The 69992-nt window shown below is 45.6% G+C and overlaps 4 protein-coding genes and 3 long non-coding RNA genes across 12 annotated transcripts; 2 read left to right on the plus strand and 5 right to left on the minus strand.

Moving 5' to 3' along the window:
* Window positions 1–2298: 2298 nt before the first annotated feature.
* LOC112875343 lies at window positions 2299–4341 on the minus strand. The gene is made up of 3 exons (XR_003225181.1): window positions 3961–4341; window positions 2619–2946; window positions 2299–2543 (listed from the first exon to the last, which is right to left on the minus strand). It is a non-coding gene; the product is annotated as an uncharacterized LOC112875343 (long non-coding RNA).
* A 4-nt stretch (window positions 4342–4345) lies between these two features.
* LOC112875319 (protein STRUBBELIG-RECEPTOR FAMILY 8-like) lies at window positions 4346–12185 on the plus strand. 4 transcript variants are annotated; one of them, XM_025939155.1, is made up of 18 exons: window positions 4346–4757; window positions 5259–5406; window positions 5509–5580; window positions 5684–5749; window positions 5837–5908; window positions 5997–6068; window positions 6641–6712; window positions 6797–6862; window positions 6961–7026; window positions 7136–7527; window positions 7804–8057; window positions 8756–9027; window positions 9256–9397; window positions 9867–10009; window positions 10089–10245; window positions 10479–10641; window positions 10733–10803; window positions 11756–12185. In XM_025939155.1, exons 1-17 carry the CDS (start codon window positions 4670–4672, stop codon window positions 10768–10770), a joined length of 2283 nt encoding a protein of 760 aa, XP_025794940.1. In that variant the 5' UTR covers window positions 4346–4669; the 3' UTR covers window positions 10771–10803; window positions 11756–12185. The 4 variants fall into 4 exon arrangements, with proteins under 4 accessions (XP_025794940.1, XP_025794930.1, XP_025794920.1 ...); XM_025939145.1 differs by lacking the exon at window positions 11756–12185 and adding an exon at window positions 11435–11693 and having other exon boundaries at window positions 4347–4757; XM_025939135.1 differs by lacking the exon at window positions 11756–12185 and adding an exon at window positions 10880–11627 and having other exon boundaries at window positions 4347–4757.
* Window positions 12186–12876: 691 nt separating this feature from the next.
* On the minus strand, window positions 12877–16357 carry LOC112875310 (lipoxygenase 2.3, chloroplastic). Its single transcript, XM_025939117.1, has 4 exons — window positions 15828–16357; window positions 15319–15584; window positions 14647–15208; window positions 12877–14572 (listed from the first exon to the last, which is right to left on the minus strand). The coding sequence occupies exons 1-4, from the start codon at window positions 16162–16164 to the stop codon at window positions 13053–13055; spliced, it is 2685 nt and encodes an 894-aa protein (XP_025794902.1). The 5' UTR covers window positions 16165–16357; the 3' UTR covers window positions 12877–13052.
* Window positions 16358–25045: 8688 nt separating this feature from the next.
* LOC112893895 (TBCC domain-containing protein 1-like) lies at window positions 25046–33830 on the minus strand. Of its 2 annotated transcripts, none has more exons than XM_025961423.1 (9): window positions 33223–33830; window positions 32041–32181; window positions 31022–31408; window positions 30067–30171; window positions 28600–28740; window positions 28139–28342; window positions 26992–27084; window positions 26227–26338; window positions 25046–25600 (listed from the first exon to the last, which is right to left on the minus strand). In XM_025961423.1, the coding sequence occupies exons 1-9, from the start codon at window positions 33718–33720 to the stop codon at window positions 25329–25331; spliced, it is 1953 nt and encodes a 650-aa protein (XP_025817208.1). In that variant the 5' UTR covers window positions 33721–33830; the 3' UTR covers window positions 25046–25328. The 2 variants fall into 2 exon arrangements, with proteins under 2 accessions (XP_025817208.1, XP_025817216.1); XM_025961431.1 differs by having other exon boundaries at window positions 25320–25532; window positions 33223–33829.
* Window positions 33831–38023: 4193 nt separating this feature from the next.
* LOC112875988 lies at window positions 38024–40062 on the minus strand. Its single transcript, XR_003225244.1, has 5 exons — window positions 40006–40062; window positions 39777–39917; window positions 38573–39699; window positions 38308–38480; window positions 38024–38200 (listed from the first exon to the last, which is right to left on the minus strand). It is a non-coding gene; the product is annotated as an uncharacterized LOC112875988 (long non-coding RNA).
* Window positions 40063–40198: 136 nt separating this feature from the next.
* LOC112875983 lies at window positions 40199–42698 on the minus strand. Its single transcript, XR_003225243.1, has 6 exons — window positions 42566–42698; window positions 42387–42474; window positions 41503–41687; window positions 41010–41078; window positions 40835–40896; window positions 40199–40228 (listed from the first exon to the last, which is right to left on the minus strand). It is a non-coding gene; the product is annotated as an uncharacterized LOC112875983 (long non-coding RNA).
* Window positions 42699–66088: 23390 nt separating this feature from the next.
* LOC112903698 (protein SUPPRESSOR OF GENE SILENCING 3 homolog) lies at window positions 66089–68794 on the plus strand. Of its 2 annotated transcripts, none has more exons than XM_025972927.1 (4): window positions 66089–66307; window positions 66435–66508; window positions 66824–67329; window positions 68209–68794. In XM_025972927.1, the coding sequence occupies exons 2-4, from the start codon at window positions 66472–66474 to the stop codon at window positions 68212–68214; spliced, it is 549 nt and encodes a 182-aa protein (XP_025828712.1). In that variant the 5' UTR covers window positions 66089–66307; window positions 66435–66471; the 3' UTR covers window positions 68215–68794. The 2 variants fall into 2 exon arrangements, with proteins under 2 accessions (XP_025828712.1, XP_025828717.1); XM_025972932.1 differs by having other exon boundaries at window positions 66089–66295.
* Window positions 68795–69992: the final 1198 nt, after the last annotated feature.

The following is a 69992-nucleotide window of genomic DNA, read 5'->3' on the forward strand; positions in this document are numbered from 1 at the left end:
CTTGCTTGATCCTGGCTTCAATTTCCTCTCCCTCTCTCAGTCTAGCTAGATTGTACCCCAACACTTGCCGAAGCATCAGGCCATGGCTTTATCTTGGAGATCTTGCATAGCTCCACCGCACTCTCCCCTCTATTTGCAACCCCGCCACACCTCTCCCTCTGTGGCAGCCCCACCCACGGTATGGAAGAGATGGTGCCTGCGATGCTGCTTTTGCTCGTCGCAGGGCATATATATAAGGCGAGGAATGAGGGTAGTGAACGAGATCAAGCGTTTAGGGACACGGAGCAATAAAATGCCATGTAATGTCGGGCCATACAGCCAGTGGTGGAAATATCAAGCTCACATAGCCAGTGGTGGAGGAAGTTTCGTGGAAGGGGGAGGGCAGTGGTCATAGCCTCGTAGGGTCCAAAATCATACACAAGTCATGCCCAAGCAAATAGTAAGGAATTCGCGTTGCTTACGTGGAAATTAGGAAGTGTTTGGAGGTTGGGGGAGGGTGGGGGGAGTATGTGTATTTCCATATTGAGAAGTTGCTCACATAGTGTTCAAAAAAGTATTGAACAGTAGATGTACTAGCGTTGTAATCTTATTGACACTTGAAAATATATGACACATGTCCTGCTATCGAGATCTCACTAAGGGACATCCCCCTCCTCCACCATCTATTGAGCTCCTCCCCGCTCCGTGGTCCCACCGATCATTGCATTTTGCTTAACCTTAGCCTCAATTGCCTCTCCCTCTCTCCACTTAGTTGCACCCCAGCACTCCCCGGAGCATTCGACCGTGGCTTCAGCTTGGAGATATCACATCGCTCCACTACAGACCTCCCCCCTCTGTGGAAGCGCAACAACACCTCCCCTTCTATTGCAGCCCCATATATAGTGTCTTCCTCCATGACAGCCCTATCAGCATAATGGAAGAGATGGTGGCTATGGTGCCCATTTTGTTGTTCATGGGGCATATATGAAGCGAGACATGAAGGTAGTGAATGCGGTCAATCTTTAAGGACGAGGAGCAATATATTGTTGAGTTGTATTGGGCACACATAACTAAGTAGTAGAGGAAGTTTAGTGGAAGGGGACAACAGGTCATGAGGTCCAAAAATCGTGAATCGATTAGGAACCTCACACTACTTATATGGGAACTAGGGAGTGTTTTGAAGATAATTTGTTTCATGAACCATCTAGAGCCATCCAGATAAAAAACCAACTCTATTCGAGATGTTTGGTTTTCTTCATGCCATCAGAGTCGTCCATCATGAAGATAACGGTTGGGTATTTTCTTGGACGAAATTATTTCTCAAAATACGCCAGATGAGCTAATCTTTTTCATGCCAACCTGAATGAGTTTACTCTGCAAACCAAACACATTAAGTATGTATTTTTCCACTTTAGAAGCTCGCTCGTAAGATAAAGTATTAAAAAACGTATTGACCAATACATTTCCCATGGTGCCAAAGCTGTAATTTTGTAAGTTAAGAAAAAGAGCTGTAAATTTGTTGACACTCGAGCCAGAGCAAGTAATCTTGGTGACACTTGACAGTGTCTCTACAACTGTCTAAATTTTTCCCGCGCAACCGTACCGCCTCAGTGCCCGGGCCCACCACGCGTCCAACCCGGGACCGCCTCCCTTCCTCCTTAGGCCTCGTTCGGCAGGACCAATTTTCAATCCAGGCCAATTTCCAATCCAGATCTGGATTGAGTTATTCCACTTGTTTCACTCAAACCTGCTGCTACTGTGATCCTGGCCAAGAATCAAACCTGCTGCTTGTTTGATTATTCGGTAGGAATGGAACCTAATGGAAAATTTCAGCTAGCTCAGATAATCAGCTAACCAATTGGCCAAGCTCTATAGTATTAATAATCCAAACAATACACGAAATTGTCCAACAAAGGGATAAGCAGTAAACCTAAATATCACAAGTACAACCATGACATGTGAACTTCTCAGTTCTTGGAAGCTAGAGTCTAAGTATTGATTAGGTCTGCAAATACATTATAATATACTTGAGGACTAACAAACTCTAGAGTAAAAGAAAAGATAGGTTGCTCTTCCAGCCAGCAGAATGTTCTGAGCCGAAACAAAGCTACAAAGTGCTCAAATTGGCACCTACTCTTCCAAAAGACTGACATGATTCACTCATAAATTCAGTGTATATATACATGATCTGCATGAAGTGGATGAAGAAATAAAAAATGGGCACATGCCAACGTGCACGTGGATATGCACATGAAGCTATGAAAAGTGGAACTCCTCTTGCAATATTAGCCAAAAGTTCAAAAAAATTGTAATAGACCCTCTTAAAATGAACACATGAAACTCATATGGTCATATTCTGAAGCTATCGCTGAACTACGACCAAAGATAAAACTTTTGGGAAAAAGTAAGGCCTAAAAGTCACCGCTATCAAAGATGAAAAATGAGAAAGGACGACAAAGCAAAGGCGTGGAACACTAAACAGAACTGCCGCATCAACGGCCTCGTCTCCTCCCAGAGTAAGATCAACATGAATGTCTCTTGTGATGCCTAGAACTCCGAACCACCTGGCAATAAAAGAAAAAACACAAAATTAAAAAGAAAATAGATAAAATGCATGTGGATCTTTGTCTGAAACAAACCTCTTTTATGGAATTCAGTATATTCACAATCGCTGCGAAGGGTGGTCTTAGAGCCGGATCTTTCTGCCAGCATCGCTGAAGCAGATCTGCAAGCATAGGATGAGTATTAGCAGCAATAGTAGGCCTCAGATCCTGCAGGCAGAGATATTGGGCCTAGCTTATTTGTATTCCAAAAAGGAATTCTCCAACAATGTCCCAAGGAGTAGTTCAAATCCAGCAAGCACTGAAAAAGATTCCATCACCCTAAACAAATCTGCAGTTCAACATATGCTCTTTTTGTTGTTTTCCCTTTCAGCAAATTGACGTGTAGCCTGTCTTCGTATGGAAGCTGGAAAGGAAAAGCCAATTCCACAGTCAGCAAAATCACAATTCTGCACTATCATAATGCCTGAAAATAAGAGGCTGGTGGGAGTAAAGAAAGTCAGCAGCTCCTAAAGAACTATCCCGAAACTGAAAACATCTCATACGGCAAGTGCTCAATGACCTGCAAATATTTTCTAGTGAAAAAGATGTTACAAGCTTAACTCTTCCAGTGGCACAAATCTAAAGCGCAGAGTGAAGATGGCGCATCAATATGACACCTCCTAAGGAACTCATTAACACCAATACACCAATAAATCATCTGTTATGATGATAAGAGTTTGTTGGACTGCCTTTAGTTTGTCAGGCCACTATTTTACTCTAGTTGAGACCTGCAGTGTCATCCAACAAAAGGATTTGTGCATAGAGCAACCAATAGGACAAAGGCAAATGCTCTATTCTCTGACCACACAAGCATCCATTTTAACATCAGTGTTTAACAAAAATGGCAGAAGTATTTAACAAGTTCGGGTATTAACTTGATGCTTGAAGGAAACCACAACTCACAACACCAGCAGTAAAAGATTACTTACAGCTACTCTATAACGAACCAGAGTTTACTCTCTGAGAAACTACCGGTGCTTGCATTCAATTTTTACCACCATAACGAACCAGATCATGCTAAGAACCTGATCAAGCATCGGATTTACCACCACAACGAACCCTAGAGCAAGAACTAAATTGAGAGCAGATCGATCACGAGGACCAAAGCCAAGAACACCCAACCAAATCGAGTCAACGGCAATGGGTTCCTCCTCCTCCGAGCTGCAAGCCAGCGCACTTTCCCATGGCGACCTCTCCTATAACCTGACGACCTAAGAAGAAGAAGAAGCCCACCACCCATGGCCTCACCGCACACTCCCTCCTGGGCCACCTCTCGGCGTTCCTTAAGAATCACACACCCACCCACCCACCCTAGCGCCGGCAAGAGCCCTAACACCGGGAAGAGAAGAGGGCAAGGAAGATGAGGGCGATGCGTTACCAGCGAGAAGGCGGCGGAGAGCGTAGCCGTCGCCGTTGCTGTCACCTCGCGTCGCGGCCTTGTCGCCTCGCGCGTCGCCGCCTCCAGGTCTTCACGTCGGAGCCGTCGCCTCGCTTGGCTTCGTTCCAGGAGGGAGGAGGTGTGGATTAGTTCCGGACCGTGGAGGGGGGGAGGAGGCTGATCCGGCTCAGGTTTGGTTCTAGACCAGGCCAACCGAACAGCAATTCCGGGCTAGGTCTGACTTCATTCCGGGCCATTCCAATTCGTCCGGACTGGGCCTCGTTCCGGGCCATTCCGGAGGAAACGAACGAGGCCTTACTCTTTTCCTCTCCCTCCTCAGCTCCTCCCTTCCCTCTAGAACGAAAAGCTTCCCTCCGCACCAAACCAAAACCCCAAACCCTCCCCATTCCGGGAGAATCCACATCGCTTCGCCAACTACGCCGGGCGATTCGACCCGCTGCGGTCGGCTGGCTCCTCAATTCGCGATCGGGTCCCGTGATCCGAGCGCGATCCCGCGGGTCGGCGCGGAATTGGGGGGAGGAATTTCAAGCGGCGTCGCATCTCGCAAGCGCGCGGCTCCCCGGAAGCTTCCGGAACGTTCGAGGGCCTCCTGCTCCGGCTCGCACTCGGGGTTGGCGGACCCGGCCCGGGATTTCGCGGGGAACCGGCGCGGCGGATTTGGGGCGCGGCGCGCGCGTGGGGAGTCGAAATGGCGGCGCCGGGCCGCCTCCTCCTCGCCGTGGCGGTGCTCTGCGCCGCGTTCGCCTCCGCCGCTTCCTTCACCGACCCTCCCGATGGTGAGTCTCCTGGCCCCCCTGTTCCGTAGGTTGCGGCGATCGAGCACTGTCCCGTGGTGCGCTCTGCTCGTCGCGCCTGCCCGCGCGCTTGTGGTGTCCCCGAGCGTGTGTGTCGCTGCGGTTCCGAGCGAGCGTGTGATTGTTGTTGCTTGCGCGCCGTCTGGCACAGGCATGTAGCTTGAGCTGGTCCATGTCGCGCTGCTTGTGCGTGCGTCTATGCATGCTTGCGATGGCGTTTAGATATGTGATCGTTGTCTATGGTCACGGGATGGCCACTCGTGCGTGTTCACACTTGAGATTGGTAGTGATTGTTTGCGTTTTGCCCTGGGTACAAATAAGATACTGCGCTCGCTTCCCTTTGCTCAATGCCTGGTGGGACACAAATATGCAATTCTGTTGTCTCTTTATGTTTTGGGGTTCTGAAGTTTGGATTTTGTAAGCAGTAGGTTCCAACAGGTTTTTTATTGTGCTTATTTTGTCATTGTCTTTGCCACATCACAGCGATAGGACTTTGGGGGTTATATCGCACATTAGAATCGCCGTGGCAGCTTTCTGGTTGGACATTCCAAGGCGGTGACCCATGCGGCGAGGGTGGTGGGCGTCGACAGTGGCGAGGCGTCTTTTGCAAGGGATCGTCCGTTGTCGCAATGTAATTCTAAAGTTAATTTATTAACTTATGATTATTTTTGCTCACAAATTAGTAGAAGGCCGATCAATTGGCTTTGTTATTTGCTCTGTTACTCACATGCAGAAATATTAGCGGGCTCGGAGTTGGTGGATGGCTTGGCCCAGAGCTGCTCAAGTTTCAATCATTGAAAAAACTGTGAGCTTCTAATTGCCAAGTTTTTGTACTCGGGTAGCTGGTTTTGACTTTGTAATTCAGGATTTGATTTAGTTTCTGGTGCTTTACATCATGTTGATGATAGGGATTTGAGCTTCAATAACATTGCTGGTGAAATCCCGCCCACTTTGCCCCCAAATGTGGAATACTTGTACATCCCTTTTCCCTTCTTTGGCTACCACTTTTAGCTGACTTAAATGTAAAGAATGTATGACGCACCCATGCTTTTCTCTTGCAGAAATTTGGCAGCCAACAAGTTTGAAGGAAATATGCCATCAACATTGCCATGGTTGCACTCCCTGAAATACCTGTGAGTGTATTTTTGGGAATGGAGCATTTCACATTCTGAGATCTGGTTGGACAATAATTAACTGACTGATCTGTAACCTGTATCGCAGGAACTTCAGCTACAACAAACTCTCTGGAATAATTGGTGATGTTTTTGTTAACATGGATAGCTTAGAAACGATGTAAGGTTCCCAAATCTTGGTTAATTGTTTGTCCACTTGAAAATGAGTTATTTTATTTCACTTTGACGTTCATTAATATATCATGTGCAACGAGACATGGAAATTCTTCCCTTAGTTTGTGCATCCACAGTAGAAACTTCAGCCGTACATTAGAGCATACATGTTCATTTGTTTTATTCCTCTAATATTTGTTGGTATGCCTTTGTTGTTACTTGTTCAGATGTGCCCATACATGTTTTCTTGCATCTGACCTTTGGCTGTCTGATGCTTTCTTTCATTCACAATGAATCATTTGATGTGGTTTGTGCCGCTCACATAGAGTATGTTGTCTGCTCATTGAGTTTTCCTAAATGTTATTTTCTTTCCTTGCCTTTCTTTCCTTCTCATTTTTTTTTGTTATGGTGTGTTCCCTGCTTCCTTGAAATACTCTTCCACTGTTTGCTCACGAGTGTCCAGCTCATTTTGTTTGTTGAAACAAGTTCACATTTCAGTGCTAGAACAGTTCTTTTCCAGCCTTCCTTATTTGATCTTTACCCACACTCATGTGAAGTTTATTCTCCCCTGGTTTCTAGGGATTTGTCATTCAATGCTTTCAGTGGTGACCTACCAAGATCATTTAGCTTATTGACAAACCTTCACTATCTGTAAGAACGACCTGCTGTTGGATCTATTTCATGCACATGCATGCAGGACTTGTTTGAATATAGGTTTTCTTGCCTTATTTGCAGTTACCTACATCATAACGAGTTCACAGGATCTGTGATTTTGTTAGCAGGCCTTCCACTGTCATCCCTGTAAGAAATTTGACTGAATTTGCTGCTTAAAAATATTGGTCCGCATTTTATCCATCTTAACTTGTAATGCTGATGATGATCATAAACTTCTTGCACAGCAACATTGAAAATAATCACTTCAGTGGTTATGTTCCCGGAACATTTGAGTCCATTCCTGAGCTGAGGTATTGAATTCTGCTATACTTTGCCTCCCCCTCCTTTCTGGCTATCTCTAGATGTCTTGGCTTCATATCCATTCGAAATAAATGATTAACTTTCTGGTCAACATTCCAGGATTGATGGAAACCAGTTTCAACCTGGTTTCAGACATGCATCGTCCTCATTTACAAGGAGGGCACATTCACCTCCACCTCAATCTTTGTCTCCATCTCCACCACCACCACCACCTCCACCTCCACCTCCACCACTTCCACCAGCAGCTAAGCAGAATCCAAAGCACAGGCCAAAATCTCCAAAGCCTTCTTTTGGGTATTCTTCTCTGCAAAGTAATAGCCACCATAGGAAGTCACACTCTCGAGTAACAGCTGCTGCAGTAGCTAGCGCCACATGTACAGTGTTTGTACTCCTCATTGTTGGATTTGTCCTGAAAAGTTGGAAAAGCTGTTCAACGAGCCCTAAGAGCACATCTAACCGTGCCAAGACTTTCCCAGCCAATATGGAAGCAGGTAGAACTGGAAGCTTAAATTATTTAGCATAACATTTCATGCATTTGTAGTTGAGCCAGACTTCTACTTATTTTATACTCTTATTACAAATCTATTATCAAAACTGTAAATCTAGGACTTGTCATAAAACATGAATCCTTTGTTATTTTCAAGGCACATTGATTAAATTCATCCATGTACAGATGTTTGCTTTTCATTTTTACGTGCTGCATTCTTTATTATGGGATAGACCAAGATTCTTTAACAATACTGAAACTCATATTTGCAATTTTGCAGTCCCTAAAGCAAATGAAGTCCTGTACTCTTGGAGTTCTCTATTGATTGGCAGTGATCCTTCCTCAAGTAATGGCATTACATCTGATAGAGTTCCCAAAATAAAAAGTTGGTCCAAGAAATCTAAAAATCTTCTAACTGCAAAACAGTTTCCAGCTGCTGACATTCTGGCAGCCACCAGGGACTTCAATGAAGAATGCCTAATCGGTGAAGGTTTCACTGGCCGAGTTTACAGAGGTGATTTTTCTGATGGTCAGGTATGGTACTTTGATCATAAACATACAATTATTGTTGCCTTCTGTAGTAGCATTATTGTTTGTTACTTAATCTAGACGAAGCTCTTATGTCATGAAAGAAGTCTGATTTCTACAACATGCATCTCAGAGACCTAAGCCCCTAATAGCTGAAGTGTGCCATCAGTTCTTTCGAACTATAATCTACTGGTATTTTCACCCATAAAAAAAATCCCTAAATTGATCTTCTTTTCCATCTGTGTTAGCATGAAAGCTTGTTTTTCTGTGTTGAGTGCTGCAGGCTCTTTATGCTTTCTTTTTCTGGGAATTCCCATTTACTGTTTGCATGAGTAACAAGCCCCTGTTTACTGTCCTGCTGTGTTGGACGGTAGACATTAGGATTAAGCGGTTGGCAGAGGTGTACCCCCTCTGACCATATAAAGCTTACGACGATAGGTGCTGCTGTGAGGGGAGGAAGCACACGTTTTTCTTTTTCTTGATGTCTTGAATCTTGATAAGATTTACATTTTAAGGTGCGAGGATGGAATTCGTGGATTCTCTCTTCAAAAGAAGTATCTTAATGCAATCGTGTTCTTCTGTAGCATATAAAGTTTGTGATTTTTTCTAAATAGTTGAAGTACCGATTTTACCCAATTTGCTACTGGCCATGAATTTCTCTATAGTTTACATGTATAATGAAACATTTCTCAATGTACTCGCAGCTCCTGGCTATCAAGAGGATTGACATGGTAGATCTGTCATTATCAGAACAAGATGAATTGATGGACATGCTTTGGAATATCTCCAGATTAAAGCACCCCAATATCTGTGCGCTTGTGGGATATTGTGTGGAGTTTGGACATTGTGCACTTCTCTTTGAGTATGCAGAAAATGGCTCTCTTGATGATATTTTATTTTCAGCAGCCACAAGATCCAGGGCTTTGTCATGGAAAGCTCGGATGAAGATTGCCCTTGGAGTTGCCTATGCTCTGGAGTAAGATTTACACTTTCACCAAATTCCATTTACGTTCTTTATTTGTACAGCGTGGTTATTAGTTACACCTATCTTAACTTTAATAGCTCATTTTAGTTTTTTAGTGCAAGCACCGCTAAGATTTGATATAACATGTTCAAAAAGTTGGGTGGAACTGATGATGCCCCTCTTTAGATTTGAGATAAACTGGCATTATTTCTCACTTTTTATATGTATCTTTATCTGCAGATACATGCACTTGACGTGTTCCCCTCCAGTTGCTCATGGAAATATTAAAGCTAGAAATATTTTGCTTGATGCTCAGCTCATGCCCTACCTCTGTGACAGCGGATTAACCAAGTTAAGCCATTTTGTCAGCACCGCGGGAACGGTTAGTGTCCTCAAATTTCCCAGCTACTGAGGATAGTATTACTACTTTGTATGGAATCTTTAGCATGGTGATACAGTTATCCATTTGATTGATTCTAGGATCAAGTTGCACCTTGAATGCCATTCCTCTTGCAGTTTTGTCCTCATGCATAAGTGGTCATGGCATCTCCTGATCGAAATTCGAACTTTAAGATTTATCACTGGATTTACACAACTTATGAAATGTTGGCGTGATATTGTTTAGTTTTCTTTTTTGATCATTCTCTCCAAACATTTCAAGCCTGGTACTGTGTCCCCTAAAACTATTTGTCTTGTTTCCCACCAAAAATGATATGTTTTAAAAATGTTGCTTTTATGTTCAGATGATTGCTATAAGACTGTAATGCTTAGAATTGAGTTCCTTTATCTCGATCCATTGGCCTTTGATGGTTTCTCATTTGATTGTTTTGAACAATTCATCACCTGAACAGAAGGATTCAGAAGCGATCACCAGTGCCAAAGGCTATGCTGCCCCTGAGCTTACTGATCCAGGAGCAGATGGCATTAAAGCTGATATTTACAGTTTTGGTGTGATTTTACTTGTGCTTTTGACTGGGCAAAAGGCTTTTGACAGGTATGTATTCTCTGCTCTCACACTTTCCAACTTTTGTACAAAATTGCAGTCGGGATCTAACGGATCTTTACCTCTTCAGTTCAAGGAAGCAAAATGAGCAGTTTCTAGTAGATTGGGCAGCTCCTCATCTCGATGACCTTGATTTTTTGGAAAGGATAACTGATCCAAGAATAAGCGGCTCTATGCCACCTAAAGCCATCTCTTCATTAGGCATCATCATCTTGCTTTGCATCAAGGTAAAACTCCATTTTCTTTCTTGGTGCATATTTGATTTGAATATTTCAGCTTCGCGACACAACTTTGAAGCTGTGGAGGACCGTGCCTGGTGCTAGTTGAAAGGGCTCAGTTTTCTGTATAGAAGCGCTGAAAATATATTGTTACAGAAATTATAATGCTATCAAAATTGATCAATTAGAATTTACCAGAAGTTTCTGTGGCAATTACTTATGGTATTTCTACAATTTGGCAGTCACCAGATCTCCGCCCGCCGATGACAATCGTAGCAGACAAATTAGTAAAGCTTGTCCAATCAACAGGTCTTCAAAAGACTAGCACAACACAGCGATTGGAGGTTGATGCTCAGGACCCCTCTTTCGTAACAACTAGACCTTATTTTGAACCATCCTCTACTGGTATGTCATTTGATAACGCTTCTTCGTTCTTCTTAAACACTTGCTATTAAAGTTATTAGTATCAAAGTCTCAACTTGATTATTTTGTTCAGTCAGCCAGGGAGGAACAGAGAGCTGCATCTCCCGATGATGAAGGCCTGTTGTTCTTCGCCAATCATTCCAGGTCTCTTGCTGCCTTATCTACTCTGGACTGTCTCAACTCTTTACGCATTTCTTACCGATGCCAGTTGGTGCATCAGTGCATGATGCCCCAAGCTGCTGTGTTGCAACCTGATTGCCGGAGGACTTCGGGTAGATTCCGCTACTGTCTACATAAAAAGGAGTGATCAACAAACTGCATTCAGAAATTGGTGCAAGCTTGGTTACCCGTACAGCCATGACTTACGGGTTCAGGGTTCTGACCCCATCTCTTTGGGACCGGAGTCATCCGTGAACTCCCTATGGAGATAGATATTTTGGATGCTCTTTTGTAGTTTGTCCAGGATCTCCCATTGGCTGGCCCAGGCTTACACCTGCCTTCACTTGCTGTACAGCGAGGCAGTCTGATGCATGCTCGCTGTCTGTGAAACTGTGCAGATGGGACGTTTGCTAGCTAGCCAGTGGCCATTGGCTTCCAGCGTGCATCCGATCTGGCTTGGTCCAGAACCGCCCATCATGCCACTGTGGGCTCACATGTTTTCCTGTGAATATTTTTGGATGCTACGTGCTGTAGCCTGCACGTCCTCTCGGTTGTGCTGCTCGTGATGCACTTGTGGAGAAAATTGACCAGTCTGCCGTTGTGTATTCTGTAACAGGTCCGGATTCTAACTGGATGAGAGAGACAACTAACCCTGCAGGGTCATTTTCTTTTTTCACTTGAGAAAATTGCAAACCTACATATGGGGGCTTTCGTACCAATTTTTATCTCAATTTCTTAAATGTAAATCCTACAAGTATTCACGTGTTTTCAGATTTTCCTTTGCTTAGTGACGGACCATTGTAGCTATAGTTTGTCCTCTGTACTGCTTGACTCGTCTAGCCGTCTCGCATGGTATGAGAAGGTGCTAGAGATAAGTTCCATGCATGAATAATTGTACCGACTACCGAGTTCGTCTCATCAGAAGAAAATCATGTAGGGCAATGATGATATCCAAACTTGGGGAAAATATGGTCGGTCTCGGTGGCGAGCAGGCCAGACTCTAAAGAATTCATTGTTGAGCTTATTACAGATAACCTACATCGATCATGAGGTGATGTGACCACTACATATGGTCGATCAAATAGCGCAAGGACCCTATTGGACAACACATAAAGCGTGGGTATTTAAATATACCGTGTTTTGCTAGTTTTCTTTCTTTTTTTGTTGTTGTAAATTTCCCCTTTTTTACTATTGAGTAACAAACTCGATCACTGAAAGGTATCGTATACCTAGAGAAATAGTGAAATGTTGTATGTGCTTACTACAATTTGGTGAGTCTAGTTATAATTAGGCCCTATATCTTGGTAATGCCCAAAGACCAGAAAAATGCTATTACCATACAGTAATGTCATCTTTATTCGTACACATCTCCTAAATGTCATACGCGCGAAACTTATTAGAAAGATTTTAGACGATGCATGACTGGCTCTGGTGTTAGTGGTTAAGCAACAATAGTGATGGGTTAGGGTTTGGGCCTTTAGGATGTTGGGATTAGATTTGTACTGCTACGATTAGAAAGGACAAATTAGGGAGGAGGCGGCTGATGGGTGGAGTAATGATGTTGAGCACCGCGTGCCGTTTGCGGCAAAGCATGATTGGCGGTATGATGGAGGAAGAGCTCCAAATTGGAGTGGTTAGGGTGCGGCGGGGGTTGACGGTGGACATGGTGGCAAAGACGGCACAAGGAGAGCGGGAGGGTGAGGAGCACGGCGCTGTTGGGCAAGAAAGAAACAATAATGCTTTGTGGAAGGAAGAAGATCAAGGAGAACCCTATGATTGATCTGATCATGGGGTTGAGGTGCATCATCTTAGCGGGTTCAGCTGTGGTCGTATCTAGGTTTGTAGGTTCGTCTATGTCTTTCCTATTTTTTCCTGTTGTTCTTGTTTGTTGTACGGGTCGTCTGCCACTTGCTTGGTGATGCTCTGTATCCGCCTTAATAGCCTTTGCTTATTAAGATTTGTAATGATCGTGTTGCTTTCCTCTTAATGAAATACATGCTTAGGCACGTTCAGGAAAAAAAGATACATAATCTTAAAAGCAGCTAAAAATCGGGTGACTGATATGTAGCATATATAATCCTTTTTATTTTGTATCTAAAGAAACAAGTCTCTTGCAGTGACACATGTACAATAATCAATAATGGTACAACCGTGCACAGAGTAGTACATTTTATGTCACAAGCCGCCTACATGCAACAATGCAATCCCCCCTGGATCGGAGCTCAGATCATCGATCAGATGGAAATGCTGTTTGGGATGCCCCTACCGGTGACTCCCGGCTTGGAGAAGGGCTTGAGCAGCTCGTACGGCACGATCCCGGCGCCGCACCGGTTCCTCAGCTCCGGGTTGTTGTTGCACTCGTCGACGAAGCCCTCGATCTCCTTCATCCTGCCGCCGAACTTCTCGAACGCCGCCTTCACCATGGGCTCCGCCAGCCACGACGGCTCGGCGTGCTCGCCCATGTACTCCTCGTCGGGGGAGTGCGAGGAGAGGATGTCCAGCGTGGTCATGACCGTGATGGCCTGCATCTGCGTGGGGAGCATGTCCAGCAGCGTCGCTTCCGGCGCCTCCCGGAACTTCTTCATCTCGTCTTCCCGGTTCTCCTCAACCGGCATGTTCTTCCGGATCGTGGTGGGGCGGTTGGGGAAGTAGCCGCCGAAGTGGTACTGCCCGAAGTTGACGGCGGAGTGGTGGCCGGAGGTGACCCATATGATGGTGGTGAGCGTCTCCACGAGGCTGTCGCGGGTGTCTAGCACGGGCCACCACGGCTCGTCCTTCTTGTCGGCGTGGCCCACCGTGCGCACCTCCTCCCAGAAAGCCTGCAGCTCGGGGTCGGCGGCGACGGCCTCGTCGGACTTGTAGTACACGTTGACGTAGTCCGCCGCCCACTGCTTGATGGAGTCCCAGATCATGAGCCCGTCGTGGGCATAGGGGTAGTCCTTGATGGTGAGCTCCAGCTCGCCGTCGTCCTTACGCACGGCGAGCCCGCGCTTGACGAGGTCGTTGGGCAGCGCTTCCGTGTCGAACTGCCACGTGGCGCCGTAGGCCACGGAGCTGAGCTCGACGGAGTACTTGCCCGGCCAGAAGGCCTGCTCGATGATGCCGTCGGCGTTGATGAGGCTCTCCCTGGCCAGCGCGTTGATCTCCATGGTGTAGCGGAAGTGCGGGTGCAGGAGGCGGTAGACGGGGTGCAGCCGGCTGAGCTGCCGGTTGGCGGCGATGATGTAGGGCTCGACGCAGCAGTGGGTGCGCAGCCAGTGGCTGACGAGCTGGTGGTAGCCGGTGTCGTGGGTGAGCACGTGCGCCTTGGCCAGCTTCCACAGCCAGGCGTCGGTGGCGTCGGGCCCGTGCGTGAACACCTGCTTCCACTGGGGTTTGGTCGGCGACTTGGGCCGCGTGAGCTCGATGGCCAGCGGCATGAGGGTGCCCAGGTCGGTGAGGAAGAAGACGGTGCGGGAGCCGTAGAGCGTCGCGTCCTGCTGCTCCCGCACCTTGTGCACGTAGGGCAGGAACACGTCGTGGTAGTCGAGGATGAAGAGCCGCTTCGCCGCCAGCGCCTCCTCGACGGTGAGGTTGCAGTTCATCTGCTTCTCGAGGATCTCCCTGGTGATGGCGGACTCCGCCGGGCCGTACACCGCCGGGTCGAGCTTGCTCTTGATGGGGAACTCGGTGAGCAGCTGGATGCAGATCGGGTTGAGCCCCGCCAGCGTCTGCCGCGCGAACTCCTCGTCCCTGAACCACGAGAACCGGTCCCCTGCAAGCAGCCATACACGGATTGATCAATCAATTAATGAGTCCGATCGATCAGATGAGCTGCTGCGTGCTTACTCTCCATCATCCCGGGGATCTCGAAGCGGAGGACGTGGTCGGTGGTGTCCTCGACCAACTTGACCATGCGCGGGACGACGGTGCGGATGACGTCGAATCCGGTCTGCGGTGGCAGCGGGATGCCGTCGCTGTAGAGGTCGTCGATGGCCGGGAAGTGCGGAAACCGCAGCTCCTTCTTGATCAGCAGCGGCCGCAGCATCGGGAGCAGCGCGTGCATCCCCGAGCGCAGCGTCGTCGCCCCGAAGGTGAGCTGCTTCACCTCCGAGAACCACTCGTCGCGTGGCACGTAGTTGTGCCCTTCCCGCCGCTCCGTCCGCGGGTCCTTCTTGGTCCGGGCGCGGCCGGTGCGGCACCGGCGTGGGTAGGGGTACTTGTCGCTGCCGCCGAGCACGGGGCGGTGGTGGGCGGGGTTCCGGTCGGGGTCGCCGAGGTCGTTGTACACGTCGTAGTCGTAGACGCGCTCGAAGGACCTGCGCTCGCCGTGCCCGTCGCCGCGCAGCGTCTGGAGCTCCTTCTTCCTCAGCTCCTCCAGGCCCTTTGGCGTCTCCGACGGCAAGAACGACTGCACGCAAACACAGGCAGCAAAACAGCTGTTATAGTCTTGTAGATCTGTACAGTGCCATGCACGGGCACGTTCTCGTCTGCAAATTGCATCAACAAACATGGCGGCACCTTGACGGTGAAGAAGACGCGCTTCTCCGGGTTATCGAACTTGGAGTGCACCCAGGAGTTGCAGTCGAAGGTGACGGCGGAGCTGGTGTCGCCGCCGGTGACGAGCTTGATCTCCCGGATGAAGGTCTCCTTGTGGTGCTCGTTCTCCACCAGCACGGCGCCCACCGGCCCGAAGGACGCCGGCACCTGGAACTCCGCCTCGTACCGGCCCTCCACCAGCGTCTTGTGGGCGAACGCCGTCACCCGCTCCTTCTCCAGGCCCGTCTCTGCTCCACCCCCACCACATGCATGCGCACAGTCAGGGTTTTGTTTTGTCCTCCTCATCTCATCATCATCAAGCTTTTTCGTTCTTTCAGACTATAGTCGTCTGTACTCTCTAGTACTTTTGTACTTCGATTTGTCTCGAGAGCATCTTGTTTTCGAACGATGTTATCCATTTGTTTTTGTACTAGGTTTAATTTAGCATACTGATCGATTTCGTTAAGCAAGCCAAGCAAGTAGCTACTCACTTGGGTCGAGCTCGGAGCTGATGAGCTCGAGGAGCAGCGTCTTGCCGAGGAGGTCGCCGATGTCGTCGAGGCCGCGGGTGGCGTACATCCGCCCGATGGCCGGTGACGCCTCCACCGTGGCCTTCACGGTCAGCATCTTCTCCACGGTGGCCGCCGACACGGCGCCGTCGAACTCCTCGGTCGCGCGGCAGCTTATCCTCGGCATGACGTGCCGCCGGGAGGAGGACGGCCCCACCCTCCTGGCGCCCGCCGCCGCCGCCGCCGGCGGCGACGAGCCGACGACACTGCCCTGGTGCCCCGGCAGCACCAGCGGCTGCTTGAGGTTCAGGTGCATCATGGCTGCCCCCTACAGCTAGCTAGCTCAGCTGGGTCCTAGCTAAGCAAGATGGGCCAGTAGCTAAGCAACTTGCTTGTTACAGCTGCAACTGAGAGCAGGGGGATCTCCGAACTGGTCGAGATCGATCTGCTGCAAGTGGTTGCTAGCTAGCTAGCTGCCTTCTCGGCGTGAGCTCTGAGCTTGTGGTGCGCCGCTTGCGGGTGGGCATATATAGCGAGATTCTGATGACGGAGGCCGTGTCGCACGTGGGGAATATAATATCTGCAGCAGCCTGTGAGTGTGCGTGCACTGTTTTTTCTTTCTTTTCTTTTTTGAAAAACTGAGTGTGCTCTGCTGTGCAAGGCTCGCTTCTTGCCCTGGAATCCTCTCTTGGGAATAATGGCTGCTTGGAGTTTGAGAGGGCAACAATGGCGTCGCTCTAGCTAGGCTACTTAGCCTCCTCTAGCTAGTCCCGGGGTAGGAAAAGGATCGATGGTCTCGATCTTCTCTCTTTTTTTTGTGGTTATCAGAAATTCAGAACTAATTATCATGCAGCGACGCTTTCTGTTTCTCTGCAGTCTATTTCTTCGATCCCATGAGGACGATGAATGGGTTGCTTTCGTTCTACAGAAAGATCATGGAGTAAAAAGAAACAAGATCACAACAATATGAAATTTACAGTGTGCCATTGCCACCGCCGTTCCTCTGTAAAACGTTCATGCAATGGCGCAGCCATCCATATGAGATAGCATCCTGATGGCTGCTGGCCATGGACGACCAAGTGTTTGGGCAATGATGATGCGAGTACATCTGTAGACTGTTGTAGCACATGCCTTTTGCCATGAGATATTTACATTAATGAAAAAACAAGCTGGAGCATTATTATTGTTGCTAGCTAGCTACTAGCAGCCTAGTAGTAGGCTAGCTTGTACTGTTGGAAAACAGCAGCACAGTACAGCAATTGGTCGATCAGCAGCCAGCTAGCCATATACTGTGCGCGCACAACTCCATCTCGCTAGCTCCATGGCTAAGACGCTATCTCTTCAACCTCTATCTGCCTGCTTGGTTGGAAATAATTAACCTTCAGCTAAGAGTTCTTTTGGCTAGGGTATGGGACTAGAGATTTCTCTTCAGCAGCTAGCGTCTACTCCCTCCGTTCCAAATTACAATTCGTTCTAACCTTTTTCATACATAATTTTATTATATATTTAGACATAGTGTAGATCTAGATGCATAGCAAAAAATATATATATCTATAAAGCTAAAAGCTAAAATGAATTATAATTTGGGACGAAGGAAGGATCTATCTCGATGGATGGACCACGTCGCCGAGAGCTTTGGAATGGGAGGGGATGCATAAGAGTACGGGACTGTGGATTGGAGGAGGCGTATATGCACGCATCAGCAGGGAGGGACAAGCATGTCACCCGGCAATGCATGTGGCCGCTCTATCTCTCTCTATCTCTCTACCTTGGAGATGCATATACACTAGATACAGCAGTACTCTGCTCTAGAGTTCATGCAATTATTTTTGTACTCCATATAAAGCAAGAGCAAATAGTTGTGTTGTTCGAGTCTTGAAGGACCATATGCATGCATATATATGGTGCATGGGGATGAACATGCATGCAGGTATGTGTTATCTGAGCTAAACTACTGTCTCTACTGGTATTGGTAAAAACCAAGCAAGATTGTTACTAGCGGGATTATTATTGATGTCTAAGTGGCTCCGTATGTAAAAATCTAACCTTAATTATCCTTAAAAGATTTAAAACCTTGTAGCAGGCACATGTGACAACTCGCATCACGTGACGAGTTAATTTGTCTATTTGGATTAAGTCTGGCCCTGTTGTAAATGCAATATTAACAATCTAAAATCTACATTATTTAGCCGTGTATTTTGTGATAGATTATATATGTGGGAACCAATGAATGACTAGGTTACATAATGACTCCTTGGTTTGGCAAAATACGCGCGAAATAAATGACCTTAATATGGATTATCTCTAAAATAACTTGGATATGGATCAATTCTTTTTTTTTTTGAATTTGAATCTTCTGGGACTATCCATTATTGGATATTCATTGGCACCAGAGGGTGTGGATGGGGGGGGGGGGTCTACCTGCGACTGGGAGCCAAACCCTCGCAGAAGCTCCACCGCCATGGACCGTCGTGGGCCGGCCGTGCTCCCCCACCTCCATCGTGGCCCGTCGGCTCTAGCGCCTCCGCCGCCGTCCTCCATCGCCGCCGACGCTAACCCGGTACGCTTTCTCGCCCCAGCCTTCTTCTTGCCCCGCCGTCGGCCACCACCTGCCGGGGATCCAGCCCTGGCCGGCCCGGGAGCGCCGCCTCGCCTCCGCCGCTGGCAGAACCACCACCACCGCCAGGCCGCCGCCGCCCCCAACTTTCCCTCTATAGCCGCCGGCCATGGAAGCCGCCCCCACCGGTCTAACCCCGGAAATCCGAAACCCTAAAGACTGCCATCTTGACCACCATCCCGGTCGGCGGCGACCTCACTACTAGCCGCACTCCCACATCCCACCCCCGGCAGTCGTGGGCCGTAACTGGGCCTGTGTGACTCTGTGTGACTCGTTGACTCGCACCCGCGCACGCGACCTGGAGTATTGGCAGTGGATTGGAGCTCTTCTCTGTTGACACCCTCAGGATATTTCACCATAGTCCATAGACATAGAGAGCTACTTACGTCATAGTAGGCTCATATGCTCTCAACAATGAATGGCGCTTTCAGATCGATCGAGCTGATATTTGCTTTCAACCATAGGACACACGCGTAGTATTAGCGCTGATGGTATGCATCTTGCAGGCACACACGCAGCTGATTGAAGTGTGTGCCACTCAAGAAAATGCAAATGCGAGAATAATGTGGTACTCATTTTTTCATAATAATTTTTTTGAACACACTACGGATGCAAACACTTATACACACACATACACTCGCTCAATGTTACAAATGCATACACGCACGTCATACCCCTATATATAAGCTAGCACTTTCGAGAGACTACCTTAGACCAATAGATCTCGAGATTGAAAAATAACCATATATATGTGTTGTTGTCACCGGGCACGTCAAGTATTACTAAAAGAATATTAAAGTTTGAACGAACATGAGTAAACCGTGTAGTCATATAGGAATAAGTAGATTCCGTACTGGCTATGGCAGCTCATGCATGGCCCCACCTATAATATAAGCTTGGACGAAGATGGTTTCTTTTTTTTTTGTTATAATTGATGGAGATGCTATCAGTATTATCTTTATGTAAAAATCCAGCGATGGAAAGATGCAACGAAGGCCTTCCTAGGCTTCAAATTTGTTGGTTTCTCCAACATGTACGGGCCATTAAGATGCACATACTGAGTTTTAGAACAAGTTGATGACATATGCATACCCCCATATATATATATACACACACACACACATGAATGAATATATAGCAAGCTACGTATAACCACTTAATCTCCTTTACACCATTAAATTAGGGATAAATAAAGAACGAAAATTTGCAATATATACGTCATGACCACAGCATGCTATATTGGAGGCATGTAGATGCATAGCACGTCCTCCAAAGTTAAAAACAAAATAAGTAGACCGTCTAGGTAATAATTTTGCATAGCTAGTATTATTTCAAAAAAGAAACTTTTAGCGCTAGTTATTATTATCTTATTCCAAAGAGATACACGATTTGTGCTATTGGTTTCTATTCTACTCTACTAAAAGAGAAGTACAACTCTTTAGAACACATTGTTACGAAAGCACAACTGCAATTACTTACTAACCGAATACAGTAAAATATTACTTACTTTTCACTAGAGCATCCCCTAGCCTACACACCAATAATATCTCCACGGTAAAAAAAAGGGTAAACATGCATTGTCCACAAACAGTTTGCATGGTGAAGATCCACTCTCCGAGTTGATGATGTATGATGCTGACGTACAATTGTATCCGCATGTGTGATGTGACGTGCCTCCTACTCTTAAGTTACGTAGGGTAGTATTCCCCCTGTGCCTGGACGGACAGTGAAACCCAACTGCACATCAGCTTAACATCTCAAGAAGAAAAACCTTTCCAAAACGGACAAACTGCAACTCGTGTTGACAGGACAGTACGTAGGCCACTGAACGCTGGGCCCCGCCTGCTAGCAGCGGTGGGGCAAAGATTAGGCTAGCTTTTCTGAGAGATTCTGGAGCTGATGGCGACGCGACATGGATTACCGGAGGACAATAACACCAGCGCGGCTGAAAGGTGACCTGGCGGATGCGATCGCGAATCCTAGCCACTCGGATCAGACTTCGCTCGCAGCCGTCCGGTCACGCTCTGGCCGTAGCGATCGTACGGCTGGCGAGCAGGCCAAGGTAGCGCCCGTGGGCCACACAGCTCGGCTTGGTCGTGGGCCCACGATGGGGACAAGGATGATGGACCAACGTGGGCCCACTTGGCCTGTCGTTACAACAAACCACAGCCGTGTGATGCCCTCGATCGTTGAATTAGAGCCGTCGACCATAAATAACACATCATCTTGTTTTGAAATGCCACATACAGGCAGTGCCCTACAATCCATACTCTATTCCACATACTTTTGTACATGTTCATGAGAAATAACTGAGAGATTTTAAAAGCAATTGGAACCGTGTGGAGCATGAAGAGAGTGTAAATCCAACACAAATGATATGAGCAGGTGCTTGGAACTTTGTAAAGGATATCCATTCTATGCATCGTAGTAACATGCACTTAGCCTTTGTTCATTGTCACAACATAACAACAAGCACAGTCCACATAGAGACTTGTCATCCTCTTCATTCTCCGACGTAACAATTATATTGCTTTTGTCTATAATGGTAATTTTAACGATTTATAACTTTTTTTTTGCATTTGGGGGTAACAATTTGTGGAAAACAACTTTGTACCATGTAATTGACAAAGTCTTCTTTTTTGCAAAACATAATTCAAATACAAACGCTCACTGCACATACCATAAATTGACCATCATAGTCACACTTGCTTACAAGTGCCCTGCACCAAGTGGACCTTGTTATTGATGGCACACTTTTAGACACCTCAGGCATAGCATGGAGAGACAACAAATCTAGTGATATGTGCTTTGAAAACATTGTATAGGAGTAGGTGGCGACTGTTCTAATATATGATAATCCATCAACTTTGTGTAGGAAGAACTCTAAGAGAAAGTCATCATGAAAAATTTCCAGTGCATGAGAATGGAAGGCCACCATAGATGCGCCTCCCCTTCCCCCCAGATGCTCTATCCTTAAATGGACGACAAAGAACTAATAAGTCCTGGAAATGCAAGTTCGGTGAACTTTGCTTTCTTTCTACATCTCTCGCCCACTTACTCTCCCAAAAGACACACGTCGACCTTGCAAAGTTCATATCAGCTTATAGGACAAACAGCTATACCTAACCGATCCTGAAGCTATTGAGGATGTGTTGCATTCCTCCTCTTTCAATCAACAAAATGATTTAAGCAAAAAAACCAACTATGACAAGTCCTAACCCCCTCACCCTCTGTGCGTTATTCACTCTAAACATAGTAAAAAAATTATTATGTAGCCCAAATAATTATCTTTCTTACGGTGGAATCTAACCATCTTGGTTTGGGTCTCCGACTCATCACCAGTGCTTGTATTTATATCCAATTATTCTTTTAGTGATAAGCAATATTTTCATCGATAGGGAGTTATGATGCATGTAATTACTTCACCTATCTCTAGATCAATCAGTTCAGCTCTTGAAAGCGTTTATCAGGTAGATTGTTCACACACGCACGTGAACATCGGTGTATAAACCGTGTTTCAAGAAAAGTGTGTTACCCTCATCTTTGGCAATGACAATTCTTTGAGGATAACTTACTTATTTACGTTTAGACACAAGAATAAGTAAAATTCATTTATATAGAGCTATGAAAATAAAAATATTAACTCCTACTATCTACATCCTTATGGGGAAATATTAGTGGAAACATGAAAACTCATCCAAATCAACCGCTCTAAAAAGTTTGAAACTTGGCACATCTATTGGGTATCTATATATGTACTTTGTCACAAAAATTACAATTCAAACTCATTTCATTAAAATTCATACGAAAATTACAATATTCGACGCATGTGTCCTAGAAGATGAAATCACCTAAAAAATATTGCCCTTTTCATATGAATATTTACAAATCAGGTTTGCATCCCAAGGGGTGTTGAATGCAATGCGTGTGGACCAACAACCGGTGAGAAAGGGCTCATCCGTTTCATAGACCTAGCAGGTCTTGTTGCATCTCTCCTTCAATCAACAAAAGGAAGTACGCAAAAATCCAAAAATGACTCAATTCAAGTTGGCGCATTCGTAGTCCACCACCACCACATATTCTCCATCCTCTCCATCCCCAATGAGCAATATGTATCACGGGAAAAATTCCCACATGCACAATCCTCTCCCCATCTTCTCGTCCTACCTGTGTACACCCCGCTATTCAAGCTTGTGATCCATTGACGAATGATGTTTGAGTTGAATCATATCTCGATAAACTCCTAAAAATTATGTTAGTCGCAGTTTTCCCACGCTGACCACTCTTAGAAAAGCACTTATTTTTGAAGTTGATGTACATGAATATAGGTGAAAATCTTTAAAAGTAGATACTGACTTTTAAATTCTCCATACAATGCATTGTTAATTGGTTTACAATCAACGCGGTCTTAAAAGTAGTTTAAATGTGAGTTTGTTGATGCACCTTTTGTACACTAAAATACATTTAGAATACCAAATTCAGGGAATTACCCGCGCCTCCCCAACCCCCAATCCACGGAGAGAGTACTCTAGTATGGCATCATGATTCATGGCACATTTCAAATGTATGTGGCGGTCGGGGGTGCAACGTGATACTTGGCCATGTATGTGGCTTTTCAAACAGAGACTTGGCCATGTTGGACCCAGGAGCAGCTACACGAGCACGTTCACTGGGCCCACGTGCAGCATGAGGCGGAACACGCGCGCGCACAGGGACCACCGCCACCAATCGAGAAGCGATCCGATGGCAGATTTCGCCCGGCCCATCCCGAACCCAAACCTTATCTGTTAGCTTGCTCGCCAATGGCGGACGAGGATTCTTCCGCGTGGGCTGCCTGCCGTCTGTTTCTTGTCCGAAAAAAATAGAAGTAAAATAATGCTGCGTGGCACGTGTTCTTCTCCTTTGCCTCTCGTTGAGGATGACAGTTGATAGAGAATCAGTTTACCAGAGGCCCCCACTTTTAATCTTCTCCAAGTTAGCCTCTGCAGAGCCTGTCATCGCTGTAGAGATGCAATGCAAGTCGAGGTAGTAACTAGGATGTTTAGCATTGCAAGTTATTACTTGGCCGTGCCCGTCCGATCTACATTTGACGGCCAGGGACCACGGAGCCAGGTGGCCGGGGTGATGCCCCTATGTGCACATACTCCATTCGATGGAGTAAAATGTGCCACCAGTTTTCGAATTTGATTCGATATGTCATCCCGGTTCTTAAACTTTCAAAATACACATTCAGATCAGTAAACTTGCTAATAATATCACGTGAGGTCCAAATTACAGTTTGTTTAAGCTAAATCAAAAGTTACATAATTTGTTTAAATAAAAATATATATACGCACAAAAATAATTCATAACAATTTTACTTGTACAAATAGATTCAAATACAAAAGATCTGTATGAAAATTTGTAAGAAGAAACTCATATGATCAAATTCGTAAAAAAATAGAAAATAGAAAAGAATAAATTTTGGAGGAAATATTGGAAAAGAAAATATTCGGCCTAAAGTTTTGAAACAAAATTTTGAAAAAAATAGAAAATATAAGAGTTGAGTAGAAAACTTTAAAAATAAAATTTAAACCCACATGTAGGCTCCACATAAGTTGAACATTTCCACTTTTGTAACTTAAAAATGATGATTTGAATTTCACGTGATACGATTAGCAAGTTTGAGGATTTAACTGTACATTTTGTAAGTTTAAGAATCAAGATAATACCCCGAGTCCAATTCGAAAACTAGCAGTACATTTTACTCCCGTTCAAAAGGCAACACTACTCGTCCATGTTTCGCAATGGAAACCGCGGACGGAACTATCGCGCTCCAAACGTAGTCAAATCTCATCTAAATGTTACCGGAAACAAACAACACAAGAAGCAAATGCGTGTACGGTCGATCCATCACCCACCAGAATGTTTATTATGGCATGAAACACACAGCAAGACCGGACGAAACTCCCGCGTTCCAGACCGAGACTCCTGTTGCGACGGAGCAGCAGGTCCAGTGGCGTGCCGCACGACGCCGGCGGCGGCCCGCGCGCCAGACGGGAGCTAGCCGCCACCGGCGACGTCCCGTCAGCCGCCCGCGTCCGCGTCTCTTCTTCCCGGCCCGGCGGCGACGTGCCCTGCCTGCGTGCGGGAACGCTACGTGGAACACGAGCCCCGCGTCGGCGTCGCGCACTCCCGTCGCGTCGCCGCCCGCGCTCGGGAACGACGCCGCTGGCGAGCGGCGCGGCGCACAGCTGGCGTGGGCGGCCAAACACCCCGGCCCCCACCGAGCGAGCGGACAAAATTAACGAACGGGAAGCGGGGAAGGTGCGCGCAGCGGAAGCCCAGCGAGCATGTGCTGTGCATGCACCCGTAGCTCAGCACACAATAATTGCATGCAAAGACTTTCTGGCCCGTGACCGCCATCCCACTTCCTATAGCTTTCTGGTCCGAGATTCCCAGGATTCAACCCTTAAACAGAAAGTGAAACTAAACTATCCATCGTCCCTAGCATTTTACTACTACAATGATTAGATGATTTACTCTCGCCAATACCGAGTAAACAGAGATTTTGTTTTAACATGCACGTCCAGGGAAGGGATCAGATAACAAATGCACTTCTCTATAACAATGATCCGTACAGGTTTACATGGACAAATCAAAAGCTGTTTAAGAAAAAGAAATGAAACGTTTATTTAACCGTGTTGATCCATTGATCCCTATTACATACTCGTGGGTGTTATGAAGGGCAAAAAATGAGTAAACACCAGTAAAACAAGATTACATCCTAATTAAGTAGCCAACTCAAGCAAAGAGAAGATTTGGGGAAACTGGGAAATCATGAATCTGTAAAAAAAAAAAGGAAATAGTACACGTCCACGTTTTTTTTACATCCTTGTGTGAATACTACATGCTGGGTAGGTGAGCTGGCGGAAATCTTCTCCGGGGAAGGTCAGCTTCGACAATCGTCGAATGTTTTGGAGTCGGCAAAGGATAAACGGTCTTGCAGGTGTGCAATTCCGTTTATGAGTGCAAATCATTGCATGGTTAATCACCTTGTAGACAGTAGAGCTGGCGGATATTGCCCGAAGCTGAGGACATGAAACAAAAGGATTTCCAGTTACTCCCATGAAAACAAATTGAGTTTTCCAGACAAGACCTGGATGAAACTGACTAATATCATTTTCAGCAAATATCATTTGCAACAGTTGCTTCAAAAAAAAAGTGCCAGGAGCGGTGCCAATTCCTTAAAAGGAAAAGGAAGCGGACATAATTGATTGACCTTATCATTTATGCGGTAATAAAATCTCATGACCTATAGGGTAAACAAACAAAAAAACAGCAGATCTATACACCACCAAAGTAGATACAGTGCAAATAAAGGGAAAGAAAAATATACTCACTACTCGTTTATTTTTAACATACAGATGCAGAGCTTCAGAGTTGAAGCAATGCACCGCAAGGTGTTAGGGGGAGAACAGTCCCAGGTATTTAGCTTAAACAGTAAAAAGAAGTTTTTATGGCGTCACATATTGTGCGATTGTGCACATTTTAATTCAATGATGAAGCTAGGTTTAGGAATTAGGAAGACATCTTCCCAAGGGTAAAGAACTAAAGAAGTCTGCTCGTGCTGTCCGGTAATTACCATTTCACTGCATATCTATCAACTGTAATTGGAATAAAATTGTGCAACACCAAAGGTTTCTAGATGTAAACCCACAGTCAATGTTTCTACTAAAATGTTGGTAATTAAATGAAAGTACTGATGAGATGTTAGTATGTTACCATATAACCAATCCTTGAACTGTGCATGAAGGGCAGTCGCTAATTCCCTTTTCCGATTCTCATCAAGCTGCAGCTCCCGAATGGTCTTCTGAATATCTTCCAAAGCAGAACGCTGAAAATGAACAGCATATTTAGGAACATGTCACCTTTAGGAACAGAGCTTGGTAAATAAAGAGGAGTGGACAAACAGTGTCCTACAACGTTCAAGAATCTATCAACATTTCTACTATATCTTTGGATGCCGACTACCTTGCTAAGAAAAAGAAATATTAGTTTCAAACCTCCATCTAGTTGGATTAGGATCGGAGTATACTAGGACACAGTAGGATCAACGTAGCACTAGTGATGAAAACAATAGATGGTATGCAGGTATGGGCAAGAATTTCTTCCCAGTTTCCTACCGCTAATGTTATCCTTTTCTTTTCTTTTTTTTTTGCCATGCAATTATGTAAAAATATAGAAAATCACATGATTGTCCCATGAATGCAGTGTACAGTGTATCCATCAAACAGAATATATTGCAACAAATGAAGAGAGTCAGGGTGCCTGCGCCATTCTAAGTAGCGAGCAACAGGTGCAGAGGTGCCACACGCATGAACTGAAGTATTCTTACATTCATCTAATGTTAAATAAATAAGGCAGCTAGAATATCAATTATTATTTGTATTGAAATAGAAAGCATTATAGAAGCCATTAGAACATTTGCTTAAGAGATAAAGGGATTATTGTATGGTCTAGCTCTATTGCATTAGCCACTTAGTGTACCTTTTTGCTTTGGAATGCCCCATAAATTTCAGGCAATGGGAAAGGATTGCAGCTTGTGGGCTCTTGCCTTTCATCCCCAAACCAACTAGGAATCTGTGGAAAGAAAGTCATTGCTGTAATATTTTTAATAGAAAAGGACCTGTAATTCTATTAATTATTAATAGAATGCATCGAATGATACTAAAATGCATTTTTCCAGCTGAAAGCATCAGTAGAGCGAAAAATGACAAATACGTCAAGATCTGGCTCTAAGTATTTTAGCATGCAGGAATCTTCAAGTTGCCACATTGTAATTATTGGGCGCAGCTGACATGTTTGCAAAATTGGCTCAATGCACTTTGCAAAAGAGAAGTTGAACAAGGCAAGAAACAATGTTTCTATACACAAAATCTAATAGCGCATGGGAACAGCGAAAAATAAATTTAAGGAGGACGACTGATTGAGTGATTGTGTATGTGTTTTTTTTTTTGGGAAAAGTCTGGTTTACACCCTTAAACTATAGCAAAAGTCCGATTTTCAACCTTAAACTACAAAACCGGATAAGGGAGGCCATCCAACTGTTGAAACCGAGCAAATTTGGCTCTTAGGGTGGTTTCGAAGGTGGTTTTGTATTTTTAAAAAAAAATAAAAAAATTCTAATTAGATCTAAAAAATAAAAACTAGTTCATTTTAAATCAGAAAAATACGAAATGAGTATCAAAATTTTTCTAAAAATGTAACCTATCTATTATTGCTCTATTTGAATCTTATTTATTCAAAAATAATAGGCATAACAACAAGCAATCAAATACTATGAATATAAAAAATAGATCCGAATAATTGACAAGTATAGTGCCAATAGATAGGTTACATTTTTAGAAAAAATTTGATACTCATTTCGTATTTTTTGGATTTGAAATGAATTTTTTAGTTTAAATTTGAATATTTTTAATTTTCACAAAATGGAAAACCACCTTCGAAACCACCCTAAGGGCCAAATTTGCCCGGTTTCGACAGTTGGATGGCCTCTCTTATCTGGTTTTGTAGTTTAAGGTTGAAAATCAAACTTTTGCGATAGTTCAAGGGTGTAAACCGGACTGTTTCCTCTCTTTTTTAAGCATTAATGTGGATTTACAGATCGAAAGCCTAAAATATACTTTCCACATACCAAAAAGTTTGTAAATAGATCAGGATCCAGACATGTAGCAGATTCAGCCTTAACATCAGAAACCCCAGCAGGATGGGATAATGAATCGTGTGGATCAACAACTCCCAACACAAAAGGTTGGTCCCATTTGTTGATACTGGGATCGACACCAACTTGCATCAAATGATCCCGCAGCTGCGGGTAGCATGTATTGAATGGGGCAACCTGTTGATACATGAAAGGAAATTTAGCGCAATAAATAATTAAATCTGAACTATGGTACAAAATCACACCAATATGTTGAATATTGTCTGTCATTTGTTATTTCTATGTACCCTGACTAGTGAACACTATGTACAGTCGTTATCTGTTGATCTTTGATCTAAGCCACCCATTTAAGGGATGGGCAATCAAATATTTACACCATCACCCCCTACCACTGCCACTTAAAAAGCAGAAGGAAAAGGAGTAACAGATCTTACTTGTAATTTATGGTTGTCCCCCAAAACAAGAGGTTGGTGATTAACTCCCAAGTAGAAGATGCACTCACGACAGTTGGCAATACAAATTCGTTTTGCAGCTGCAATGATATGCACTCTTTCACAATGCTCCACCTTTACTGCCTGACAGCATGAAACAATCAAAGTAGACTTGTAAACTATAGTTGGTAACAGATGAACAAAATCATCTTCCTATCAATTGCTGAGTTTTACAAATGTTACTAACTACTGGGATAGCCTGCGAAGGTGCTGAAACAAGGGGGAATGGAATATCAGAGGAGCTAGAGAAATAGTGGAGATAGCTACAGAATTCAATGCCACTGGTGTCTCTCTTTGATACAGAGCTTCGACTCTTTCAGCAAGGCATGTATACAGACAAAAGGGACCATGGTCCAAGCTTACATCTCTACACAATATCACACTTCACAGTGTGCATATTGGTGCTTAGCACACATCCATCACAGCCCAGAATATATATCCTCATACCTGACAAAGTAGCCATCAAGAGGCAGAAAGGTAACAGTTACCCACATCCTCCACAATCTAACGCGTAGCTGGGAATGGCTTAGTAAAAAAGAAATTTTGTGTTGTTAATATGATCAGCTCTCCTGGACTTTGGTATATATTGAAGTTAAGAAGCGATTTTTTTTCAGAGATTGGAATGGAGGGATATGAACCAGATGTGGAACAATTTGGCAGTGATGTTGAAAAGATGGAGGATTTTATGCCCAGCGTCACAAAGGGAGGTGGTAGACTGGCTCATTTTGAAGCTAACAGAGTTTACCCAGCAACCTTTGAGGTTCTAGCAACTAGCAAGGGAGATTAAGACCATGGTGGTGCTGGAGATGGGATCAGAAAAGCCGATCAAACAAGATGTGCCACTGACAAGAGAGCAATGGATGATGGAGGGGATGCTGCACCTGAACTTTCAGTAGTTGTTAGAATGGAGTGCTGGCTGGATATCATGTGATGCTATGCTTAAACGTTTGTAACACGTGATCCTTCGGCAATGAATGAGGCCGGGGCCCCGAAGCCTTGTTTCCTGCACTCTAATAAAATATTCTATACAATCTATATGAGCAAGACTGCAACCATAAAGTAGAATCTGGTTGCTGCAGTCCCATTCCTTGAGAACTCAAAATTTGAAACTCCTAAACAGTCATAATCTTGGTGCACTTGGACATTAATCAAGATTTTACAAATCATAACTAACCACGTCAATGGCAGGTTATCTTTTAATTTGCTGATAAGAGTACCAAGAAATGAAATCTATACGTATGAACAAAGCCACCGTAGCCCAATATATAGGTGGCAGGCATCAGATCTATTTCAGAAATATAGAGGAAGCAAGCAAAATCTTTCTTAAGCAAAATATAACTCATAAATAAAACAGAGTAATCAGAAAGAAAATTTCAATCCACGAATGCAGGAAAAGAATTAAACACGTACCTTACCAACAGCACCTAGAACAACAGTAGCATCAGAACAACCGTACACGGTAGCATACTTCAGCGGTGCTAATATGTAGATAACAGAATCATGGCAGTTCAGAACCTACAAAAGGAGTATGCAGTTTGAGTTTGCAGTACAGCAAACATAGAGTCCTAGCTCTGAGATTTCATTGTTCAATTCATAAACCAACTACAGAAATGCATGCCATTATGCCAACAAAAAATGCTTGATGCAGGGCCTCCACTGTAACATAAGTTTACACATTAACCTTTCCAGATCAGATTATTGGCCCGCATATTTCTCCCAAGTTCAATCTTCTATACACCCTGACCAATTTAATGATAGTCAGAATTATCATCTCTCAGATTACCCAAAAGCTACATCATAGTGTTTTGTCTGCTAAGAGCCGGAAATAGAACGGTGCAGATCCAGCGAAAAAATGGCTCTTGACAGTGTTTGGAGTGCCATATAAACACAACCATTATGACCTTCATTCTCTTTTATTTGTCATCATAGAATGGCAGTGTTCAGCTTTTTTAGCTTCGACCATACAGATAAAGAGGTGCTTAGATTGATCATACAGAAATGATATTAGCACATTTGGCATGAAAAGTACTCCAATATCACATAACTTTAGGTCTGTTCATGTATAATAAAAAACACAATGGTCGATCGCAAAAAAAAATAAAAAAAACACAATGGTCAATGTGTAGAGGGACCATGTCAATGTCCAAAGCAACAAGTAAAAGAAAAATGGAGAGATTAATGTAAGGACTCCAAAACTTGTGAACCATAATTTGTATTAAGGAATTTTGAAGTTCAAACTTACATTGCATATCAGATGGGGATGGCATGAAATTTTGAACATGTTAAAGAAGGAAAACGAAGATTAAAGTCTCCAGCGCTACTCAAGGCCCAGAAGTTAGCTAGTGGCAAGAAACTATCAATGTACCTTTATTGAATTCCCTTTGACATCAGATGCATGCTTGACAACAGAGGTTTTTGAAAAGCCCTCCACAAACGTTACATTTCTGTAGTATGCAGGATTGGAACTTGGTGTGCTGTTCCGTGGATGACTTGTATTGGCCTCAGCCATGGTTACATCAAGATCAGACACAGTTTGCTGGTTGCTTTCCTTTGCTGCGGACCTCTCAGCAGAATATTCCAGTGAAGAAGCTATGTTCTGTGACATCCAATCAAGAACATGCGCTGCAGTGACAGGAGCAGCAGGCATGTCTGGATCCGAGTTCGCAAAAAATGTAGCAGCCTGGCTTAAGGAAGTTCCTTCTGAAAATTGAACTAGAAATCCAAGGTGCTCAAAACTCTCCATTGTCAATACCTGGCCACAATCTCTTTAGAGTGAGCATTTTGCAACACAATGGTCTTATCATATGAAGCTGTTTTGCCCACACACAGAGAAGAATAAGGCACATAGAACAGACATCAATATCATAAGTCTAGTTTAAAGAAAATTCAGCCGATATTTAATCCACAATCCAAAATTTAAGTTTCTTGGTCAAAACCAAGAAATAATTTCTTCAAAAAACAATAACCTAAGATAAATAGTCAAAAAAATTGATGAGGCGTCATTTGGACCATATACATCTGCCTGCATCAAATTTGTACATTCCTCGCTCTGTCCTTATTTGATTGATAAGATTACCTGTAGGCAGGCATGTCTACCTGTGTGTTGGTTTTTTTTTTTTTCAATGAAAACTCACAACATCATACCTCATGTTTTACTTAGAGGCCTACATCTTGAAAAAAAGTGAAAACATATCTTTGCATGCCATTTCACAGGGATCAACGTCTAGCATGCATGATACACCCATTTCTTTTATTGTCCAGTCTGATGTTTAATGTTATTGTTTCTATCAGCCATTTATCATGACAGCTCGCTCTAGTATGAAAATCAGAAAAAAAACATACCAAACTACCAAAGCACACCACTCAGAAGAAAAGGTGTCATACCAGAGAATCGTCACCCTCACCCTCAACAGAATCTGCCAAGAGAGTAAGAATATTTGCCATATGCTTTTGCAGATAGGATAACTGATGAATTTCTTCATCTGCTTGAGAAGGCATAAAACGACGGCTATTACTGCGAACAAGCTGCAAAACAATATAACTTGGAATTATTGCAAGGCAGACGATGTCAGAATTATAGAGTAAATTGGGTTGTGAGTACCACAATTTGCATGGTGGCTGCAATTTTATTATGGAACCGAAAACAGTGCAAACATACTGCACTAATATTTTTTTTTGAGGGTAAAATGCCATCAATGCACCAACAAGTGCAACCAGGGCCACATGGCATTGACCAGGACATTGGCATGGCAGTAAACAGACTTGCCACACATGTCATGGGGTGGGCTCGTTAATTAATTATGTGCCTATTTTTCATCTGAACAGATCGCTCACTATGTCTGATGTTAGGCACTTCATGAGGGAGCCAGAAATTGTAGCAAAACAGCACATGGACCAAACGAACAAAATTTCTTTATTGTTCCAAAAATTTGAGGTGGCCTGTTGAGCCAACTGCACCCGAAAACAAGGTTAGCTACAAGTTTGCACTGTTTCCAAGTTCTTTCACAAAATTGCATCTACCACACAAGTCTGCAGTCACAATATCACTTGCTGATGATAAAAAATTCACAAGTTCTTGATTAATAATGAGCTCAAAGGATTCAATTGCAGGTTGCTGGAGAGATGATATAAATGTTTAGTGAAGTATGTCACCAGCCTCAATCTGACACTTTCTACAGCAGCTTCATATGAGGACGGGATGGAGATAGTTCTATGGTGGGTCCCCCATCACCATCATTCATGACAGGTGGTTGTAACAGCAATTTGATTGTACTAGGTTTATATGACACACAGCATGCCATTGGGACCTAGGAAAATGCAGGCCTCCAGTATAGAACAATTTCAGCAGTCAATGAATATGTTAACGGAATCCTAGGTATAGTTGTAGCTGGGTACAGTGCCACCATCTCACTCTGAGATGACACACTGAATGTACAGATAAACGCGAAACATACTTTCTTATGCATCAACTACCCGCATTCACATTGCAATCCTACGAGCAGCACGGGTCCTTTTTATGGAAAAAAAGGAATAGCGATCAAAAGAACGGGGCCGGTTGATCCTGACCTGGATCGGGGAGAGCGCGGAGAGGTACCCATCGAACGCGGAGGTGGAGGGCCAGACGTCCGCGACGGCGGGCGAGTCCTTGTGCGCGTTCCGCGGGACGAGGCGCTTGTAGGACTGGATGTAGAGGAAGAGCAGCACGTCGCGGATGTCCGCGCCCGCGGCGTCCCCGGCGCCGTCCCCGAGCGCGGGGTCCTCGCCGGGGAGCACGGCCGCGAGCGTGCCGAGCGCGAGCGCCGCCTGCTCCTGCGGGATCTGCAGCGCCTCCGCCAGCGCCGCGGCGCCCACGCGCCCGCCGGGGCCCGCCGCGGCCGCGAGCTTCTCCTTGAGCTGCGCGAGGGTCTGCGCCAGCGTGCCCTCCGGGAAGATGAGCTTGGGGATGGGCAGGAGGCCGTACTCGAACGCCTCCCGCCGCGGGCGTAGCAGCGCCGCGGGGGTGACGGGAGGCGTCGGCGTCGATGGGGCCGCGTCCGGCGGCGGGTCGAGGGTCTCGTCGGCCATCGTGGCGACTCGAGAGAGGAGGCGTGGGGGAGGAGGGGAGATCTGGGAGTGCGATGCGAATGGCGAGGAGAAGGCAGAGGCAGAGGGGAGTGACTCGATGCGTGCGGGCTTTTTGTTTTTTTTCCCCCTTTCCTTTCTCCTTTTTGATTTGAAGGGTAGTTTGGGGTTTCTAATGCTGGTTTCCAGTCGTGGCGAGATGGAATTAGCAGCATTCGTGTCGTAACTGAAATGGACGACGGATGTGACCAGGGCCAGACACGTCACGGCCCGGCTCCGCACGTGGGTCGGTCGTCCGCCGTGCGCGCGCTCGTGGGCCGTGGATGGATGACAACGGGCTTGCGCAAGCACGTACGGGCCGGGCCGCACTTCGGGTTTGTGTTGCCTCTCTCTCTAAATTCTTTTTCACACCGTACCAGCTGAACATTTGTTTTCCTCTCACAAAAGAAACTAAACATTTGTTACTACTTGTGACCTGCAATTTTGAATATCTAACAAAACATTTTAGAAACACTGAATCAGATCATAAAATTGATAAGAAAATCCTAAAATTTCCTCCATTTGAATTTTTAGCGATACAATCACTTAAGAGTCAAGAGGAATAGACACACATATCAGGAGACAGATACAAACATACATCAAGATTACGTTACTGTATTTTCTGCTGACAACATGCTTGTGGAAGCAACAGTACCCAATACATCCGGGCAGGTCTTCAGTTATTACTACCGGCACAGATCCGAGCGAAAGTTGTAGAGATCGCTGCAGATGAAGGGGATATCGTGAAACAGGCATCCAACAACCACCTCGGACTCGTCCTCCCCTTTGGCTTGGTTCGTGTACGGCGCATAGGCCAGCAGCTCCATCCGCCTCACGTCGATCGCGATCACCCACGCATTGTCCGTTCCGAACTTTAGGATCCAGCAGCGCGAACTGGACGACGTCCGGGTCGTGCCTGCTCACGGCGGGAAGTCCCGGCGCCCAGCGGCAGCGGCTGCAGGAACCGTCTAAGTTGATACCATTTTAAAACGAACCACCGATTATTATTATTAAGATGAGAGCTAACACACGCTCGTACCAAGAACGTGCCACGTGTTAACTCATATTTAAGTCATGAATATGACACGTAATTCGTTAAAAATAATATCAAATCCGGTAACTCCGGTATGTGCTCCACTGTATACCCAACATCACGTATACACACATACCGTTTACAATCATATATATTGCCGATGAAAAAAATAATTTTAAGCATTACAAGGTTTGACAAATAAACATTACAAGTTCAACATAGGATGGTTCAAATTGAAAATTTAAGATTTAACAATAAAATACAAGACTCGGACTCACAATTTAGCATTTAAAAAGGGAATATTTAACGTGACATTCTTAAAAGAATGATTGCGTAGCGGATAACTTGATAACACGATAAAATAATAGAGTCCTGCTCAAGAACACCATCAAGACCACATCAACCTACTCCTCACCCGTACCGGGATCGGCGGGGTAAAAGTGGTCAAACACAACTTCCGGCTCACCTGCAACTTAGTTTAAAAGCAACAGGAGTACAAAGGTACTCGCAAGACTTACGCAAATAATAATTAAGGAGTATGCAAATAAGGGCTCACAAGATAAGCCTTTAGGTTAACTAAATTTGCATAAGCATGAGCCCTCTAATCCAACACCTAACTTTCTAGCAAATTAATTATCTTGTCCAAACCACCTCACAGTTTTAGTTGATTGGATTTCTAAACCAATAAAGTATCATAGGCTGACATAAGCCAAAACCGAACATAAATGATACTCCTACAAAAAATTTATTGGATATTGAGCTTGCTCATAACCGGGAGCGCGACGATTCGAATTGATAATTAACCTTGCAAGGGTGTACTTCTTTACCCACACGACACAAGAACCATACGACTCGCCCATCCGATCACGTTGGGCAAGGGTACTCGCATCAACCTTTTCCAACAAGTCTCAACCGTTGAACATCACGACTAACTTGCGCGGAGAGTCACCTAGGTCCACCGGGGACACCCCTAAGTCTCTCTACAAAGCCCTATGACCACGTATCTAGGACCGTACATCAAAGATTAAAATCGGCTTATCCATACTATGATTAGATATGCAGTAGTACGATAAAATGCTCAAAACCGAGGTCATCCATGGACGGTACTAAATTTATTCAAGCAGACTATGCCTCCGAAACTCCTTTCTCTAGGCTCTACATTCCGCCGAAACCACAAAATCATTTTCCAACTAGACCATTCCGAACTTCCAACATTCCAAAACCGGACAAGCGCGATTAAGGTAATAAGTCGTGTAGTGAGCAAAGTGATCCTATTCTCCGAAAATTTCTTTAGAAGTCATAGATCAACTTTAAGAATGGCTAAGCATTTATTCAACTGATTAGTTACCAACTACAAATGTCAAGGTTATGGATGTATAAAAATAAGGAAGATAAATGTATGAAAGTAGGATCAACGATGCAATAGATGAACATATAACATAACCATATATACCCAAGTGAGATAACTAAATCAAGTTAAGTGGGTCAAGGAATTATGTTTAGTTGCTTGCCTTGATTTTCATCCGGCTCGACCACAAACTCAACTCCGGGCTCAGGTTCGACGGTGTCGGCGGGCTCAACAGGTTCGTTCTTCGGCGTTTTGATCACTATAATGCATAAATGAAATGCATGCATTATCATGATGCCACACGCTTAAACAAGAAAAGTATCACGAACACTAGCAAAAGGATCTCGCTTACTAGGCTCTCAACATAAACACCGAAAGCGAAGATTGCTGAAAATAATTCATCTAGCAAGCATAAATCAAGATTTAATTTTTGCATACAGGGGACATCATAAGGAACTCATGGGAGTTGGATTTGCAGCAAAATCATTTTTAAGAATTACTTATGCAATTCATAATTTTCAGCTACTCTAAACAAGTTAAATATTGAAAGACAAGCAAAATATTTCCACAAATTCTCAGAACACTATCGGAGAATATAGACATGAAAAAAAAGATAACAGAAGTGATTTCGTCATTTTATCACCTTTAAAAAAAATTATAAATTAAACAAACTTGCAAGCAGAGAACAATTAAACACACTAAAATCCTATCAAACAGCATAGATTCATTTGCACAAGTTGCACCATTAGATAGCACATTTCACAACGATTCCAACAAGATTTATTTTGGAATTTTTAGAGCATCCCACCATTTGTTAAGCAATTAACTTACTTTGACAAAGATAAAGCATAACATATTTTACAGACAATTGATATGCCCAACAACTTTTTTGCCACGTAGATCTACCACATAGGAACTAAACAAAACAAGTTTCATAATTTTTGGAGGCCTACACAAATTTTCATGGAATTTACAATTTAACAGCTCAAATGAAACAAATAAAAGCTTAGAAAAACACTAGGCCACCCGGATCCGGCGTTCCCAGGCACCGACAAGTGGGCCCAGGAGGCTAGGCAGGCCCGAGCCGAGTAAAGGCCGGCCGCTAGCCTTGATTCGCCGCGGGGGCACGGCCAAAGCGCCGCCACGACACGGCCCACGCGTGATGCGGCGTCACGGCGGCCGGCGGGGGAACGCGGCCAGGAGCGCGAGCGGGGCGAGGGCGGCGTGCACATGAGGGGCTTGGTGCGCACGGGGATGCTCACCCGCTACACCAACTGTAGTCGTGTGAGGTTGCCCATTCAAAGTTTGTAATGTTTTATGTTTATTATCCCATAGTAGTCAAACCATATGAACGTAAATGACAAGACTGACACTATTTATTTTTCATGCTCTGAAACGTTTGGTTTCACAATGATTCATGTGAAATGTTTCGCTTTTTGCAGCACGTTATTTGAAATAAACTAAAACGATTTTATATCGTTCTTGCAACAAGCCCACCACACTTAATTTCTCATTTTAAATGTAGGAATTAGGAAATGGAATAACTTCAACGCATAATAATGAGGAACCAAGTGATTCTCACAGAGTAATCCTTATTCTTGCTTATGTATATCACGGCTCGGACACAGAAATTAAATTTTCATTCACGCTATCATACATTTCCATCATCTTCTTGATGTCTTCATCCGCTGTGGCTGCTGATTCTCCAGGCCCGAGCAAAGGGCGATAAAAAAATTTCACACACGCGCACGCAACGCACAAAATATATCTAGCTCAGGGTTCCAGGCTAATAGAAGATGACAGCATGTTTCACTCATCGACATATCACATTCAATGGAGCACAGCAAGAAATCAAGTAGGGATAGAGAGCAAGTAGACTGACATACAAGGTAAACTATAAAATTCGACAGATTTGATAGCAGGTTCAGCTACAAAACAACAAACTACACTAAGTGATACAGCACCAAAGGACGTCCTTGAGTGCCATTGAAGTAGCATGCCTAACAGTCATAACATCGGTAAGAGACTCCCGCATCCTGATCAGTGGCAAGACAATCAACCACCTAAAGCAAATTTTCAGAAAAAAATGAAACTTATGTGTGTGCAGCAGAAAACTCATAGAGGTCACTGTAATGATTATTAGCAAGAATTAAGGCCGTGAAGATGATACCTTTATACTTCTCTTTTTGGATGGGAAGAGCAGGCTTTAAATCACTAACCCACGCATCAATATCAATACCACCGGTAAGAAGCATGAACAGAACTTCCGACAAATACGAACCAAAATGAATCTCGGCAATAAATTCCAGTTATTTTAAACCCATACTTAATCTTAAGGGTATCCTGACATCAAAACAAAATATTTAAGTCAACCACATATAAAGCACATGAGAAACACGAACTATACCCCAAAAAAATAGAGAATATAAACTTACAGGGGTATTCTCGTGACAATATGTATGCCAATCACAGACAAACTGGTAAAGATCATAATACCCACATCCATAAGGTGCACCATTCTTCTTTCCTTTTTCAAAAGTTTCCTTAAACAGAGCATGATCTTTAATTTGTGAGAACCAATCTATAGCAGTACCCGTTGGCTCAAGAAGACTTCTGAAATTCTGCTTGTCATTTGTCCCTTTGGAATTTTCTAAGCGCCGCAAGTGCCAGCAGACACAGCTACTTTGCGAATGTGATGTGAAAGCAGGATTGCATCTGATGTATGCCCCAACCTTTGAGCCTAGAACAGATTTCCGAGAAAGCTTCTTGAAGTTGCTGCCGAGCCTTAATAGATGACGGGGATAAACTCTGCCCGTAGGAGTTGAAAGCGCTGATTCTTTCAAGATGAGTGAAAGTAAAGCATTGAGGTCATTCCAGCAGGCATCACTACTGCATGCTTCCTTTGCAATAGCCCATGGGAAGATATGAACCTGCCTTGACACGTGTAGAACATCTTTGCAGTTATCTTACCATTCCAGCTTTTATTGTTTGTGTGGGCATTTGTGACATGATCTACCAAGCCTCCAAATATAGAATACCCTTCTGGCGTGTACTTTGCTCCCTTCATTTGGGTGAGGCCCCAGGGCACCTTCAATTCCTGAACAAGTTGATTAAATAATAATCCAGGATCTGCATGTTTATGAACTATCCGTGCGGAAGTGAAGTACTCTTCCAGATTGTGCAAGGTGACATCATCAGATTGCATCGGGGTGCTGCCAGCACCACCAAATAATTTGCACTCAGCATAAGATCTTCTCTTCCTTCTTTCTGCAATCAGATCTTTCAAAATTTCATCAATAAGAGATGTGCATTGCCCCCAAAATACTGCCTTAACTTGGAAAGAAAGATCATCTCATGCGAATGACTGATATTCTTGTAAAACAATAATTTTGTTTCAAGATGCCGCCTGCCACAAGTTATTGCCATGGGGAAAAAAAGATAAGATCTCAAGCTTCAATTCATCTCCAACAATGAATTATACGCCCATGCTAATAAAGAATATAAACCTATGAAGCTGAAGAAACAGATCCTTGCTGCCTATGCACGCTAGTAGCTTAACTACCTGCCAAATAGTTCAGCTTAAATCTTTACCGAATGCATTTAAACTCTTTAGTGCAAACAATCTGGCAATGAATGTACCTTTTCAATTTCATCTTCTGCTAGTTCATCAGTCAACCTCTCTCTTCCAACTATATCAGCACAAAGTGCTGCAAATAAGTCAGGACTGGTCCACCCAGCTACATCTTTGTCAAAGACAGCCTCAAAAGCTTCTTTAAGCGCCTGAGCAAGCAAAACAGTGTTAATAAGGCTTAACAAGCAATTGCCAGGATGCAATACAACATGGTGATGCATCGATTTAAACCAAAACCTTGAAGAAGACTGGGTGGTCTTGAAAGCACTTGCTAATATATTCTATGTATTTTCCATGTAGTTTTACGGCTTCCTGCAAATAATTCTAGAATCAACAGTAAAAATTAGAAACATGAAGTAGAAACAGAACTTCAATTGAGAATATTTGTACATTCTGGTTTCAAAAGGGGAAAAAGAGCAAAAGTGCAAACCTATTTCAACCAATCTAGAACTTTCTCTTTCTGCAGTTGCACAATGCAAAAATAGAAGATTTGATTAGAAAAATATTAGTCATTATAAAGCACTTATGCAAAATGAACAGCTGAATAGTTTGTCTGCATGAATATGATGATTGGAAACAAAATAAGTACTATGTGCCTTAACTGGAAAAGGCATCTTATAGTGACATCGTAAAGCTAACTTTGGCAACAGTCAAAATTTCAATCCTGTGAATAATTAATCATGGAACAGGTTGCAATCACCACATAACGAAGTTTCTCACTAGAACATGGCATTTAATAACCTAATAAGAACAAATAGTGCCATGTGCAACACCAACACTTAAAAATATCAAAAAAATAGAATCATCTGAAAACATGCAAGTACAATGGAGGTGTGTCCTGACATCCTACACCCTGAAGAATTTACAATCAATTCAACATGAGTCCCAGTAAACTAGTTTGTACAATTGTTGGCATTGCATGCACTTATAAGAAACTGGTTGACACAGGACCATGAGCTTTATATACAGGAAAATTGTTAAATAGCAAACACAATTTAGTGCAAATAATATAGTAAGGAAAATGGAAAACTGAGCAAGCAAAACGTGGAGACATAGGATTAGCTACCTTCAAGTGGCTAGTAGCATCTATTGCCGCTTCAGCAAGGACATCACCTCTTCAAATACATGCTGCAGAGCAATAAGCACATTAAAAAGATCAGAATATTACAGCAGCGCAGTTCATCAAAGCATAATTTTAAAAAATCCAACTCCTACGTGTTTGAGAACAAAATATAAATTACCTCCTTGAATATTTCTGATAAAGGAAACAGTCCAGCATCAGTTACCTTATCCTTTATCTCATCAAAAACCTGTTTGCACAAGAGATACAAAAGAAAAGACATTCAAATATCATTCAAGCAACTAAAGTGTTGAGAATTTAGCCCTTAGCATTAATCTGGTTGGTAGGGAATTGTGTCCAGGTTCAGCTAGTGTCTAGGTTCCTTCCTATTAGTGCTAGCTAGATTTCAGCTTGTAGTTAAGGAGGATAATGGGCAGACCATAGGAGGCATTAAATGTATTAATCATGGGCAGGTATAGCCCTGCATTAGCTATATATTATGAAAACAATGAAGGCAGTCTGGCCTGAGTCTACAAATACTTGTGTCTTGTAGTGTTCTTATGGGTGTGCCACCAGAGAAGAAATACTAGTGTGTTTGTGATATGCACCTAGAAGTGAGGGAGTGATTTCCAACAGTATATACACCTACAGAATAACAGAAGGCTATACCATACCAATTCAAAGAATTGACTGCAGCTAAGCTCCCTTAGTTCTGAGAGTGTCGTGTCTGAGATGTTGTAGCCACTGATGTAATGCAAAAGCTCACTCAACCACGTGACCATACTTAGATGCTTCCTCCATCTGATTACCATTTCCCTCAACAGACATTCTTCTTCATTATGGTTCAATGAGGGCAAACCTGCATTGCAGGATCATAAATGAAATTGAGCAACACAGCAGAACGGTATCATACGACCAATTCATTATAACTAAAGTGCACGCTGATTTTTTGTCTCTCGGTAAAAAGTTTCCTTAAAAACCATAGTCCACGATGAGAGGATGAGAACCAGTAACCAATAAATTTAACTCATCATTCACCAAGATTAAAAATCTAGACCAGTGCCAGTAAGGCAGTAATAAAGACAGCTAGTCAACAATGTTTCTGGAAAGAACCAATGCTTCTGGTAACAATAAATCATCATGAACCAAGAGTGTACCAATGTAAACTTGCACCGATAACTAAGACTCATCTTGCACAATTCGGATAGACTAAAATTACAAAATGGAGACGAAAGCTTCTGTTCCCAAACCAAGACTCATGCCAATTCATAGCAAGAAACACAGACCAGATCAAGTAACATTAACATAAAATTAATAAGGCTCCAAGCTGATTTTCAGCACAACTTTCCTGAAGAGAAAAGATTATCAAATAGAGCTAAAAGAGTACTTCTCATCCTGTCCAACAAGTGCATAAATAAGGAATGAACATGCAAGTTTCGCACAAAAGAAAAGGCATCGGCAGGAATTTCTGTGCACCACAACCACAATCAACCGATGAAATTCCCTTTATCAAAGATAGCAGCGCATAAGAAAATAGAGGTGGAATTTGTGAACGCACTTTTGTTTTGAGGTAATCTTCAGATGCCTCTTTGTAGCGCTCGTAGATTTGGTGGGGATTTAATTCCATTGACATCTTTCCTAAGGTCCTGCATCAACGCAGCCGAAAAGGTCAGAAAAGCAAACCAGAAAATCCACCACCAAAGAACGGGCCCTAGGAAAGGGGAGTTAAGATCGTACGTGTACAGGTGGATGTAGTCTGCAGATGTTAAACTGCTGCCGTCTGCTTCGATGCTCGCGACCGCGAGCATATCGAGCCCCTTTTCCCCGAGGGCTACCACGCCGCCCCAGTCACCCACGCCGCGCATCCGCTCCACGGCTCCGCCACCCCCTGCGTAACTGTTGCCGCCGGCGTCGATGCCGACTACTCCGCGCCCCTCGCCAAGCAACACCCGTCGGCGTTGCGGCGCCACCCGACCGCAGCCTCCGCCGCGTTTCCTGTCCATGTGGCCGCCGCCGCCGCGTGTTGTCTTGCGTCGCAAGGTTAATGGCCCGGCCAATGGCGTATCAGGAGGGCGTGCTTTTGGGATTTGGGATACGAAAAATGGCTGGCTAGCCTGCTGTGATTTCTTTTCTCAGATTTTTTTCGTTTATATAACTACAGTGCTGTGGGTCCGAGGCCACGCGTCGCACAATCAAGCCCAGCCATGCCAGATATATGCTTCGCCTTTTCGTATATCTATCATGAAAACATCGATTACTCATCTCTATTCTTAATAAAAATACTATATTTTTAGATGGTGCTCTTTGGGAGCGGTGATGCTCCAGCAAATTATCAATTCTCTCGCTAATACCAAAATATTTTTGGTGATCATCAAAATACACATCCCTTTTGCTTAAATGTAAGGGATTTTTCCTTCCATCTTATACTTTGAGTAATCTGCTATAATATTGACTACCTGTCGGTGTTTATCCGGCTGCCCACCGAGGGATATACCCAAGGTGATAAGTTTTGGGTGAGAAGACGCCGAGATCAGGAACTCGAAGGTGCAAGGGACACAAAACTTAGACAGGTTCGGGCCGCACGGAGCGTAACACCCTACGTCCTGTATGGCGGTTTATATTCCCTTTGATGTAGAATAACCTAATGATCTTCTGTTTTGAGGGGGTCCCTGACCTCCCTTATATATCCAAGAGGTCAGAGTTACAAAGATGTTAACCAACCTCCGTCAAGGAATCACACCAGAACATATCTCGAGTAGATCCTCTCCTCGTTGGTTAACTCTATCTCCTATTTAAACGGGATAAACAAGAGATAAACAAAATGAATAAAAGATAAGACGGACTTAATCTCTTAAACCACGTAATGTGCCCAGCCTGGTGGCCCCGGGTCTGACAAGCCCCCGAGCTCTTCGTAGCTGAGTACCGCAGGCTTATCGAGTACTTTCGAAGCAGTCTTCAACTTCTTCTGAAGCTTCGTCTTGAAGTCCTTCTTCGAGTACTTGTTTGGCTGCGTCGAAGCTATGAGGTGCTCTTGCCCCGAATTTTTGTTATGATGTGCGATTTAAAAATCGCACTCCATATGGAGTAGCCCCCGAGCCTTAGGTTGAATCGGAGAGTCAGGCTGAGGGTCCCTTTTGTCTGAAACCCTACTCATCCTTCAAAAGATTTGAAAAAATAAGTAGTCGATGCCACGTATCCCGCAGCCCCCGAGCCTTGAATCCAAATCCCACAAAATTTGGAGATAAGGATCCAACAACCGTGGCATGCAGGCTAAGAAATGACAACTTGCAAAATTACCAAAACGATGGTACAGATGATGGGTAACGATGGTACAGATGATGGGTATTAGATTATTAATTCAAAAAACCCCTTTTTTCGGGCCAACCAACCCTGAAAAAATGATTAATCGAATATTCAATCCAAATAATCCACCAAACGACCACTCAGATTCAGAATATTTCCGAAGGTGACTCCTGAACTTCAGAAAAGTAACTTTTCCCCACCCTGCTGGTTATTTAACCCCACGATAACGGTAGGAAAAAACCACGCTTTCAATCCACATTCCGCCAAAAGCCACCGAAATCCCCAATCCGAGCCAAGCGCCGCCGCCATTCCCCCAAGGAGATTCTCCCGCACCGACCTCCCCGCCGCTCTCCCCGCAGCCCCCGAGCATCTCGTGGCAAGCGCATCGGAGATGGCGTCCAAGAAATCAGAGATCGAGGAGAGGAAGAAGGATGCGGAGCCATCGACCGCGGAGTGGACACACAGTAAGTGCTCCCTCAACAACCTGAACAAACTAGTCTCCGAGGGGTTGCTGCAAGACAAGAACCTTGTCAACTGGCGCCCCTCTTACCGTGAACCCTTCCCCATGGAGAATGTCGACGAAATCGTCACATTCTTCCATTTTGCCGAACGGGGATTGGCCCTCCCCACTTGTTCCTTCTTTCGTGGCCTTCTTTATTATTATGGGCTTGAGCTCCATGACCTCAACCCTAATTCCATTTGCCATATTTTTATTTTCATCCACCTCTGCGAAGCATTTCTCAGAATCGAACCCCACTGGAATCTATTCCGCTTCCTCTTCCGCGTCAAACCCCAGCCTACCACAAAGAAACTTTCTGTAGTAGGGGGCGCTGGCATCCAACTGCGACAGCAGGCCGGCGAGAAATACCTTTCGTACAAATTCCCCTCAAACCTTCCTGGGTGGAAAAACCAATGGTTCTACATCGAGAACCATGCTCCACATCTTCCGACGAAGTCGAACAGTCCGCCTGTGGTGAGGGGGGAATGGAATCTTGAACCCTCCGACATGGAGATGGTCCAAGTTAGAGAGCTGCTGGACGCCATCGAGGCACAGAAAAAGAAAGGAGTGACCGACGCCTCCGTCATGTTTTCATTTTACAAACGCCGCGTCCAACCCATCCAGCAGCGCCATTGTTTGGGCTTCGAGTACACCGGCCCCGCTGATCTTTCTCGCATGTGCGCAGAGGATTTACCAGATGAAGTCGCGCTCCAGCGAGTTCAACGGGTGCTACTTGACGTGGGCGCCGTGCCATACGTGCCCACATTGTTCTTCGCACAAAATCCGCCCCAACCGGTAAGTATTCGACTTCTTTGCGCTGAAGATATCTGCTATCGCACCGTTATTGAACTGAAGAACTCTCTGCAGGGACACACAGAGCTGTATTGCAGCTACCCGCCGCGACCGGACATCCCCCGCCCCGATCATCTCCTCCCCTCTGCTGCCGCTGCAGCCAAGAAAGCTCGACTTGCTACAGCTCAAGGCAGCAGCGAGTCCACCGAGTGCGTGGGCTCGCAGGCGAGAGAAGAAGCCGAAGGAGGGCCGCACTAATGAGGACATCACTCCTACGGATATACAAGAGGTTCCTTCGCTGGACATTCAAACCATTCAAGCTCCAATCACAAGAGCTCGCGCGCGACAATTAAATTTAGAGGTGAGCTCGCTCCTAAGCGTTTCTGTTAATAATTGTGAGAATGGATTGCTACCTAATTTTTACAATATGATTAGGAACCAAGGAGAGGTTCAGGGAACACATGGAGAGGAGCATGGAGGTGTGGAGGAACAGCAAGGGCCGCCAAGCCACATGGAGACCCAATCCAATTTAACTTCGAGTCCATCTCGAAGTCCAGGAACAGCCTGATGTAAATTGGACGCCCAGGCCACATCCGAAGTCTGAATTCGACGATCCACATATGGACGGAAAGATAATTTCATGGAGCTTCTATTGGCGTTGGTTTCAGGTCCAAACTCCTTATGAGTCGTCGGAAATTGTCCCAGGAAGTTGGTGTCCAGATTCTGTTCCGGTGCTGCGACATCGTATTTTGGCCTCTGGGCTGTGTATCTTTGTTGAGCCCATTAGGGGCACGTCCAGGGGGAAGCCACGCCTCTATTCCCTATATCTCAGTAGCCGCCGCCCTCATTAGGGTTTGGGTTTTGCTTTAGATCAATCTATCTTGAACAGTCACCGTCTTTCGGTTTGTAGAACCCCAACTTTCGAGCTTCATCATTCATCTGCAGTTGTCACTTCAATTTGAGTGCTGCGTTTCTTTCGAGTTCTTGCTTGTGTTCTTCGTTTCGCAGGCAGGGATTAGCCTTCTCGGCGAGATCAACCGGATTGTGACTACGGTTGATAACCAGAGGAGTTGTGGTGCTAAGATTGCGGGGTTCGAGTTGCTGACTTGAAGCCGGATCGGTGTGTCGCACTCCGACCAAAACGAGTTTTCCTTCACCTGACGGAAGATCGGGCACCCCGTTCATATCAAGTGGTAATCAGAGACTCAGGTATTCCCGTCAGGCTTACCCTAGTTTAGTTTGTTCTATCGTCCTATAACTCCAGAAAATTGCCATACAAAAAAAAATATTCCACTGTCCTAGAACCTTTGTTTAGCCTCTGCAATTTCGTTTTCAGACTCGCTTTGTTCAGTTTGTGTCCGTGGTCGAGTCGTGTTGCTGGTTTAGGGTTTGTCTTCGTCATAGTTCAACCGCACCATCGTTGTGTTTTTGTTTCAGCCGCTATCCCATCCACCATCACCCAGCTCCCAAGTCGATCCATCCCATTACTCGACTTGCCTTCGCTAGCCGCCTTGTGTGAACTCTCGCCGCGCCAGCCCTAGATAGGTTGCGAGCCGCCTTGTGCCTTCCGCCTTGTACCGCAGCCCCCCTTGGATTCATCTAGCATGATTACCCATTGCACATACCAGGGAGAATTTGTGCCCTAGCCGCTGCTGATCTATCTGCCGGGTTGTGGCTTCGAGAAAAAACATAACTTGAGATACCTTCCATAAAACAGGCATAACTTTTCGCTCGGTTCTCCGTTTTGGCTGAAATTTTTATAGGAGCTTGGCAATGAAAAGTTGTACATACGATTCACCTGGCTTTGCCGGTCAGGCCGATCTCAAAAAATTCAAAAAAAATCAGGAAGATAATTAAAAAATTCAGTTTCTGTCCAGCACGCTTTTCGGCATACCTGTTTGATTTTCTGTAGACCATATCTGATCTCTGTTTCAGGTGAAACTTGGTGTAGTTCCTATTTTGGTGTTGCTTGTGCTGAGAAAAATATCAAAAAAATCATTGAAAAAAGAAAATAAAAAACAACTAGGATACTAGTGCCTTTTTGGCATTGCTAGTACAATATTTACGGTACTGCCATTCTGATTGTTCTGTGAGTTTCTTCCATTGTTATTTGTTCCAACTTGTTGTGCTACATGTAGGACACGTCTTAGCCAGCAATTGTGACTTGTACTTTGGATATTTATTGAACTTTGCTCATCTGCACTCGATTTTGTTCCACATACACATACATATTGTGCCTATTCTACAGCTCCATATACACTCATCTCAGTGCAGCGAAGGACCCTTGCAATCTTGGTACCCTCTTCTCACAGGTTTTTTTCACCATCCACCGGTTGTACCATCCCACCGCTTGTGTTGGTAAGAACTTAGTAAGAACTTGGTAAGACGCGTGTGAGGGTGTGATTCCACCAACAAACCCACCTAGTTCATAGGGTCTTTTTGTTTCACTAACCATGCCGGACGACAGGCCTGTTTTGTCTAGTGAATTGCAGGCCATGATGGATGAACTCAAGGAGTTTTTCTCTAAGGAGATAAATAAGGTGGCGCAAGACGTCCAAGGGGCCAATCATACAATTGAGGGGGTGAACAAACGCCTCTCTACACTGACGGACAGGGTTCAACGTCTTGAAGTCAACCCTTCCAAGAGCAAAGACGATGATGATGACTGGCTAGAGGATGATGATGACATCATTTTTGGGTCTGATGGCGAGCCTGATATGGCTAAGATTCGTGCGGAGAAGGTCCGTCGTCAACGTCTTCTCAAGAATAAAACAGGTATGGGAGGAACCAAACATCGGCGCACTACTGGTAATTATGATCCTTATGCCAAAGTCAAATTTACTATACCTTATTTCCATGGTCGTTATGATGCAGAGGAATACTTAGATTGGGAGATGACTGTTGAACAAAAATTTACTTCCCATCTTGTTCCTGACCAACATAGGGTTAGACAAGCCACTAGTGAATTTAAAGATTTTGCTATAATCTGGTGGCAAGAATGTGCTCAATTAAATATACAACCTGATTCACGGGACGCGCTTAAGATAGCAATGCGTGATCGTTTTGTTCCTGCATCTTATAAGCATGATATGCGTAAGAAATTACAACGTTTAGATCAGGGTGATATGTCTGTTCAGGAGTATTATGCAGAGCTTCAAAAGGGCATGGTTCGATGTGGTGTAGTTGAGGATGCTGAGGATAAAGTGTGTCGTTTTTATGGTGGTTTGAAACGTGAAATTCAGGACATTGTTGACTATAAATCTTTTACTACCACCAACCAGTTGTTCCAGCTTGCTATGCTTGCTGAAAAAGAATTGCAGGGCCGACAACAACAACAGCAGCAACCACCTCAGAGCAGGAGCACCTCCAACAGATCCTACATGCCCAAATCTTTTACTCCCAAAGGACCTTCCACGGCGGTGTCACCAGCTCCAGCAACCACACCCGCCGATGGTAAGTCTCGTGTGTAGGAACAGACCAAGAGTGCTTCACCAGCAGCGCGCTCTTCCTTTGGCATTCAGTGCCATCGTTGTCAGGGCTTTGGCCATGTGATTCGAGAATGCCCAAGCAAGCGGACATACATTGCCACTGCTGATGGTGGCTACGTCAGTACTTCGGATGCTGAGGACGACACTGAAGAGGTCCCACCTTCTAATGAGGGTCTTTCATTGAGTGCGGGTGATGCGGGCTCTCAGCGGATTTGTATTGTCCACCGTGTCCTCAGTACACAATTGGGACAGGCAGACAAGATGCAACGCCATAATTTGTTCCAGATTTTATTTGTGATCCACGATCGGCGTGCACGTGTAATCATTGATGGAGGCAGCTGCAACAACCTGGTTAGTGCTGATTTGGTCCAGAAGTTGGGTTTAGCCACACGTCCTCATAAACATCCTTACCATGTTCAGTGGCTAAACGACTCGGGTAAAGTTAAGGTAAATCAAACTGCATGGGTGCATTTTTCTCTTGGTCCATATTCTGATTATGCAGATTGTGATGTGGTACCCATGGACGCATGTTCGCTTTTGTTGGGTCATCCATGGGAATTTGATAATGATGCTGTCCACCATGGTAGAAGTAACACATACACACTTATGTATAAGGGCCAGAAAATCACTTTGCACCCAATGACCCCTGCTGAAATTGTACAAGCTGATAAAGAACGACTTGCTTCACCTGATGTTGCTGCCCCAGTTGCAACCCAGGCCGCTATTAAATTGAAAACTCATAATATGCTTGTAACCAAATCTGATCTATATGATATGGATGTTTCTACTGTGTGCTATGCTTTGATATGTAAGGATGCTTTATGTCCTATTCGTGATATAGCTAGCACTTTGCCTCCTGCGGTCGCTGACATTTTGCAGGCGTATGAGGATGTGTTTCCAAATGAGCTCCCACCAAGGTTGCCACCTTTGAGAGTATTGAGCATCAAATTGATTTGATTCTGGGAGCGTCTTTGCCCAACCGAGCAGCTTACAGGACCAATCCCGAGGAGACTAAAGAGATTCAGTGACAAGTCCAAGAGCTTTTGGACCGCGGGTATGTGTGTGAGAGTCTTAGTCGTTGTTCTGTACCTGTGCTTTTGGTTCCTAAGAAAGATGGTACATGGCGCATGTGTGTAGATTGTAGAGCCATTAACAACATAACTATTCGATACCGTCATCCTATACCTCGGTTAGATGATATGCTTGATGAGTTAAATGGCGCTATAATTTTTACAAAGATTGATTTGCGTAGTGGATACCACCAGATTCGCATGAAGTTGGGTGATGAATGGAAAACTGCTTTTAAGACAAAATTTGGTTTATGTGAGTGGTTAGTGATGCCTTTTGGTTTAACTAATGCACCTAGCACTTTCATGCGTTTGATGAATGAGGTTTTACATGCTTTCATTGGTAAATTTGTGGTGGTTTATTTTGATGATATCTTGATATATAGCAAGTCACATGAGGAACATTTGGATCATCTACGTGCTGTTTTTGACGCCTTGAGAGCGGCGAGCTTGTATGCTAACCTTGAGAAGTGCATTTTTTGCACCGATCGAGTTGCTTTTCTTGGCTATGTTGTGACTCCTCAGGGCATTGAAGTGGATGGTGCAAAGATTGATGCCATTAGGAGCTGGCCTACTCCTCAGACTATTACACAGGTGCGAAGTTTTCTTGGTCTTGCAGGGTTCTATCGGCGTTTTGTGAGAGATTTCAGCACCATTGCTGCCCCACTACATAAGTTGACGAAGAAAGGTGTTTCTTTCCATTGGGGCCCAGCACAAGATAAAGCTTTTGATACTTTGAAAGCGCGGCTTACTTCGGCGCCCTTGCTGCAACTTACTGACTTTGGTAAGACTTTTGAGCTTGAATGTGATGCCAGTGGTGTTGGCATTGGTGGCTTGTTGATGCAAGGAGGTAAACATGTTGCTTATTTTAGTGAGAAATTGAGTGGGCCTACTCTGAATTATTCCACGTATGATAAAGAATTTTATGCTCTTGTTCGTTCTCTAGAGAGGTGGCAACATTATTTATGGCCTAAGGAATTCATTATTCATTCTGATCATGAATCACTTAAGTACCTTCGCATGCAAAATAAACTGAACCGTAGACATGCCAAGTGGGTTGAATTTATTGAATCTTTTCCATACATCATTAAACACAAGAAAGGGAAAGATAATGTTATTGTTGATGCCTTGTCTCGTCGTTACACCATGTTGTCTCAACTGGATTGTCGTATTTTTGGACTTGAGTCGATTAAGGGACAGTATGAACTTGATGCTGCTTTTAAAGATGTGATCTTGCATTGTAAAGAGGGTCGTGCTTGGAATAAATATGTACTAAATGGTGGGTATTTGTTTAGAGCTAACCGCCTATGCATTCCAGTTGGATCCGTTCGTCTTCTCTTATTGCAGGAAGCACATGGTGGAGGTTTGATGGGCCACTTTGGGGCCACAAAGACGTTGGATGTGTTGGCCAACCATTTCTTTTGGCCACAGATGAGGCGAGATGTTCAGAGGTTCGTGAGTCGCTGCACTACATGTCAAAAGGCTAAGTCACACTTGAATCCACATGGTTTGTATATGCCTCTTTCTGTTCCTTCTATTCCTTGGTCGGATATTTCTATGGATTTTGTGTTAGGATTGCCTAGGACTAAGAGGGGGAGAGATAGCGTTTTTGTTGTGGTTGATCGGTTTTCTAAAATGGCACATTTTATACCATGTCATAAAAGTGATGATGCTGTTCATATTGCTGACCTCTTTTTCCAAGAGATTGTACGCTTGCATGGTATGCCTTCTACTATTGTTTCAGATCGTGATGCGAAGTTTTTGAGTCACTTCTGGCGTACTTTGTGGAACAAGTTAGGTACAAAATTGTTATTTTCTACCACTTGTCATCCGCAAACTAATGGACAAACGGAGGTGGTGAACCGTACCTTGGGGGCCATGTTGAGGGCTGTTTTAAAGAAGAATTTGAAGATGTGGGAAGAATGTTTGCCTCATGTGGAGTTTGCATACAATAGAGCAACACATTCTACCACCAAGGTAAGTCCTTTTCAGGTAGTGTATGGTTTTAACCCCCGCGCTCCTATTGATATTTTACCTTTGCCTACTAGTGAGCGAATTCATAGTGAGGCTAAAGAACGTGCTGAATTTATATTGAAAATACATGAAACAACTAAGCAAAATATTGAAAAGATGACTGAAAAATATAGAGTTGCTGTTAGCAAAGGTAAGAAAGAATTAAAGCTTGAACCGGGTGATCTTGTGTGGTTGCACTTGAGAAAAGAACGTTTTCCAGATTTGAGGAAGTCTAAGTTAATGCCAAGAGCTGATGGTCCATTCAAAATACTTGAGAAAATTAATGATAATGCATACAAACTTGAGTTGCCTCCCGAGTTCGGGGTTAGTCCCACATTTAACATTTCAGATTTGAAACCTTACTTGGGAGAAGAGGATGTGCTTGAGTCGAGGACGACTCCGATTCAAGAGGGGGAGGATGATGAGGACATCACTCCTACGGATATAGAAGAGGTTCCTTCGCTGGACATTCAAACCATTCAAGCTCCAATCATAAGAGCTCGCGCGCGACAATTAAATTTAGAGGTGAGCTCGCTCCTAAACGTTTCTGTTAATAATTGTGAGAATGGTTTGCTACCTAATTTTTACAATATGATTAGGAACCAAGAAGAGGTCCAGAGAACACATGGAGAGGAGCATGGAGGTGTGGAGGAACAGCAAGGGCCGCCAAGCCACATGGAGACCCAATCCAATTTAACTTCGAGTCCATCTCGGAGTCCAGGAGCAGCCTGATGTAAATTGGACGCCCAGGCCACATCCGAAGTCTGAATTCGACGATCCACATATGGACGGAAAGATAATTTCATGGAGCTTCTATTGGTGTTGGTTTCAGGTCCAAACTCCTTATGAGTCGTCGAAAATTGTCCCAGGAAGTTGGCGTCCAGATTCTGTTCCGGTGCTGCGACATCGTATTTTGGCCTCTGGGCCGTGTATCTTTGTTGAGCCCATTAGGGGCGCATCCAGGGGGAAGCCACGCCCCTATTCCCTATATCTCAGTAGCCGCCACCCTCATTAGGGTTTGCGTTTTGCTTTAGATCAATCTATCTTGAACAGTCGCCGTCTTTCGGTTTGTAGAACCCCAACTTTCGAGCTTCATCATTCATCTGCAGTTGTCACTTCAATTTGAGTGCTGCGTTTCTTTCGAGTTCTTGCTTGTGTTCTTCGTTTCGCAGGTAGGGATTAGCCTTCTCGGCGAGGTCAACCGGATTGTGACTACGGTTGATAACCAGAGGAGTTGTGGTGCTAAGATTGCGGGGTTCGAGTTGCTGACTTGAAGCCGGATCGGTGTGTCGCACTCCGACCAAAACGAGTTTTCCTTCACCTGACGGAAGATCGAGCACCCCCGTTCATATCACGCGTCGGGACAACTCCTCCGATCAGAGCGTGGAGTTGACCGACGCTCTGCCACTGGTGCCCAAGGGTCAACGACTGGTGCGCAAGCGCAAGGCGCAAGAAGTCGAATCCGCGAGGTACTGACTTTGCTGTTTGGACGAGTTGCTAAGTGTCAATGATGCTGAATACTGATAGTGTTCACTTGTAGTCTTCCTGCTCTTCCACCCGGGACCGAGCCCGAAAGGTTGAAAACAGGACCATCCGCCATCGCTGCGGTGACTATTGCCGTGGCGGGGACCACTCGCTCAGCCGGTCAAGCCTCGCCGCCGGCGACAGAGACTCCGCGACGGGCCTTGCGGGTGAAAAAGGCCGCCAAAAAGAAGTCGACAATGTGAGTTTTCCTCCGACGCTTGAAAGTTTTGTTCTTGCCAGCTTGTGTAACGACGACTTTGACGTCATCAGGGCTGCGAGCGCGGTACAGCTTCAACTGGACCCGGGCACGGCTACTGCGGCCCCGGAGCCGTCAACTCGGGCTGATCCCTCCAGTACGAAGCCGGTCCCCGCTGCTGCAGCCTCCGAGCCCTCGGCGCCCAGAGAGCCAGTGCCCGCGGAGCTGGCCCCTGAAGCAGATGCAACGCTTCCCGACTTGCCGCCTCCCGAGCTCCGACGAGATGAAGCCGAAACTGGTGGCGGAGGACAAGTCGAAGCCCCTGATGCCGCTCCTACCGATGGGGCAGGTACGCGCGTATCTGTCGGCAATCGGCTACCGAGGTCTGGGCACCATATACTGACGACATTGTGTTCTTGCAGATATCCAGCAACCACCGCCCGGAGACATCGCGGGATCCTCGAGGAATCCTCGTGAGGTACTGAGGGCCGGGCCGGGGTACAAGATCGTCATCCCCACCGACCTGGTGGACGACGCCTTGCTGACAGCCGAAAATTTGAAGACTTTCAAGAGCACCTTCAAGGAACTATACGATTTCTCCATGGTAAGACTTGAGTGATGTGCCGGTTGTGGATATTGATGGACTTTTTGACCCGATCTCCGCCTGTTGCGCAGCATGTAATCACCAAATCCCAAAAGAAATCGGAGAAGCTTGGCACGGTTGTGAGTGATGCAAAAGAGTTAGCTGCCCTGGATAAGCGCATCTCCGAGGAGAAGACGAAGAATTGCTATCTGCAGCGAGAGCTTGATATACTGAAGCAGGAAAGGACTCGAGAGACTCGGCTGCTCAAGAATGACCTGAAAAACCTCGCAGAAGCCAACTTCGAGCTCCAAAAACAACTCAAGGAGCAACAAGCAGAGTACCAGGAGCAGCTCAAGGAAGAGAAGAAGGCGCACCAAGGTAGGCCCCTGCTTCCCTCGAGTACTTTTCCTTAGTGTTTTCCCGTGGCTGCTGAAATATCTTCGTCGCAGAGCTTAGGAAAATAATAAAATACAAAGAGGAGCTGCTTACTGACGTGAAGAATATGTTGTATCACCGTATAGATGATGTTGAAAGGCTGCAGAAGGTGATCGGCGATACTGAACAGCAGTTCGTCGAGTGCCTTCAGCAGATCAAAGCGCTGGGCGAGAAGGATGAGCAGCTGCGCAAGGAGCTGGAGGAGCTCCGGGGGGCCGCCCAGGAGCTGGTGGACATGGTGGATAATTCTGAAGAAGGCGAAGCGAGCCCGCGACCCCTGCTGGAGCGACTCCGCGAAGCCCCGAAGAAAGTGCTCAAGTTCTTATCTGAAGCTCCAGTCACGTGCGTCAGCAATGCCCTCGCGTATGTAAAGTCCTTCTTGCCAAATGCGTGGCTGGAGATTTTTGCGCAGGGGATGGCGGCGGACTGCGTAGACGAGCAATTAGAGGAGTACCTGCGAGAGGCCCAACCTGTAGCAGAGCAAATTGTACACAGTGTACTGCAGGATTAGGGTATGAGAAACAAGTAATTGTTCCCTTATGTAAATGTTTCGTGTGATATCTCGGCTTGTATATATGCCTTAGCTGGAATGGGGTCCAAGCTTACAATGCCCGAGTAGTAGACGCTTCCCTGGGTGCAACGACCCGACGGGTAGCTATCACTTGTCTAACAGATTAGCCACAACTCGATCGAGCGGGTCTAAACTTGTTAGGAAAGAACGCGAGCATCATCGCGGGATTGCCGTGCGTAGGGCAGAAAGGGGACTACCCGAGTGCGGCGACTCGGAGTGTAGTCGAAGGTCGCTCCTGCTGTGAGCGTGCTCCGTAAGCTAGGTAAGACCCGAACGGACGGATCAAGCTTGCAAGGAGCAGGTGCGGGTGGTGCCGCGAGTTTGCCGTTCTTTTTGGCAGAAACAAGACTGTTCTGAGTGTGAGCCTTTCCAGCGTACTGCTGTTAAGCTAGTCGAGCGGATCGACTGCGTTGGAAAAAATGCGACTGCTGTCGCGTGCGAGCATCCGAGGTCGCGGCGGAACTCGATATGTAGAGGAGTTAGACGGAGCCGAGGGTTCCGTCAGGAACTGGAGTCGAAGGGGGATGAACGTGGCCATAGCCCCCGCATTATTCACGACAAGAAGTTGATTTTTATATGAGTGTTTGCACGTGACCATGGCCGTCGTGCAAGTAGGAAGGGATGCACAACCCGAGTCATGTAGCTCGTAGCCTCCAAATTGATTCGGGGAAAAGAGATTTTCTCAGCCCCCGGGGATTCAGCTATCGCCGGGCCTCGTCTTAAGGGTAGAACTTGCGCAGGTTCTGAATGTTCCAGGAGTTCGGGGTATCCTGACCCTCAGGATATTGTAGGCGATAAGACCCGGGCCTTGTAACCTGCTTGACGACGAACGGGCCCTCCCACCTTGAATTGAGCTTGTGTAGGCGGGATTCATCCTGAATACGACGCAAGACCAAATCACCAACACTGAATGACCGCTCCCTGACATTGCGATCATGATATCGCCGGATCCCCTGCAGGTACTGAGCTGACTGAACAAGAGCGGTGCAGCGAGCTTCTTCCATAGAATCGAGCTCTAACTGCCGCGCCTCGTCCGCCTCGCCTTCATTGTACATTTCGACCCTTGGAGACTTCCACATGATATCGGCTGGTAGAATAGCTTCAGATCCATACACAAGGAAGAAAGGTGTTTGTCCTGTGGCTTTGGACGGCTGAGTCCGAAGCCCCCAGACGACATGTGGCAGCTCATGCACCCATTTGCCTCCCTTCTTGCTGTGTTCATTATAAAGTCTCTTCTTGAGGCCGTCAATTATCAAGCCGTTCGCCCTTTCGACTTGTCCATTGGCCCTTGGGTATGCGACTGAGACATATTTAACTTCGATGCAAGCATTCTCGCAGAACTCCTAGAACTGGTTCGCCGTGAAGTTTGATCCCAAGTCCGTGATGATGGTGTTGGGGAAGCCAAAACGATGCAAAATATCTGAAATGAAGTCGACGACCCGATCTGGCGTGAGCTTGGCTATCGGCTTGTACTCGATCCACTTAGTAAACTTGTCGATAGCCACCAGAACATGGGTGAAACTGCCTGGTGCCGTCGTGAAGGGCCCGATCATGTCAAGACTCCAACTGGCGAAAGGCCCGGATGGCGGTATGGTGATGAGGCTGTGAGCTGGAACGTGCGTCTGTTTGCCGAAGAATTGACAATTTTGGCACCTGCGCACGAGATCCTCCGCGTCGGTCACTGCGGTGGGCCACCAGAAACCGGCTCTGTATGCTTTCCCCACCAGCGTTCTTGAAGCCGTATGGCTGCCGCAGACGCCATCGTGGATCTCCCGCAGTATATCGTAACCATCTCCCTTGTGACGCACTTCATGAGAACCCCTGACCGAGCGCCTCGCCGATAGAGCTTGCCGTCGACTAGGACGAAACCCTTACTTCGTCGTAAGATGCGGGCTGCTTCTGCGCTCCTGGCGTCGATTCCCGCTGGTAATCGCTGATCTTGAATAAAGTCGATAAAAGCCCTCGCCAGTCCTCTTCCAGCACCATAACCTCTCGATCGGGTTGTTGGGGACCCACGTTGATGGCTACCTGCGGAGAAGACTTGATGGATGGCTGTTTGAGCTCCTGGACGAAGACTCCCGACGGGACCTGGGCACGCGTGGACCCCAATTTGGACAAGGTGTCCGCGCCAACATTGTGTTCCCGTAATACATGATGAACCTCCAGCTCGGAGAATTTGCTTTCCAATTTGCATACTTCCTGTACATAGGCATCCATTGTCTCCTTGTTGCACTCCCATTCTTTGTTGACCTGTTGAACGACAAGAAGAGAGTCGCCGTATACAAGTAGTCGCTTGATCCCTAGTGATATCGCCAAACAAAGCCGGTGAAGCAAAGCTTCATACTCGGCTTCATTGTTGGATACCGCCCACAGGATCTGAAGGACGTATTTCAACTGCTCACCTCGTGGAGAAATAAGCAGAACCCCAGCGCCGCCGCCGTCGAGCTTGAGAGACCCATCGAAATACATGGTCCAGTGCTCTGGCTTGTCCACTGGGGTTGGGACTTGATTCTCCCTCCATTCAGCCATGAAGTCGACTAGAGCCTGTGACTTGATTGCAGTGCATGGCTTGAAGTCGATTGACAAAGCCCCCAGTTCCACTGCCCACTTGGATATGCGACCCGTGGCATCTTGATTATGAAGAATATCCGCCAGCGGGAAGTCCGTGATCACAGTGATCTTGTACTCGTCAAAGTAATGGCATAGCTTTCTTGATGTGATTAAGATTGCATACAAGAGCTTTTGAACAGCTGGATACCGTACCTTGGATTCGGGGAGGACTTCGCTGACGAAGTAGACAGGCCTCTGTACTCCAAACGCATGGCCTTCTTCGCCTTGCTCGACTACAATAGCACTGCTGACAACATGAGTTGTTGCCGCGATGTAAAGTAGTAGATCCTCCCTGGGCAATGGTGCCAAGAGGATCGGAGGTGACTGAAGATGATGTTTCAGATCCTGCAATGCCCGCTCGGCCTCCTCCATCCATTGGAACTTATCTTGGCGTTTCAGAAGCTTGAAAAAAGGTAGTCCTCTCTCCCTGAGCCGGGAGATTAACCTGTTCAGAGCCGCCATACAACCTGTTAACTTTTGCACATCCTTGATTGTGGCCGGAGCCTCCATATTAGTGATGGATGTGATCTTTACAAGGTTGGCTTCAATGCCCCGATTGCTGACAATGAACCCGAGCAACTTTCCTGAAGGTACTCCAAAGACGCACTTGGTGGGATTGAGTTTCCATCGAAATCTGTGCAGACTGCTAAATGTTTCTTCCAAATCTGCGATCAAGTTATCGGAATCCCTGGTCTTGATGACCACATCATCCACATAGGCCTCAACATTCCGGTGCAGCTGATCCGCAAAACACATCTGGATCGCACGCTGGTATGTTGTGCCTGCGTTTTTCAACCCAAAGGACATTGTTTTGTAGGCGTAAGTCCCGTACGGGGTGATGAAAGCAGTCTTGATTTGGTCTTCCTCCTTGAGCGCGATCTGATGATATCCTGAGTAACAATCAAGAAAACAAAGAAGGACACAACCAGCCGTCGAATCGACAACTTGGTCAATGCGCGGCAGCCCAAAATGATCTTTTGGGTAATGCTTGTTGAGATCAGTGTAGTCGACACACATTCTCCATTCATTGTTCTTTTTCTTTAAAAGAATGGGATTTGCTACCCACTCTGGATGGATTACTTCTTTAATGAATCCAGCCGCGAGAAGTTTAGCGATCTCCCGTTTAATGGCCTCACGCTTGTCGTGGGCAAACCGCCGCAGGCGTTGCTTCTTAGGCGTAGACTTCGGGCGTACATTAAAAGCATGCTCGATCAACTCCCTGGGCACCCCTGGCATATCCGCTGGTTTCCATGCGAATATGTCTCGGTTAGCTCGAAGGAAGTTGACGAGCGCGAGTTCCTATTTGTCACCCAAGCCCGCACCGATGACGGCGGTCTTAGATGAATCTCCCTCCTGAAGCTGGATCGTCTTGAGGGCCACATCATCAGTCGACTGGATGCTCGACTTGTTGGCCTTCTTAGAAGGAATCTCTAGCCCGGTCTGGGAGAGCTGCTGCGCGGCCGCGAGTACTTCTCCAGAAGCATCTGGCACGCGAGTAGTCGAAGTGTATTGGATCGCCTCCTGATTGCAGTCGTATGACTTCTCCAAGTCGCCGCGGAGGGTGAGCACTCCACCGAGTTCTGGCATCTTAAGAAGCAGATAGACATAATGCGGCACTGCCATGAACTTGGCAAGTGCCAGACGACCCAATATTGCATGGTAAGAAGAGTCAAAAGTAGCCACTTCGAATTTGATGAACTCAGTACGATAATTCTCCCGCGTGCCGAAGGTGACTGGGAGGACCACCGTACCAAGCGGGTGCGCCGCATTACCTGGGACGATGCCGTAAAAAGGGGACTTGCTGGGAACCAGCATATCCTTGAAATCCAGGCCCATTTTCTTCAAAGTGCTGACGAAGATGAGATTGAGCCCGCTCCCGCCATCGATGAGGACCTTGGTAAGCTTGACCTCCGCCACCACAGGATTCAGGACCAAGGGGAACTTGCCGAGCTCGGAAAAGCTCGTCCACTGGTCATCACGAGAGAACGAGATGGGGACCTCCGACCAACGGAGTGGTCGTGGTACCGCCGGCTCGATGGACAAAATCTCCCGGAGGAGCAGCTTCTGATCCCGCCTGGAACAAAAATCCTCATCTCCCCCGAAGATGACGTTGACAATCTTTGACGCGTCCAAAAACTTCGGGTTGCGCCCATGATCCTCTTGATCATCATCCTCGGGTTCTTTGTCAGCAGGCTTCTTGTTCTTCTTTCCGCCACCGGAATTGCTGAACGTCCTCCGAAGGTGATAGCAGTCGATGGCAGCATGGCTGGCGCCCGGATGCCATGGGCACTTCTTTTGCAGGAGCTTCTCAAACTCCTCCTGCGTCGTCGACTTCTTACCCCACGAAGGACGATCGATAGCCGCGATGACCTCATCTGGCTTTCGTTTCCGGGGTGGCCCCGAAAAGTCCCGCTGGCCCTTGTCGCTGCGGTTGTCGTTTGGGCGCCGCAGATTGCTGTCTTGACGCCGCGGGAACCGCTCCGGCATCTTCTCCTCCTGCTCGGACCAATCGTGCATCATATCACGAAGGCCCGCAACAGTTTTCGGCCTGTTCCGCCCAAAATCCCTGTATATGCCCGGGTCGGTGATGCTGTTGTAGAAGCAGTCGATGATGTCGTCCTCCGAGATGTTCGCGATGGTGGCACGGACGTCGAAGAAACGACGCGTGTAGGACCGCAGAAGCTCATTACATTCTTGTTTGCACTGGGCAAGATCGTGTCGAGTACCTGCATGGGTAATCGCTCCCTGGAAATTGTCGATGAAGACCTTCTTAAGTCATTCCCAGGAGTCGATGGAGTTGCTGCCGAGGCTCTCCAGCCAAGTGAGCGGTGCAGGATCCAAAGCCATCGGAAAGTAGACGACTTTGGTTATATTTGAGCCCCCTGCAACCTCAATGGCCGTGGAGTAGCAACAGAGCCACTGCTGGGGGGCTTGCTTGCCGTCGTACTTGGTGATACCGATCGGCTTGAAGCCCTCTGGGTACTTGTAGCTGTTGAAACGAGCAAAGAAAGCAGGGAAACGATCGCTACAATCAGTACCTTCAGCTTCGACTTCTTCGTGGGTCTTGCGCCTGGAGGAGATCATGGTGCGCGCGTTGCGACCTTCATTGATGTGTTGGCGCAGGTCCTCCGGAGGAGGTCGTCGATTGGCCTGTCGCAGGTGACCCCCTTGCGGTGGCTGTTGCCTCCCGTCAGGGGCCTGGCTCCCACGAGCGTTGTCATTGCTGACCTGGTGTTGAGGACGGCCACCAGCCGTTCGACTGCGAGCCTGACTTCGACTCTCGTCCACGCGCTCTTCCCAGATGATGGACGCCGGATTGTGTTGATCCAGCTGGATCCAAGCCCTCTGCGCGTAGAGGAGTGCTTGACGTACCTCCGGATTGTGGCTGCGCTCAAGGATGGCCGTCACCCTAGCGATGTTGGCCACCAGAGTCCTGAAACCCCGCTCGCTTACGGCAGCGAACTCAGGGTCGAGCTCGCGATGCATAGATCGCCTCCGCTCGCTGGCCCTCCTCCGCCGGATTGTGCAGGCCCTGTTCCTGGCCCTCCGCGCCTCACGATCGGCGTCGTTCTCGTCGCCGGCGTTGGCCGTGATCTCATCTTCGGAGATCGCTTCAAAGTTGTCGATGGGAAGGTCCCCACCGTCCTCGCCTTCTTCGGCCATTAGCACCTGGCGGGAGGAAAGCTCATGAGAACTTTCGTCGACTAGTTCAGTCGACCCCTCCGCCACGGTAGCCAATGGCCTGCCCTCTTGGAAGAGCAGTGGCTCGAGGTGAGCCACAAGCCGACCCTCTGCCTCGAGTAGATCGGAGAGCATCATGCCCCTCCAATGCACAATGCGCCCCTTCGGCAAGGAAGTAATCATCAAATTACCGGGACCGGAACAACCCGAAGCCCCCCGACACGCGGTGGCTTCAAGACTTCCGTCCTGGAGCAGCAAGTCCAGATCCTTTTCTAACAAGGAGAGGGATCCAGACGCGTTAGCCTCCTGAGGATCAGTGGCTGATTTGCATGGGCCGAGTTGAGATCAGCCATGCAGATCCCTAGATTGGAACAAGTCCAAACCAGGGGAAGTTGTCGCAACACCAAAAGAAGTCGAGCTTGGAGCAGATTCCATCTCGATCTGTACTGCGAAAGTATGGAGCGGCAAGTTGTCGAGCTCATCGATGAACTCGTCGAGGCCGCTGCGGGGATCCGCAGCGGAGGTTTTTGGCGTCATGTCAACGAGGAATCGCCGAAAGTTGCCTGCACCATCTGCGATGCAAACCCACGAGCCAAAGACGAATGTCGTACCCTGAGAGGGAACTGACCTGGCGAAATTAAAAGATGCCATCGAGCTCGCCGGTGGATCTTCGACGTGCCCCCCTACCTGGCGCGCCAGCTGTCGGTGTTTATCCGGCTGCCCACCGAGGGATATACCCAAGGTGATAAGTTTTGGGTGAGGAGACGCCGAGATCAGGAACTCGAAGGTGCAAGGGACACAAGACTTAGACAGGTTCGGGCCGCACGGAGCGTAACACCCTACGTCCTGTATGGCGGTTTATATTCCCTTTGATGTAGAATGACCTAATGATCTTCTGTTTTGAGGGGGGTCCCTGACCTCCCTTATATATCCAAGAGGTCAGAGTTACAAAGATGTTAACCAACCTCCGTCAAGGAATCACACCAGAACATATCTCGAGTAGATCCTCTCCTCGTTGGTTAACTCTATCTCCTATTTAAATGGGATAAATAAGAGATAAACAAAATGAATAAGAGATAAAACGGGCTTAATCTCTTAAACCACGTAATGTGCCCAGCCCGGTGGCCCCGGGTCTGACACTACCAAAAATAAAAAAAATATTATTGTGATGGAGAGGAAAAATATATAGGATATAAGATATAAGTGATCTGCTAGAGATGCTTAAAAAAATCTTAAAATCACGTGTAAGCCATACAAAAACCCCAAATCTCTTGAGCCGTAGATCCAAAGTTCCGGTAATTTTTTTTCCCAAATCACATCAAAATTCTAACCCTAGAGCGGCAGGCCCTAAATAGATCTACATGTGGTATGAGAGCATCTACAGTAATAATCTTTAAATCAGACCCTCTACTTCTTAAATATAGTCTCTCTCTATTTTCTAAGAGCTAGTTTTTTAACATCAACTCCGGCAGTGGTATTTAAATCCCACCCTCTCCCATTTATCTATCAGTGGATAGAGGGCTCCCTAGAGATCCTTCAGGAGGGTGGAGAAAGAGATTTGGAGGCTTTCTCAAAAGGAGGCTTCGGTAGAGGATCTACTTTAGTGTAGTTTTTTTTTATTCCACTCTGCAAATTTAAAATAAGGATTTATTTAGAGGGTCCGCTGGAAATACTCTGGCTATTTGCCATGTTATCCTTGTCGCACGGAGCCGCCAAAACCACGTGGACGTCTCGTGGATCCCACTCTCCTGATAGGTCGGAGAGGTCGGAGGTCCGATCGTTGTCGGATTCTGGTGACTGAGCCGCTTGGTCAGATGGTTGGATAGCGATTCCAAGGCGCGGTTACATCCTCTGTACTTGTTATTCCATAGTTGGTAAATATATCTATACGTTGGTTGCTACGGATAAAATTGCTATAAGTATTGGATATATATATAGTTATTTGTACGTAGTTTGTAGGGACTTACGTAATCGAGTCGTGGATGGAGAGCTGGTCCGACTCGCATATGGATGGACCAAGGTCCACCTTTCAATGATATAACGCGGACCAACTAAAAATTTAAATGAAAACCTTAGGATACGTGCTTTAGAAAAAGGTATAGATATAGATTTGTAATATAGATCCTCAATATACCTATTTTCAAATGTTTTCAAATCATAAAATCTGTTTGGTCGTAAGGTGCCGATAAGAAAATTAGTCGTGATTAGTTGTCGATCAATCTGATTAGCTGAGTCTAGTCGGTTCTAGTCGTAGTCTAGTCGTCCTGTATATTTCAAGATTAATATTACTATATAGCATATTTTTTAAAGCAAAGATCTAGATGTTTATGGTCAGATGGTCACTAACTTAGTAGTTTGTGAAGTAGATAAAAAAGCACTAGACTAGGGATATAAAACAATAGCAAGATAGAGGAGGACCACTGCAGCGACGAGATTCAACGGCAGGTGAACGACCGATGTCGCCTATAATGACTGGATCCTGCAGACGGACAGCCATTGCACTGGAGATTGGAGAAGTGAAGGGATTCAGTGGCGCGGATGGGCAGACAGCCGCTGCAGGGACGGGCGACCGGCGGCTTGCAGCTGGGAGCTTAGCACACACGAACGCTCACTTGATAATCTAAGGGAGTCTCATGTACATAAAATCTAATGAGCCACCAAATTACCAGCCTAAAAGGATAAAATCACCGATGACCTAAAAGTTACCTAGAGGTTGTTGTAAGTTAGTTGTACCCATGCTAATCGGATGACTAATCACAGTTAATCATCCATTAGTCCGACGATCAGACTTTTTGTCGAGATAGTCGCATCGGTAGGTATGATCGGTACTAGGGAACCGATAAGTATGATTAACCGTGACTAATCACGATTAGTCGGACGACTTAAAAACACCGGTAACCGGTAAAGTTTAGATTTCGTTTAGCCACGGTTCAACTTCAACTTCTGTTTTAACCCATGAAAGCGATTTCATAAGCTCACCTTAACCTAACCAGCCATTATAAAAAAAAATTAATCAGGCTGAGCTTTTTTTCTCTTATAGAAATTAACAGGGCGAGCTGAGGTGAACTGCCGGCCCACGGCCCACGGCCACTAGCTCGTCCGCCCCCGCACACGGCACGCCTTCGGAGTCCTTTCCCTTTCCTCCTCGGAGAAGGAACCAAAAATCAGATCTCTTTTTCCCCTTTCCCCCTCAGCCAGAGAAGGAAAAGGAACCAAAAAATCAGATCTCTCGTCCGGGGCCGGTCCCCAAATTTTGCTCTCGACAGCATGGAGGAAACCGCCGCCGCCGCGGTCGCCGCGGCAGCCCTCACCCCCGGTGGGACGTGGGAGAAGAAGCCCGCAGCAGCAGCAGCCTACCAGAGTTGGGCGTTGCTGGATCCCACGATTCTGGAGGAAGACCCAGCCGCCGACTCCACCGGGTTCGCTGTCTGCACTGCGAGCGACGGCCGGGAAGTCCGGGTGTCCCTCCGTCTCGCCGAGCCGCCGTCCTCTTCCTACCTCCAGCTACGCACCGATGCCGAAGTGGACGTCAAGCCCACGCTGTTGGCCGCTGATGGTGATCTGCTTCTTATTCACATGGTGGTGGCCGTCGTCCGTGATCCTCCATTCACCTCCTACGAGGACAACATATTCGTCTACAAGTCCCGCCCGGAGCCGGCGATGGGGCGCCTGCAGCTTCTCCCCCGGTTTCCGGACCGTGCTGCCCCGGTCCGGCACACTGGCATCGCCTGCCGAGGCAAGGACTTCGTCGTGGCGGGGTTTCACACGAGTGTCATTGGCGACGATGAGACGGGCATTCTCTCGCGCTTCTCGTCCTCCACGGAGCGATGGGATGTGTTGAATCTCCCCATCCCCTTCGATCCCAAAAAAGGGTCTCTACAAGTTCGTATGGGGCTCGGATGATAAGTTAGCCCTCGATGGGCTCATGTTCTGGGTTGACTATCACCGGGGTCTGATCTATTGTGATGTGTTTGATGATTCCCCAGTGCTTCAGTTCATCCAGCTACCTGGAATTGACATTTGGGACCAGGATCATGATTATACCCAGGGTCGCCAGTTACCTCGGGCATACAGGACTGTTAGTGTCAGCAGAGGTGAACTGGCGCTGGATTGTTTGGAACTAAGAAGACTTCTGGTTTCAAAATAACGACTTGGTCGTTGAAGTGGACTGACTTGAAGTGGGTGAAGGACTCTGTTCTCCAGGTTGATGATCTCTGGTCGCTCCCCAACTTGCGATACTCACCTCTGCCACGATGGGTGCCGGAGTATCCGGTTGTGAGCAAGCAGGATTCAAACATCATCCACTTCATCCTGAGAGGACCTCAATCTGATGCAAAGGCGTGGATCATTACTCTTGACATGAGGAATGCGGTGTTGAAGTCATACAGACTCTTCACGAATGAGCAGAACCTGGTATTTGAAGATGATGATGTGCACACAAAAAACATCTTCTGTGATACACCGTTCATCTCCTGTGATTTTGATCACCCGAGCAATTCTACAGGTACAACTCACGTGTTCACTATGTGTTTGATTACAAAGGATCCATGATAATAGTGAAGATGTTGTGCCAACCACGTGATGGAAATGCTTATTTATAACTGTGACTGTTAGTTCAGGACAGGAGTGTGATACAGTTTTGCCTACTTGTGAAATGGACCATCAATAAAACTGCTTTGCCCTTGCCCACTTTTTCATCCTTGAGGTCAGCATTTAAGTGAGTTTAACCTTGCGAACTTTACATCTTCACTCTTCAGCATATCTGTAACTCATCTGATACATTAATACAACTGAATTACTGTTACTGTCCTGTGATGGTTGCATATTCTCCTGTTGCCTTTCAGGTGGACATATTTAATGCTCTGATTTGGAATATTATAAATGGATGTTTTTCCTTCATACTGTGCTCAGCTCGAGAGTATGTAAAATGCACTTTGAACCATTTGGCTGCGTTTAAACTTCTTTTCAAAGATGCTAGTATTCATCTTACAATTATGCTCTTCTGCTACAAATTATTGCTGGTGAATCTTAACTCGCAGGTATGATTCAAAACTTTCATGTGTGTTGCTTTATAATTAAATTCATGAACTTCTTCATCCCATTGATTAAATAATATGTCTCATAGTTAATTTCCACTGTTATTTTCCATCATGGAATTTCAGTAGCGATCATAATGTGAGCAAATTGTTTGAGATTAATTTGTCTAATTTGTATTTACCTATCCTGTACCCAGGATGTCACTGTGATACTGTTGAGATGAAACGGGAGACAAATTTTCTATCTGATTCTGGAAGTAAGAAACGAAAGCCTCCTTCATCTGATCTAGACATTCTTGAACTTTCTTATACATCGGATAGTGATAGGGAGAGTGAGAGTGATGGCGACATGAGTGATGAATGCGATTCTGAAAGTGTGGAAACTTGTGAAAGTCGTGCGAAGCAATCATTGTCCACATCCTTTTTCGAAATCTTGAAACAATTGACCATAGAGGAGCTGAATGAACCAACTAGGCAATGGCATTGTCCGGCATGCAGAAATGCGCCTGGAGCAGTTGTCTGGTACAAAGGACTGAAAGATTTGATGCATCATGTACAGACAGAGAGTTCAAGGGTCAGTCATCACAGAAAATTAGCTGCATTGCTGGAGGATCCGCATGGAACTTCATTGTTAGCAGCTGACAAGCCATTTGACAATGGGAAAGGACTTCAGAAAAGCAGCTTATGTCGACCAGTGGCTAAGGTGAATTTTTTTTCTTTAACTGAACACGCAATTTTCTTTGTTATACTCCTGCCCTACTTGCTTGAATAATTGTTTCTTGATCCAAATCGTCATCTGGTACATTGTCTCGTTACTTTGCAACTCCTGGCATGAATACTGCACTTTGTGTTTCTTTGTCTGGTTCACAACGACATTTTGATCATGCAACGATACAGGCTTGCACTACCAGCTTGCGCGGTGAGAAGAAATTGATAATTTGACGCTGTAAATGTTGGGCTTTGACTATTTGCCATCCTAAAGTTTGGCTTTGACTATGTGCTACTAAAAACTTGGCCTCTTTGTTTCATTGCCCTTTTAGCCCATTTAATAGGCTTTGATTTTCTTTTTCCCAACAAGGACATGTCACATGACCCTTGTACCCTTCTGGTCAAAAACAAACATCTGGTCAAAACCTCTTCTTCGAGCTCATCAGTGCATAGAAGATATGTTTCTGAAAATTATGTCTGAAAACATAGAAGAGCAGACCTCACATCGGTTGGGGAGTGAGTGGATGGGAACGGACTGCCAGCGATCACAGGGATGATTGTAAGTGTATGGGCCATTGGTTTTTTCTGGGCTGGGCAAAACGGTTGTTTGACATGGTCTGGCTGTGAAAAAGAAAATCAAAATCAATTGAATGGTCTAGAAGGGTAAAGAAACAAAGAGGCTCAAGTTTTAAATGGCAAATAGTTGAAGCCAAGCTTTAGGATGAAAATAGTTGAGTCTAACATTAACTTGTCAAATTTTCAATTTCCTCTTAGTAAAGAAGGGGAGGCATTATCATTTGTTCTAATAGTTTGGAACTCATACATTGCAAAGATTTATTAATTGCTATTTTCTAACTCCAATCTTAAAAAGCAGCCGTGATGTGAAGCAGAGTATAAAAGATTCCGCAAGCTGAGTTCTGTGTTGGCCATGAACTGCCTCCCAAGCTTACAAGGAGCAGGCGGACTATCTCCAGACAGCCAAATAGGGCAAGAGATCTGAACATACCGTGGAACAAAAAATTTGATCTTCTCGCAGGAATCTGAAGCACAGCAGATAGATCCAATGTACAAGCTAAGCAGGCAGGCAGGCAGTCTAGAGATACAGGATGCTGATCCAGAGAAGTCTACAACACCACAAGAACAAAACTTGAGTGTGCTCCAGTGCCTGAAGGAATACTTTTTCTTTATTATCTATTGTTCTGCAAACATAGGAGCATTACTGAACTCCAGTAGCATTAGTTTTTGGAGTCAGAGAGTTAATGCACCGTGTACAATGGAAAAGTTAGGGGATAATGCCTAGGCAATTGGTTTTTGGGAGCTAAATGCGAGCAAGTTTGCGACCGGAGAGATTTTTTTTTCCAATTCTTGGGAAGGTTAAAACTTTGGGTGGTTCTTGTCGGATGGGAGTTGGGTTAACGTTCGTGAAACAATTACAGATGATGGCAGCGTTTTCCTCCATACTTTTTGTTTGTGTTGTTGTGTCCTTTATTTGTTTACCTTTCTTTTGTGAAATCCTTTATTTGTTTACTGAGTTCACTTATTAGTGTGTACCTTCCTTGCTGTAGTTGGGATCAGGTGGGTGAATAGACGGTTGTTTTTTTAGCTGAGAAATCAGAGGTTTTCAGTATGGTAGTTCCATATGGTCCAGGTGGCATACGCTGGTAGCCTAGGCGCTTTCACTGTTTCAATTTCTTTCACATTTGTTGAAGATCCGAGCATGGTACAGGATGCTGGTTGGCGATATGGATCTAGTGGAGAATAGACAATGTTGGTATAGCCAACAGCTACGTCGAGTACCTTTTGGCGCAGCCACAGATGTCCCAATGGTAAAAACAATTCCCAATATCGGTGCCCTATTTGGACAATGAGAAGTTTAAGGCATCATTGAGGAGCTTGAGTGAGGAGTGAGGACTACCGTTCCAATCAATTTCGCGCACGAGTAAAAAAAAGATCCCTTTTGGCTCTTCAGTGCCCTTTCGCCCCTAAAAAAAGCCCTTTTGCCGTCAGTTAAGGGGCAGAAATACAATTGTATATATAGGTCGACAAGAAGGTCCCCAACAAAGAGAGCACTACCGTTACCAAATTTGTTTTGTGTTCGAAACAAAAATTAAATGTTCTACAAACGATCAAATTCTGATCAAGGCACACATTTTAAAAGATAGGCTTTGCTCTTGTTGTACACACCTTAAAGGATAATTAGTTGTGTGCATTCCTGCAGGTTGACGCAAGAGACAGGAGATTACTTTTCATTATCTAAACGAAACTCTTACCAAGGCACTCTACCACTGAATTCACTCTTTGTCCTTAGAAAATCAAATTCACTACAAGAATTTTCTGGATATCTACCATGAAAACTGAAAAATATATAAGGAAATATCATCTCAAATCATAGCATAAACCTGTGCTAAGTATTATCTTACAATTTACTATATGACCTTCGTGTTCTCTTTTTTTACAAGTCCTGCATGACTTAATTTTTGCATCTCTCTTAATCTCCGCCTATCTCTATCTCTATCAATATCTTCAGGTAGCCATTTGGTATCATAATAATTTGACAGCGAGCGCACGAAATTAATGGCCGGTGATCACAATCACAAGCTAGCTGGTAGCGTCCGCATGAGGTCATGCACCAGCCCCCTCTGGTGATCAGATCATCAT

Source organism: Panicum hallii, chromosome 1, assembly GCF_002211085.1.
Source record: "Panicum hallii strain FIL2 chromosome 1, PHallii_v3.1, whole genome shotgun sequence".
Lineage (NCBI taxonomy): Eukaryota > Viridiplantae > Streptophyta > Magnoliopsida > Poales > Poaceae > Panicum > Panicum hallii.

Coding starts and splice junctions, on each gene's coding strand:
- LOC112875310 (XM_025939117.1), bottom strand. CDS start 16,164: ATGATGCACCTGAACCTCAAGCAGCCGCTGGTGCTGCCGGGGCACCAG. Junction 15,209..15,318: donor GCGTCTTCTTCACCGTCAAG/GTGCCGCCATGT, acceptor GTTTGCGTGCAG/TCGTTCTTGCCGTCGGAGAC. Junction 14,573..14,646: donor GATCCCCGGGATGATGGAGA/GTAAGCACGCAG, acceptor GGCTGCTTGCAG/GGGACCGGTTCTCGTGGTTC.
- LOC112903698 (XM_025972927.1), top strand. CDS start 66,472: ATGGATGTTTTTCCTTCATACTGTGCTCAGCTCGAGA. Junction 66,509..66,823: donor ATACTGTGCTCAGCTCGAGA/GTATGTAAAATG, acceptor TCCTGTACCCAG/GATGTCACTGTGATACTGTT.
- LOC112875319 (XM_025939155.1), top strand. CDS start 4,670: ATGGCGGCGCCGGGCCGCCTCCTCCTCGCCGTGGCGGTGCTCTGCGCC. Junction 7,528..7,803: donor CCCAGCCAATATGGAAGCAG/GTAGAACTGGAA, acceptor GCAATTTTGCAG/TCCCTAAAGCAAATGAAGTC. Junction 9,028..9,255: donor GGAGTTGCCTATGCTCTGGA/GTAAGATTTACA, acceptor CTTTATCTGCAG/ATACATGCACTTGACGTGTT.
- LOC112893895 (XM_025961423.1), bottom strand. CDS start 33,720: ATGGCCGACGAGACCCTCGACCCGCCGCCGGACGCGGCCCCATCGACG. Junction 32,182..33,222: donor CCGCGCTCTCCCCGATCCAG/GTCAGGATCAAC, acceptor ATTGTTTTGCAG/CTTGTTCGCAGTAATAGCCG. Junction 28,343..28,599: donor GGGACAACCATAAATTACAA/GTAAGATCTGTT, acceptor ATGTATCAACAG/GTTGCCCCATTCAATACATG.